Consider the following 69,448-nt stretch of genomic DNA (forward strand, 5'->3'; position numbering starts at 1 on the left):
TGTCATGTTTTATTTCAATCGAAGAAGGGTTAAATTCAAAGTTCGGAAATAGAAGAGATTGTCCAGTAAGTTCGGGAGCGTAACCGCATCCATGGTGACGCTGACAGTTTAGTGGCTCCGGGTCCAGCTGTCGCTCTGCACGTGAGACACGGAGACGCCGTCTTCACGCTTATTCACGGGTCGCGACTGCAACGTGCCAGGGAGCGAGGCCCCCGGGGCTGTTTCCCGACCACAAGTCGGAGCCGAGCCAGCCTCCCGGCCGGCCCCACACGGCCCCCCGGCCTCCAGGGGCTGCAGGGCCGTGGCTGCTCCGTGCAGGGTCCAGCGGCCCCGGCCGGACAGGGGCCAGTCTGTGGCTCTCCGTGTGAGCTTCAGTTCTGACCCAGCCCGCCCCAGTGCCCCGGGGACTGGCCCAGTGCCACGTTCTCATGCCCTTGGGGCCTTCGGGAAAGAACGAGGAGGAAGCGGGGCTGGGCTCAGCCCCCTGCCTGCCGAGGGCACACAGCCCAGCACCTGGCCGTCCGGCAGTGACTCCTTAAAGAGACTGTCGGAGATGCTCAGGGGCCCCGGAGGGCAAGGCCAGGGGGAAGGGCAGAGGTGGGCAGATGGCAGGTGAGCTCCGCTCTGGCCTTGGACCCTGCCTGCCGCCTGGAGCCAGCGCGAGGGTGGGGGTTCACGGGGGTGGGGGGGCCCCCAGAGTTGATGTCACTGCCTGAGGCCAACCTCGAGGCGGTAGGGCCAGCCCAGGAAGGTGGTCGGAGACGACCGTCCCCCAGGCCCCATCATCGCGCTGATGTGGTTGTCGATGTGACGGGAGCGAGACTTTGGGAAAGCAGAACGAAGGGACCAGGTCTCGGAGACACGCAGCCCGGCACACGCCACCTGCTGGCCGCACACCTCACAGACCGAAGGTCAGCTCCCACGGGGACCCTGTGCTGCCGCACAGCGGGTCTCGGAGCAGCGGCCGGAGGAAGCGAGTGCCGGGGAGGCGCCACAGGCCATAGCCGCCGTGCCCGCGCCGCAAGCCTCCACATGGACACCGTGGCCCGGAGAGCAGGCAGGAAGCCCCGTCCCCTGGACACGCCGCCCAGCGCAGGCATCCGAGGTCGAAGCGGTCACATACGTTGTACGTGACTGACCGGCCGCAGCCAGCCCCGCCCTCGTCACAGGTGAAGGCAGTCCGTGGAAATATCTCCTTTCTACAGAGTGAATTTACATTTAAGGTACAAAGTGCAAATACTATGGGTTTTGTTTCTGTTTTTTAATTGCGTTTGGTGAGGGAGCCTCCCACACGTCTCAGCACCGCGGCCCCCGTCGCTCATCCTCGGTTCCTGGGCTGGAAAGGAGACGAGAAAGACGGCGTGAGACCTTCGCAGCCCCCAGCCGTGACGAGGACCCGCCTTCCGGGAGGGAAGCAGTCCTGTCTGCCGACAACCAGGGGAGGCGGTCTTCTAACGGTGTGGCTGTGCGCGGGCCGCCAGGATCCTATGTAATTAGACCCTAATATGCAAATCGACCAAATGGCTAAACGACCAATCGCTATGATGCACACTGACCACCAGGGGGCAGACGCTCAATGCAGGGGCTGCCCCACAGATGGTCAGTGCACTCCCATGGGGGGGCGCTGCTCAGCCAGAACCAGGCTCACAGCTGGTGAGCACAGCAGTATTGACGGGAGCCTCTCCCGCCTCCGCAGAAGCATAAGGAGCAGGGGCAGGTGGGCGGTGAGGAGCAGTGAGCAGGTGGGCGGTGAGGAGCCAGGGGCCTGGACTGTGAGAGGGATGTCTGACTGCCGGCTTAGATCTGATCCCTAGGGGTTTGGGCCTAAGCTGGCAGGCAGACATCTCCCAAGGGGTCCTGGTCAAAACAGAGGCACACTCACCTGTCGATTGGAAGTGCTCTCTGCAGTGCCTTTGGGGACTGTTGGGGGGAAACACAAAGAAGATTTAACAGCTGCACACGCTTCCCAGGTGAATGGCTCAGGGTCCCCTTCAGGGAAGGACCAGTCTCATGTTCGGATGACCCCAACCACTGGCGCACGTGTTTCCATGGCAATGCTGAGCCCATCGGCAAGGAATGTGGGTCCCAGGGTCCTGCTGTGAACACCTCCTCTCACCCTCCCCAACCCCCTGGCCGGGCATGGCCCCGAACTCCCAACGCCGGCCCCGAAGACTGGCCTCGTCCCTGTTTCCCAGGCGTCCTCTCCCCGGCGTGGGTTTTGCCTATTTCCTGTCGTTTTGCCCATTTCAGAGCAGGGAGCACCCCGCCAATCAGACGCGGCAGCGGTTTTACCCCCCCGGCCTTGATTGATTGATTGCTGCCTCCTGGCTTTGAGATTTAAAACGGCCAAGTGCAGCGAGAGGCATTGCCTTTCCACATCCCCTCCTCCCGCGGGCGGGAGGGAACAATCACAGTAACGTGGAAGCACAAAGGCCGGAGAAAATTGCAAAAACACTGAATGCATAACCCGTCGGCAAACGGGCTATTGTTTTCCGTTGCAGGTTTGAGTGATTCGGGACCTGGTAATTGTAACCACTTGGCTTTCTCTGGAATGAAGACTTCGCTGGCCACGTGGGACCGCTGGTTCCAATTTAAAGGCCGTTCGTGAGCCTGGCGATCCGGCCTCAGCCGGCTCGGCGGCTCCACATGGCCGCCTTTTCCTCCGTTTCTCTTAGGACAAGTATCGGTGTCCCTGGTAGGTGGAGGCAGCCCTAGGTTAGGGGCAAGTAACCACAGTGAGAGTTAATCCTCTCAGGGGCTGAGAAGGAGAAGAGCACCTTGCCTTGCAGATGGAAAAGGCAAATTTCATGAAAGACGCCGGGAGCAGCCAGGCCGGCGTGCCTCAGGGGCTGGGCCACAGTTCGATTCCCGGTCAGGGCGCAGGCCCCGGGGGCAGGCTGGATCCCCAGTGGGGGGCGTGCAGGAGGCAGCTGATCAAATGACTCTCTCTCATCACGGGTGTTTCTACCCCTCTCCTTCTCTCCCTTCCTCTCTAAAATCAATAAAAATATATTGAGAAAGAGTCTTCGGTAAAGTTGAATGGCTCATTATTAAAAAAAAAAGAAAAGAAAAGAAAGACATCTGTTGCAATATCTCATTCAAGGCACAGCAGTGAAAACCACCATTTAAATGTACAGCCCTAGCCCGTTTGGCTCAGTGGATAGAGCTTCGGCTGGTGGGCTAAAGGTTTCTAGATTCTATCCCGGCCGGGGGCGTGCAGGAGGCAGCTGGTCAACGATTCTCCCGCATCTCCCTCTCCCTTTCTCTCTGAAATCAATAAAAGTATTATTTTTAAAAAATTAGAATAAAACGTACAAAGAGCAGGGAAATAAAGTTGTCTATGAGGTCTTTCAACACAACAGAATGTCCATGATCACTTCAGTTGGTCTGAAGCAAGGCCCCTCCACTGAGAGAGAAGGCTGTTCCCAGCCCCCCTGCTCCCCCCAGGCCCCCCGGCCCCCCAGCACCCCAGCTTGTCCCCCCCCTCCCCGACCCGGCCCCGGAACAGCCCCGGCGGGAGAGCTGATGTCATCGGGATCGGATGACCCTGATTGCTTCCAGGTGACCTGGCGGCGACGCCCTGAGGCAGCTTGCCTGAAGTGATGCAGCTCGCATGGCAATTGGGTGAAAAGACCATTTGGTCCAAACTGGATAATTCCTGATCGCTGCGTCTCTCCCCAATGGTCACTTTGGGGAATCACGAGGCCATGATGTAATCTTTTGTGACTTTCCCCGAATTCCTCAGAAATGGGCTCTTTTTTGGCTGTATCATTTCCTAATCGTCCGTAGTTCATCCCCCCCCCCCCCACTTTTGCATTTTTTATCACAGTGAAAGTTTAGATCAAACTTTCCAATAATTTATTTATATCTGTTTCGGTAATTGAAATGCAAAATCTTGTGTCGCTGCTTAAAATCGGTGTGATTCGAGGGCTGTAACTGGAGAGCCCCTGCCGGCCTGGCTCAGGGGTTGGAGTGTCTGCCCACAAACAAAGAGTCCGGACCTGGGTTTGATCCCGTTGTGTGGGAGGCAACCAATCCAGAGGTCTCTCTCACATCAATGTTTCTCCCTCCCCCCCAACTCGGTTCCTTCTTTCCTCTCTCTCTCTGAAAATCAATGGAAAAAAGAATATCCTTGGGTGAGAATTAAATAAACAAACAAAAAGTACATGCGACCAGACAGTGGTGTGGGGAGCCCGTTTGTAGTGGAAGTCAGCACGGCGTGTGAGGGATTCAGGTAAGGTGACCAGATGTCCCAATTTTTAACAATTTGTCCCGTGTCCCATGGCATCAAAAAAGTCCCGATTTTTTTTTAAGAATCTTTCCAAAAATCAGGACTTTTTTAAAACGCTGCGGGACGCGGGACAAATTGTTAAAAATTGGGACGTCTGGTCACCTTAACCTCAGGACAGCCGCGGACGCCCAGGCCCGGGGGTGGGGGACAGGAGGGGAAGGGGGGGAGGGCGGGGGGGGGCTTACTGTGCCGCTTCCTGGCGCCGGGCCTGCGCTCCTCCTTGGTCACGCCCAGGCAGCCCATCAGCTCGGGCAGGGCCAGGGCCTTGTCATTGTTGAGGTCGCAGTACTCCACGAACTTCTTCACGCACTTCTTGGGCTTGGACTTCTTCCGCAGGAGCCGCTTCAAGGGCTTCAGCTCCTTCTTGCCCACGTCGCCGCTGGCATTCTTGTCCAGCAGCTTGAAGTACCAGTGCACCACCCTCTCCTCCAGCGTGTGGCTGGGGTCGGGCTCGGACAGCCTGGGGGACACCCGGGGGGCAGTCGGGGAGCCGCCGGGCCGCCAGCCGCCCTCGTCCCCCTCCCTCCCTGTGCCGTCCCGGCCCGGCCTGAGCCGCACCTCCAACCCCTGAAGCCCTTTCCCGCCCGGGGAGGGCCCCCTGGCACCCGCGCTCCGGCCCCGGGTGAGTGGCCGGCTCTCCCGCGAGGGCTGGGTGTGGACGAGGGGCCAGTTTCCTCGGTTACCGGCTCCCGCCCGGCTCCCGCCCCGCGTCACCCACCGTACCTGCCGGGGGAGGAGGGGTCGGAGACGGCGTGCACCATGTCGGTGGACAGGGCGTCCAGCACACTCGTGAGGAATTCATTCTTCTTGGCACCAGGACAGCCTGCAACAAGGATGCTGTTCCTTTGCTCTCAGACCCACAGACTCACAGACCCACAGACCTCAGATCTCAGACTCACAGACCCACAGACTCAGACGCACAGACTCACAGACTCACAGACCCACAGACTCAGACGCACAGACTCACAGACCCACAGACTCACAGACTCACAGACCCACAGACCCACAGACCTCAGATCTCAGACTCACAGACTCACAGACCCACAGATTCACAGACCCACAGACTCACAGACTCACAGACCCACAGACCCACAGACCTCAGATCTCAGACTCACAGACTCACAGACTCAGATGCACAGACTCACAGACTCACAGACTCACAGACCCACAGACTCACAGACCCACAGACCCACAGACTCAGACGCACAGACTCACAGACCCACAGACCCACAGACCCACAGACTCACAGACTCACAGACCCACAGACCCACAGACTCACAGACTCACAGACCCACAGACCCACAGACCTCAGATCTCAGACTCACAGACTCACAGACTCAGATGCACAGACTCACAGACTCACAGACTCACAGACCCACAGACTCACAGACCCACAGACCCACAGACTCAGACGCACAGACTCACAGACCCACAGACCCACAGACCCACAGACTCACAGACTCACAGACCCACAGACCCACAGACTCACAGACTCACAGATTCACAGACCCACAGACCCACAGACTCACAGACTCACAGACCCACAGACCCACAGACGCACAGACTCACAGACTCACAGACCCACAGACTCACAGACCCACAGACCCACAGACTCAGACCCACAGACCCACAGACTCACAGACTCACAGACCCACAGACCCACAGACCTCAGATCTCAGACTCACAGACTCACAGACTCAGATGCACAGACTCACAGACTCACAGACCCACAGACCCACAGACTCACAGACCCACAGACCCACAGACTCAGACGCACAGACTCACAGACCCACAGACCCACAGACCCACAGACTCACAGACTCACAGACCCACAGACCCACAGACTCACAGACTCACAGATTCACAGACCCACAGACCCACAGACTCACAGACTCACAGACCCACAGACCCACAGACTCACAGACTCACAGACCCACAGACTCACAGACTCACAGACTCACAGACCCACAGACTCTCAGACTCAGAATCACAGACTCACAGAGTCACTGACCCACAGACTCACAGCCTCACAGATCTCAGACTCACAGACTCACAGACTCACAGACCCACAGATTCACAGATCCACAGACTCACAGACTCAGACACACAGACTCACAGACCCACAGACTCACAGACTCACAGACTCACAGACTCACAGACGCACAGACGCACAGACGCACAGACTCACAGACTCACAGACTCACAGACTCACAGATTCAGACCCACAGACCCACAGACTCACAGACCCACAGACTCACGGACTCACAGACTCACAGACTCACAGATGCACAGACTCACAGACTCTCAGACTCACAGATGCACAGACACACAGACTTACAGACTCAGACTCACAGAGTCACTGACCCACAGACTCACAGCCTCACAGCCTCACAGACCTACAGACTCACAGACGCACAGAGTCACAGGCCTACAGGCCCACAGAGCTCAGAGCTCAGAGCTCAGCTCACAGGCCTTTCCCGTGGCCGGAAGTGGCACCGCTTACTCCCTGAGGGCGTGTTGGGCTCATGGGATCCCTCAGGAGAGGCACCAACTGGCCCTCGTCAACACCGCGGACCCAGGTTTCCTGTTACCCTTAATCTAGTCCCCGGAGCCACAGATTCGAGACCGCTTCCCACCGGCTTCCACGTCACTAAATGCCCGGAAAACAGAGGGACCTGGAGCCGGGGCCGCGGAGAGAGCTCAGGCCCGGAGGGGAAGGGGGCGGCGGCGGCAGAGCAGCCCACAGCCCGGCAGAGTGACGTTTGCAGGAATAATTCTCATCAGCTCCCCCGGCGGGAAGGAGGAGTCTGGAGGCGGCAGGTGTGTCCCACAACCGGGGCCCCGGGACCTCCTGTGACGGCCCAGCTCCCTCTCACGGGGACGTGGCCATTGTCAGGACAATTCCTCTCCTGAGCACACCCTACCCCACAGCTCCAAGTCCATTCCCTGTGGGCAGGAAGCTATGTGGCCGCTGACCCCAGGTACCTTCCCCAGGCGAGCGCAGGTGTGTCCGGGGCAGGTGTGTCTCAGGGCAGGTGTGTCCAGGGCAGGTGTGTCTCAGGGCAGGTGTGTCCGGGGCAGGTGTGTCTCAGGGCAGGTGTGTCCGGGGCAGGTGTGTCTGGGGCAGATGTGTCTCAGGGCAGGTGTGTCTCAGGGCAGGTGTGTCCGGGGCAGGTGTGTCTCAGGGCAGGTGTGTCCGGGGCAGGTGTGTCTCAGGGCAGGTGTGTCCAGGGCAGGTGTGTCTCAGGGCAGGTGTGTCCGGGGCAGGTGTGTCCAGGGCAGGTGTGTCTCAGGGCAGGTGTGTCCGGGACAGGTGTGTCTCAGGGCAGGTGTGTCTCAGGGCAGGTGTGTCCGGGGCAGGTGTGTCTCAGGGCAGGTGTGTCCGGGGCAGGTGTGTCTGGGGCAGATGTGTCTCAGGGCAGGTGTGTCTCAGGGCAGGTGTGTCCGGGGCAGGTGAGTCTCAGGGCAGGTGTGTCCGGGCAGGTGTGTCTCAGGGCAGGTGTGTCCGCGGCAGGTGTGTCTCAGGGCAGGTGTGTCCGGGGCAGGTGTGTCCGGGGCAGATGTGTCTCAGGGCAGGTGTGTCCGGGGCAGGTGTGTCTTAGGGCAGGTGTGTCTCAGGGCAGGTGTGTCCGGGGCAGGTGTGTCTCAGGGCAGGTGTGTCCGGGGCAGGTGTGTCCGGGGCAGATGTGTCTCAGGGCAGGTGTGTCTTAGGGCAGGTGTGTCCGGGGCAGGTGTGTCTCAGGGCAGGTGTGTCTCAGGGCAGGTGTGTCCGGGGCAGGTGTGTCCGGGGCAGATGTGTCTCAGGGCAGGTGTGTCTCAGGGCAGGTGTGTCCGGGGCAGGTGTGTCCGGGGCAGGTGTGTCCGGGGCAGGTGTGTCTCAGGGCAGGTGTGTCCGGGGCAGGTGTGTCCGGGGCAGGTGTGTCTCAGGGCAGGTGTGTCCGGGGCAGGTGTGTCTCAGGGACCTGCCTGAGACCCTGCACTGTGCCCATCGGAAGACGCATCACCAGGACGTCTGGTTTAGGAACAAGCCCTGGCTTTCACCGATGTCTGTGAGCAGGCAAGTGTGCACACGGCGTCCGGCCTGTGAGCCAGCCCTGCCTCAGGCGTCGGGGGGAAGCAGCAGGGGGAGCAGGCGCGGCCCCGTGAGCCAGCCTGTGCCTGGGGAGGTGAGACTCAGGGTGAGAGTCAGGGCCGCCCGCTCCGGCTCCTGGAAGCCGCCTCTTCCCAAGGATGGAGGACGGCGTGAATGAGGACTTGCTGCTCCTTATAGGGAAACCCTAACCCCGTGGTCGGCAAACCTTGGCTTGAGAGCCACGTGCGGCTCTTTGGCCCCTTCAGTGTGGCTCTTCCACAAAATACCACGGCCTGGGCGAGACTGTTTTGAAGAAGTGGCGTTAGAAGAAGTTTGAGTTTTAAAAATTTATCTCTCAAAAGAAATTTCAGTCGTTGTCCTGTTGATAGTTGGCTCTGTTGATGGATGAGCTTGCCGACCACTGGCCTCACGAGTGAGGAAGCCCGGTGCCTCCAGCCACGCAGCCAGCAGCGGCACGCGTGTTCTGCCCTGGTCCGTGTGACAAGAGGGAAGGTCCGGCGCCTCTGGTATGACATCCCGTCAGCACCGTGCCATCATCCGCACACTGAGGAAAAACTAGCGCGGCCCCTGTAACTGGTCGTCATTTGTTCTTGTTTATTGTGAATGAGTAATTTCCACTATTTGCCCCCAAGGTTTCTCCAGTTTCTCCTCATTTTCTTAAAAATCAGGAAAAAATTAGCTGAACTAAATTTCCTAATAGAAACCTCACTAAGACCTCTGCCAAGTGCAGGCAGCTCCTGAGTTCAGTTCTCGCTGTTCCCGTGCCTCCTGCACCCTCTCAGCATCCCGTCAACGTTGCTCTGAAGAAGCAGCCAGTCCTACTACCGTGTTTCCCCAAAAATAAGACATCCCCCGAAAATAAGACCCTGCGCAACTTTGGGAGAAAAAATTAATATAAGACACTGTCTTATTTTCAGGGAAACAGGGTAGAAGGCTCGTCTCAGCCTGCTCCTCTGGGCCGGCCGGCCGGCCCGCGATCGGACCGCCCCTCGGGGTGCCCGGGCCCCCAGTCTCAGCTGAAATGTCTGGGTTTGCGTTTTTACCCGTAGCACCCTTTTCTCTGCAATGCTGGATGTAGTGTTCTATTTATCCGCCCTTTTTCCTATAAAAGGCAATTTTCTCCTAAGGGACTGTCATTCCACAAACTTAACTGCACATTTCACCACCCATGGTCATAAGACGTGAAACAGTGTTGCCCTCTCTCCAAGCATTGCTCTCTCGATCGGCCCCTCTGCCGGGACCCGGCGCAGACTTTGACATAGCTACGTTCTTGCCATAGTAACGTCTCACGTCATCGGAGAGCGCTAAACAGCAAACACGCATTTCATACCCACGCTCACACACGGCCCACCTGACCTCATCTGTCACCTGTCCTTACCTGTCACCTGTTCTCACCTGTCACCTGTCCTCACCTGTCACCTGACCTCACCTGTCACCTGTTCTCACCTGTCACCTGACCTCACCTGTCACCTGAACTCACCTGCACACCTGTCCTACCTGCACACCTGACCACATCTGTCACCTATTCTCACCTGTCACCTGACCTCACCTGCCACCTGACCTCACCTGTCACCTGTTCTCACTTGTCACCTGTCCTCACCTGTCACCTGACCTCACCTGTCACCTGACCTCACCTGCCACCTGACCTCACCTGTCACCTGACCTCATCTGTCACCTGTCCTCACCTGTCACCTGTTCTCACCTGTCACCTGTCCTCACCTGTCACCTGACCTCACCTGTCACCTGTTCTCACCTGTCACCTGACCTCACCTGTCACCTGAACTCACCTGCACACCTGTCCTACCTGCACACCTGACCACATCTGTCACCTATTCTCACCTGTCACCTGACCTCACCTGCCACCTGACCTCACCTGTCACTTGTTCTCACTTGTCACCTGTCCTCACCTGTCACCTGACCTCACCTGTCACCTGACCTCATCTGCACACCTGTCCTACCTGCACACCTGACCACACCTGTCACCTGTCCTCACCTGTTACCTGACCTCACCTGTCACCTGTCCTCACCTGCATACCTGTCCTCACCTGTCACCTGACCTCACCTGTCACCTGACCTCACCTGCACACCTGTCCTACCTGCACACCTGACCACACCTGTCACCTGTCCTCACCTGTTACCTGACCTCACCTATCACCTGACCTCACCTGTCACCTGTCCTCACCTATCACCTGACCTCACCTATCACCTGTCCTACCTGCACACCTGACCTCACCTGTCACCTGTCCTACCTGCACACCTGACCACACCTGTCACCTGACCTCACCTGTCACCTGACCTCACCTGCACACCTGTCCTACCTGCACACCTGTCCTACCTGCACACCTGTCCTCACCTGTACACATGTGGTCCTGGACGTTACCAGGGAGGCAGGCACCAGGGAGGCAGGACCCAGGAAGCCCTCCAGGTGTGGCTGGAAGCCCTGGGCACACGGCAGAGCACCTACTGTCTCAATCTCCGGGACGAGAGGGCCACCTGCCTAACCTAAGGCTCCCTCTGGCTCAGCTACCACTCAGCAGCCCCGTGTCTACGAACACGGCATTTTATCTGACGAGGAAGTCACCGAGCGACACGTTTAGCGGGCGAAACATTGGCTCCTCCTGTGTGTGAGGGAGCTCGAAGGCCGAGCCCAGTGCCGACAGGTGAACGCGGGCTCTGCAGGGCCGGGCGGCCCTCGGCACCGGCGCTGGGTCCGCCGGGATCCCCTGTGGAGAGCAGCGGAGCCTCCGTGGGGTGGGCCTCGCTTCACGGCGCTGGACGGCGCTGAAGCCGGACGGAAACCCAGGGTGCTCGGGGGGCCTGGAGCAGGCAGACCGCGTGCGCGCGCGCATGTGTGTGCGTGTATATGTCTGTGCGCGTGTCCGTGCGCGTGTGCATGTCCGCCGTCACTGCCGTGAGAAGGACCAGCGGCTGTGCGGCTGGCAGGCCGCTGCTCTGCCCGAGAACAGCCGATCCCGTGTTATTCCAGGGCGGCCTGGCTTTCCCTAATAAGGACGCTCGTCTCCGAAGAATCCCAAGGAGGCAGCGGCCACCATGGGGCACTCACTCCGAACCCTGAGGCAGCGGAAGCTGCAGGCTGAGCCCTGAGCCTGCACCGGCCTCTGGTTTGTGACTGAGGCCTGGGAGGCAGGGGCAGCGTCTGGGTGACAGCGCCCCAGTCTCCCCCGGGGGCGGCGGCGGAGGGGGGTGCAGGGCAGGCCGGTGGGTTCAGCTGGGACAGGCCTCCCACAGCACCCTCCCTGGGTGCTCTCTCTGAAGGCCCGTCTGACACTCAGACTGCAGCCCTGACAGCCCGGCCGGCCTCTGGTCGGGCCAGGCATCGCCCTCTGCTCCGGGTTCCATGGTGAGCGCTCCCGCCGCTCGCCGCGGACACGGCGTTCGGGGACCCCCTCACGGCAGCTGGAGGCAGGGGCAGTGCCGTCCCCTCTGACCAAAAGCAGGGAGATGCTGGGCCCCGTCGGACAGAGGCAGACCGAGACGTGGGCGAGACCCAAAAGCGTTCTGGTGGGCCTCCCGGGCGCAGGGCACAGGCCGGAGCCGCTGTTTCCCGTGAGAAAACTGTCCTCCCCCAAATGCCGACCGACCGGGCCGGGGGTTCCCCTTCACTCACGCTTCTGGCCGTCCAGAGATCTCCCCAGCCCCCGCGCAGCACAGAGGCCTCAGACCTGCTCGCCTGCGCAAGGACGGTTCCCAGACCGGCCCGGCCGCAGCAGCCGCGCCCGCCCTCGGCCCACACGGCGCAGGCCCTGAAGGCGGACAGACGCTCTCGGACAGACACTGCTCACGGGGCCCGGCGCCACACACAGCACCACGTGGAACGCCGGGGTCTTTTTTAAGATGACGAGGAAAAGGGTTTAAAAATAAACTGGCGATACATACGTATCTGCCAACGGTGAATCTAAAAACCAAAATAAACCAACAAAGAATCTAAAGAACAAAATAAACTGATGAATGAACCTGAACCAGAGGCGTGAACACACGGAACAGACTGACAGACCTCAGAGGGCGGGTGGGGGAGATAACCAAAGACCTTGTGTGTGCGTGCGTGTGTGCGTCTGTGTGTGTGCGTGTGCGTGTGCGTGTGCCTGTGTATGCGTGTGTGTGCCTGTGTGCATGACCTGTGCTGCTGGTGGAGGGCGGTGGGGACAGGCGGCACCTGTAACACCCCCAGTGCAGGCTCCTCCAAAGGCCTTCAGACAACACGGACGGCCGCGCTCTCTTCTGCAGAAGCGATCCCGAGGCTCAGGGGGAGGGGCAAGCCGGCACCTTCTGAGGAGGACAGACGTGGCTGCCCCTCGGACAGAGTCTCCACCACCGACACCAGCTCCGCCCTCCCTACCGCCAGCAGGCCCCTGGGGGGGGGGGGCGATGGGGCCGGCTGCCTGAGGGAACCCCCGCGCCCTGTTCTGTCTCTCCCCCAGAAGCTCTGAGTGTGGATTCTCCCCGCCCCTGTGCCCACTCACCCTGCAGCGGGCGGCCCCGGAAGAGGTCCCGGGCTTTGGTGGGGTGCGCCCTGGCCGTGTGGTCACATTTCGGCTGCTCGTACCTACGAGGGGGGAGGGCGGTCAGTGGGGTCAGGGCCCTGACGGGGTTTCTTCCCTTCCTCCCTGTCCCCGAGCAGGACCCCGCAGCCCGTTAGGGTGAGGGGGCCGAGGGGCGGGGGGCAGGGAGGGAGTGGGGAGGGTGCAGCGAGAAGGGCAGAGCAGTAAGTGCTGGCTGACACCCCAGCTTACAGGCCTGTGTCTGGGCCCGGCCCGGCCCTGACCCGTCCTTCCGAGCAGGAGCCGTGGGCACGGGTTTCCTGGCCGGAAAGCCCTGGGCGTGTGACACGCTGGCTCCCCCTCTCCCGCAGGCTCACCTGGTGGAGGTGCCGGGGATGGGCCGGCCCGTGTCCACCAGCACGCACCAGCAGTAGCCGGTGCTGGGGTGGCACTGCACCGGCTTGTAGAGGCCGCCGTGCGCGCACTCGGGGATCACCACGTCCTCGCTGCGCGGCTGCCGCGCCTCCTCCAGCGCCGACTGCTGCTCCTGGTCGCACGAGGACGCTGGGGGCGGGGGGCGGGGTGAGGGCAGGATGGACACGCAGCCCGCACACCCCGTACACACGCCGCACACGGCCCCCCACTCGCTTCCACACGCCCAGCACACACCCTGTACACACTCTGTACACACACTGCACACACTCCACGGGCAGCCCATACATGCCCCAAACACGCCCCACACACGCTGCGCACGACTCCACACAACCCACACACAGCCCCTCACGCCCCGTACAAGCCCCATATACACGCTGCACAATGTCCCCACCCACACCCCACACGCCCCATATACACTGCGCCACACACCCCGCCTACAGGCCTGCACATGGCCACCCCACACACCCCGAACACAGCCCCACACACGCCACATACACATGCCAAACACAGCCCTGTATATGCCCCATACACATGCCACATATGGCCCTGCTCATGCTCCCCCACACCCCACACATGCCCCACACAGAGACATGCACACGGCCTACACACACCCCGCACACGGCCCCGCACACGGATGCGGACAGCTGGGGCACATGTGGAAACTTGACTACACAGAAACCCTCCTGGAGCAGGTCCCTCACACAGACTCCCCCTCCACATGGTCACATAATGCAACATGCTTAATATACAGAAGGTAACATGTTACACATGCTGTGTAAAAGACTCTGCACTGTGCACAAGTGCACACACTCACTCCCCCACCCCTCCCCCTCCTCTTCTCTTCCCCTCCTCCCCCTCCTCCCCCTCCTCTCCCTCCTCCCCCTCTCCCTCCTTCCCTTTCTCCTCCCCTCCTCCTCCCCCTCCTCCCCCCTCCCCCTCCTCCCCCTCCTCCTCCCCTCCTCCCCCTCCTCCTCCCCCTCCTCCCCCTCCTCCTCCCCCTCCTCTCCCTCCTCCTCCCCCTCCTCCCCTTCCTCCCCCTCTTTCCCCCTCCTTCCCCTCCCCCTCCCCCTCTCCCTTTTCCTCCTCCTCCCTCTCCTCCCCCTTCTTTTCCTCCTCCCCCCTCCTCCCCCCCCTCCCCCTCCTCCTCCTCTTCCTCCCCCTCGCCCTCCCCCTCCTCCTCCTCCCCGGGGAGAAGGTGGTTGGCCTGCATCCTGTGGGCTTTGGTGGCTGCTGGGAGGCGGGGAGGCATCCACTGGGGGGACCCGTCCTGCTGAGGGGACCCGCCCCACGTCCAATGCCCCGTGTCCTCTGCTGTGATAAGTAAGTCGCGAAGAAATGGCTCAAACAGGAGCTGCAGGCTGAGCCCTGCGGCCGGCCCTGCGGTCAGCAGCCCCAGGAGGCCGGCACAGCCATGGCCTCTCAGCCACCTCCTGCTGCCTGCGGCTCAGCCCTCCTGTGGGCGGGCGCTCAAACACGGCGGACTCTAAATATTTACCTTGTGCCGCCCCCAAGGCCGGGACACGGGCGTCTGGCACCCCGCGCCTCGCCTAATAAGGCAGCGCTGGCCCGCCTGCAGCTGTCCTGCGCCCAGACGCCCTGAGGAGCAGGCGATGGCGGGAGCAGGAGCCGCGCCCCCGCCCCGCCCCGCCCCCCCGGACGCTGGAGCCTGAGGCCGGCTGTGTGACCCACGGAGGTCAGGGCGGGTTGGGCTGGGCGAGGAGGGTCCACCTGCCTGCTGTCAGGTGGCCTCACACAGATCCCCCTGAAACAGGGCCCAGGAGCGAGAGCCCCCCTTCCCCAGCGGAGGCAGGAGCCACCCCATAACTTCACTCCTTCCTGGTGTCCGGCCCCCAGGTCCCGCCCGCTTCCCGTCCCGCGAACGGAGGCAGCCCCGGGCTGGCGGCCGCAGAGCGCGGCCCCGGAAGCAGCGGGGCCGTTCCTGACAGAGCGGCTCAGGCTCAGGCCCAGCCGTGGCCGCCGTGGCCTTCGTGGCGTTCCTGGAAACCGTGGAAAACGCAGGCTCAGGGGAACCTGCAGGGGAACGTGCACAGCAGCCCCCGCCACCATCGCCCGGCGTGGAGGCAGCGAGGCCCCTCAGGGACAGACCGCGGGCGGCGGCCCTCATCACGGGATGGACTCGGCGATGAGAGAAATGGGCCAACGTGCCAGGACAAGACCGGGAGGAGCCGAGCTGGTGTGGCTCAGTGGGTAGAGCGTCCGCCTGCAGACAGAAGGCCCCAGGTTGGATTCCTGGTCGGGCACTTGCCCGGGTTGTGGGCTGGATCCCCAGTGGGGGGAGTGCAGGAGGCAGCCGGTCTGGTTTTCTCTCATCCCATCTCTCTCCCTTCCTCTCTGAAATCAATAAAAAAATAAATAAACAATAGCGGGAAGCAGGTGCAGCCCAGTTAGAGAACCACAGTTTGGACACTGACGTCTAAGAATTCCATCTGGGAAAACGCCCTTCCAGCTAGGAAGACGGGAAAGTCAGCACATTTTTAGGTTAAAATTTTCGCAGAATTCGCTTTTTCAGTCCACATTTAAAAGGAGCTATTTGTGTTCTTTTTTCCCTATTTTAATCTCTTTAAATGACCAAAACTTCATAACCTGAGAGTCTTGCTAGTATTTGATGTTTTTGCAAGGCTGCGTTTAAAACATGAGGTTAAAAACAGGGGAGATAAGGTTTTAAAACTTAGAAACCCACAAAGCACACAGCATCGGCTGACCTTCCCCGGGGAATGCTGTTTGCCAGGACTGAGCGCAGAAGCAGGAGATGACGATCTCTTGGCGCTGAGCTTAACGTGCAATAAACCGGAGCCGCCCTCGCGGGCAGGCAGAGCCCGTAAAGCCGGAACATCGCGGGCAGGAGGCGGTGGGAGGCCGGGTCGGGCTCTGGGCGGGAACGGGGAGGGGAGAATCCTTTATCTCAGGGAAGGGGGTCGGGCAGAACATCACAGGCAGAGCACTCGGAAGATCGGCCGCGCGGCCCCACACAGGACGTGGGAGAGCCACGGCCGAGACAGAAAGCAGATGTGCTAGTGCAGTGGTCGGCAAACTCCTTAGTCCACAGAGCCAACTATCAACAGCACAACAATTGAAATTCCTTTTGAGAGCCCCCCAGATCAGAGCTGATGTGACAAAGGCAGCAGGGGAGCACCAGCATGTTGTCCTCAACACGGAAAAGCCAGTGCCTCAGTTTACCCAGAGCCGGCAGAGGGTGCTTGGCGAGAACCCCACGCTGCCCACAGCCCCTGGACGGTGGCCCCGCAGCCCGATCCCCACCTCCCTCCGTCGCTGCATTGACGCCTGGGGTACACCAGCGTCCGCGTGTCGGGGTGCAGACTCGACTGAGAAATGGGGCCACACTAACGGGGCCCCTGACTCAGAAGCTGGACAGGCCGGCGCCGTCCGTGCAGAGCTCGCCCCGCTGCCCCCGCCCCCCCGCCCAGGCCTGTGCGGGAGCCCCCGCCCGGGGACCTGCCCCCTCAGTCACTGAGCAGCCACAGCTCCCACGAGGTCCCTGCAGGGCCCCCACCTTCACGTGCTCCGGGCACGTGGCCGGGCCATGGGGTAGACAGTGCCCACGCAGGGATCAAACCACTCTGTGTCCCAGGCGTAGACAAGACGTGTGAACGTCACACATACACGGGTCACACACATACGGGTCACACGTACACAGGCCACACACACACGGGTCACACACACAGGTCACACGTACATGGGTCACACGTACACAGGTCACACATACACGGGTCACACGTACACAGGTCACACATACACGGGTCACACGTACACGGGCCACACATACACGGGTCACACATACACGGGTCACACATACATGGGTCACACATACACAGGCCACACATACACGGGTCACACGCACACGGGTCACATGTACACGGGTCACATACACTGGTCACACGCACACGGGTCACATGCACACGGGTCACATGTACACGATGTCTAACATGCTGTGGGGGAGAGCCGGGAGCCCCGGGACGAGGTTCTAACTCGAAGGCCGTGTGTGAAGGTCAGCGATATTCCCTCGAAACCGACCTCAGGAATCCGGGCTCGGACACACTGACCTGGGACACGGCGTTCTCTCCGTGAGAATCGGGGAGGCCCACCGGGAAGGCGAGGGAGCCGTGCAGGCGTGAACAGTGGGGGGGACACGCAGGTACGGGTGGTTCTCACGGACAGTGGGTCACAGAGCAGACACTGGGCAGCCCACACCCATCTCCAATGTCCAATGTCAGGTTCAAAGGTAAAGTCTGGCCTGGCCAGCGTGGCTCACTGGCTGAGCGTCGACCTATGAACCAGGAGGTCAGGGTTCGATTCCCGCTCAGGGCACAGGCCCGGGTTGCGGGCTCCATCCCCAGTGGGGGCGTGCAGGAGGCAGCAGATCCATGATTCTCTCTCATCATTGATGTTTCTGTCTCTCCCTCTCCTCTCCTCTCTGAAATCAATAATAAAATACATATATTCTTCAAAAAGTAAAGTCTGTCACGGATTCATAGCAAAGCCGTCAAGCAATTCTGAGGATTCTGAATTCGTCAGGCGTTTCGACATCCCTGGCACTTGGTCGAAAACACACACTCATTTCCAAACATTCCCATTTACACCTGAAGCTGCCGTTCGCTTGGCACCAACGGAGAAACCTCGTAGAGACTGGAACACGTCATAAAAACACCAGCATCCGAACCACACAGCCCAGTGCTCGCGTCGTAACCGGGACACACACACGTCCACACTGCCCTCGAGGAAACAGCGGGCGGGCCCTCTTACCTGAGTGCTTGGTCTTGTTCTGCCGGCTTTTAACCTGTTCCGTCCACAGCGTCGGGTAGCGCGAGGCGATATCTGATAAAGCAAAGCGGGCGACCGTCATTGTTAGTTCATCTGGGAAACAGAGATTTCAGCAGCAGCCTGAGAGCCAAAGAGATCGATAGAATACGTGAACACACACTGTACATGTTAAAGATTTACGAAATAATTCTGTGCACGAGGCAGCAGGAAATAACTGTGCACATTGAGAATTTTCAGAACATTTTTCCTCTCTCCGTCCAAAAGTGTAAACAAACATCCTGAGAATCCAGACAGGCCTCCCATGCAGACACGGGCTTTATCAAACCGTCCGTGAGGTCCAGACGGACATTCACACGGCGTGCGGTCCGAGCTCAGTGGGGCGGTCCGGCTGCGAGCGGGTGTGTGAGATGTGATTTCATGCAAAGCGTTTTTGGGAGAGTGTGTCCTGGCGCTTGGTTGACGAGCGTAAAGGCTGGTCAGTCACATGATGGCCCGAGACCTCCCGGGAGCAGACCAGCCAGGTCCAGCCCCCTGAGCCAGGCCCCGCCTCCTGGCCTCCCTGTGTTCTCGCCCGTGGCTCGGGGCCCTGGGGGTGTAGGGGGCTGTCCGCAGGGCACAAGGGAGCTGCAGGCTATGCCAGTGTTGGCTGTTATCATTACTTATGGATGTTACTGTCTGCAGAGCACCATGTAACTCCACCTTCACTCACTCATCTCCGTGCACCGTATTCTGTCCTCACACCCGACTCCGGCCTGAAGGTGTAGGACACACGGCGAACACCGCAGACGGTGCAGGAGCGGCCGAGCGTGGGGAACCCAGCCCCCGCGACTGCGGGGCAGAGCGTGTCCCGGAGCCACGTGTGAACAGGACATGGGAGTGTGACGTGAACAGGGAGGGACAGTGCCACACGCCACTGTGCTCTTCGGAAAAGTCTGTCTTATGTCACCCGCGTTTCAGAATGCCAGTGCAGAGTGTGATTAAAAGGACACGGCGTGGCCGCCCCACATCCACCAGAGACAGCAGGTGCTCACAGCGTGGGGTGGCGCCCACAGCCGCCCTCCCGCCCCCCGTGACCCCAGCCCCGCCCCCTCACCTTCTTCGTCGCCTTGGGGCTGCGTGTCCAGCGCGGGGGCTGAGGCATCATCTGAATTCAGAACGGAAAACATTTGCAAGGAGACTACAAGCCGGAGACAAGCGGGTAAGTGTGCGTGCAAACAGCCGGCAGGGAACACGCACCCACCCAGGACACGCGGGCACCGAGGGCGGGCGGCGGAGACACTGGTGGGAGAGCTCCTCCACCGGGGGCCAGGCCCCACCACAGGCCTGAGAGGCCAGAGGGGGTTCTACATACACCCTGAGCCCCCATGGGCCCCGTGTGCGTGTGTGTGCGTGTGTGTGTGTGTGTGTGTGTGTGAGAGAGAGAGAGGGGCGGGGGGGTGTGTGAGCCAGGAGCCCAGCGCCAGGAAAAGGCAGCCTGGAAGGTCAGGAGGTCAGGTGGCCACAGGTCCAAGAGAGGGGCATGGCAGAGCTGTGAGTGGGGCCTGGCAGGGGCTGTGGGCGGGGCCCGGCAGGGCTGTGGGCGGGGGCTGGCAGGGGCTGTGGGCGGGGCCTGGCAGGGCGGTGGGCGGGGCCTGGCAGGGGCTGTGGGCGGGGCCTGGCAGGGGTTGTGGGCGGGGGCTGGCAGGGGCTGTGGGCGGGGCCTGGCAGGGCTGTGGGCGGGGCCTGGCAGGGGCTGGGCAGGTGGACCCCTGGCCTTGCAGGTTTTCCCGAGGGTCAGGGCAGGCATGAAGGCCTCCTAGTTGAACTGCTGTCCATGGGTCTCTGCACCCCTGAGCTTTCCCTCCCCAGAGGAGTTATGGCTCCACCAGGGCCTCGGCCATCGCTCTGCATGAGGATCACATGTGTCCCAGCTCCGATACCGGGCGTGACTCCTCCTCTCCCCGGCATGGCCAGGCCAAAGCCCCCAGGTGGGCAAATTACATGCCAGCCTACACGTCTGCAGGTGAATATGTAACAGCCTGCCTTGGCCCTCACAGTCGTTATGAGCTCAATTTGCACGTTAACGTGAGACGTTGGCATAAGGCACGGGTTGGGTCAGGTACAGTATATTGTTGTGGGAATTCCTGTTAAATGTAAACAGTTACCTGTCTTCCCTGTGCCTTCCCGCTGAGGTAACTTTTCATTTGTGGAACCTGTGGGGGGAAATAAGGAAGGAGATTATTTGGGCTCCCAAACCATCATCAGTCATTGTTACAAACGCGTGTTCTCCCATGTTGATGGGGTCACGGTGCTTGTGGCTTCCGGTCCCCGAAACCACGAGGCCTATGCCAGGCAGCATGAGAGGCACCCCTACTCGCCACTGCCCGCCCACTGTGTGCCCGAGACCCTCTCATGGCCCCCCTCCCCCCCCCCGCACCTCCTTCTGTGTAATGTCAGCCCAGCCTTCCTCACCAGGAGCACCAGGCTGGGCAGAAAAAGGAGCTAATGTTTCAAATACTTTAAATAAGAAGTTACTCAACTGCAGACACATTAAGACCTCAGTTTCTGCTGGATCCAAATTTACAGAAAAACGACCAAACCGAGGAGCCGCCTCCTGGGGGCGCCACGGGAATAGGAACCACCAAGCGGCCGACCATGACAGATGCCTGTTTACAAACACCAGGACCAGGCTGTGCCCACAGGCTGGGACTGCAATGGGCACCCACATTCCTCTTCATCCCCATGGCGCGCACCCTCCCCGACTCAGGCCCAACCTGGTCAGGACAGGGCGTGTATCCTGCGACTCGGTTCGGAGTATTCCGACCGGGGTCCGGTTAGTGCTGTGGCCGGCAGACTCATAGCCACAAGCCGCAGTTTGCCGACCACTGGGCTATTGTGACCACGGTCAAGTGCCAGGTCAGCCGCAGCATCCGTGAACTAGAACCTGAAATGCCTTGTTTACTTTATTTTTTAATATGTTTGATTTGATGGCAGAGAGGAAGGGAGGGGGGAGGGAGAGAAACATCACCAATGAGAGAGAATCACGCATCAGCTGCCTCCTGCACGCCCCACACTGGGTATTGAGCCTGTCACCCGGGCCTGTGCCCTGCCTGGGAATTGAACCTGGGACCTCCTGGTTCATAGACCGATGCCCAACCACGGAGCCACGCTGGCTGGGCCACTGCTTATTTTTCCAGTTGTGAGTATGGCATTAAATGCAGACCAACTCCTGTTGGGACCAGGGACCCCTGATGACGAGGTTTATGCTGTGTCCTGGACACACAGTTGTGCCTCATGGCAAACATCAGGCACTTCGTGGAGAGGGACCTCAAAGGCCCTGACCAAACGGTTTGGCTCAGTGGATGGAGTATGTGCCTGTGGACTGAAGGGTCCCAGGTTCGATTCCAGTCAAGGGCATGTACCTTGGTTGCAGGCACATCCGTGGTTGGGAGTGTGCAGGAGACAGCTGGTCAAAGTTTCTAACTCTATCCCTCTCCCTTCCTCTCTGTAAAAACCAATAAAATATTTTTTAAAGGACTTTGAAAAATAACCGATCAGAGACATAACCTGGGGCTCCCGCCCAGAGGGGTCCCCATCCTGACCCAAACGCGAAGCAGCGGGTTTCCTTAAAGGAACACGGCACGCAACTCTAAAACACACACACACACACACACACGCACACGCACGCACACGCACACGCACACGCGCACACGCACACCCCGTACACGGCGGCTTCCCGGGTTTTGTGGAAGTGTTTGGAGAGCAGATTCCGGTGTCGGTGCAGAGGGACCGGTGTGCCGGTGTGGACCCACCACACGTGGGCGGTGAGCTGCGGTTGGACCTGCGGACGCTCGGGTTTAAAGGCCTGACTCCCTCCCGATGGAGTGCCATCCATCCACGCGCCATCGTGAGAGGCAGCTGCCCGGCCGGCGACGAGGGCGGCACTCCGGGGAGAAACCACAGACCCGGCGAGGAGGGCGCCCGGGTCTGAGGAGGAGCCGTGAGCTCTCGGTCTGCGGCTCTGAGCACGGTTCTGATCCAGCTCCCTCAGCAAGCCCCAAGAGAGGGAAAAGGGAGGGGGCGGCTCTCGGCAGGGTACGGAGCCCACCCCTTCACGGGCTGAAGGCTCTTTACAGACACGTCAGGACGGGAGAGCTGGCTGTGTCCGTCCGTCTGTCCCTCCGCCCGAGGGAGAGGGCGCGGCTCCCTGTGGGCAGGGGCCACGCTTCCTGGAAACGCACGGCCCAGGGGGGTGCACACGGCTCTCCCTGGGAAACAAGAGCCAGAGGGAAAGGGGAGCAATGGCAACAGCAATGGGAGGGGGCGCAGGGGCCAAGGGCTCCGTCCCCCTGCCTGCTGGTCAAAGCCCCCGGAGCCCTCTGCGGGCTCAGGCCTCTGGAGCACTGGGCCCGGCCAGCCCCGGCCGCAGTCACCATCACGTCTGCCTCCTGCCCTCCCTCTGTGCAGGGCCGTCCTTCTGGGCTGTTCTCAGAGCCGCTTCCTCGTACGCTCCGGTCAGGAGGGTGCGCGGTGACGAGGGCCTGAGTGCGGGAGGCATGTGTCACGGAGGGAGGCGTGTCATGGAGGGAGGCATCTCGCCCGCCCTCGGCTCAGCTCCCATCGGCACATGGCTCAGGCAGCACATGCCCGGGGCTGCGGGAGGCGTGGAGCAGAGAGCACACGCACCAGGCACATGACACATATGCCCCTGACTGCTCAGGACATGTGGTGGCGGCGGGTCACATGTGCACGTGTGGCTCACCCCGTCGGACCGTCTTCTCGGATGGAAGAAACCAGCACCGAGGGCTCCTGAGGGCCAAGCACTCCCGGCACCCCCCCCCCCCCCCCCGCAGTGCCTGCCTCCACTGTCCTCGAGGCTCCCAGTTCCCACTCTGACGTGGACATTCCACAGACTCCACGGCAGGAGCGGAGGGGACGTGCGTCTGTGCCACCCCCGTCCTCGGACACCGCGCACCTCACCCGCTCACAGTCACAGGCCTCCCGCGCCGGACGCCACGGCTACACGTAAAAAGCGTGCCGTGAGGGCGAGCTGCGGGGGGCCGGGCCGGGAGGAACACGCACGGGCACAGGCCGTCCCGGGGAGCACGTCACTCAGACCGTCTGGGGGAGCAGGCCGGCGGACGGCCCCCGCATGGGAACCACCTGCCTCTGACAGGCTCCTCGGTGCCTTTGTGGTTTTATTAAATATGAGAGAAGAGGCGAGAAGGGCCGTGGTGGGCGAGGGATGGAAAGAACACGCTTGTATACTTTGAAGTAATGAAAAATTCAGTTACGAATTAGCCACACATTGACGGTGCGCGGAGCACAGCGCCGGGGGCGGTGAACGGCGAGCTCCGGCACCTGGAAGCGCTTTCGCCGGAGAAGAAAAGCCGTAATAACGGCAGGGAGCACCGTCCCTCGGGGAAACAGTAACACCAGCATCCTCTCGCCACGCCGCTCAGTAACCAGATGGAAAGGAGGAGAGAGCCAGGGAGGGACCGGCCGTGTGGACTCAGGGCCCAGCGCCCCGCACGGCGGCCGAGCCACGCCCACGTGGCCGGGTCTGGCTCCCACCTCGAGGTCAGCGCTGTCGGAGCTCCTCACTCACACTCCCCACACGGTTCCTCGGGCGCTGGCGTAGCCACCATGCTCTGCGGCTCCTCGCTGGCGAGGTGGCTGTGTGTTCGCTTGCAGTGAAGTCAGCGCATGATTTTCCTATCTCTTTCTCCCTCTCCCTTCCCCTCTGAACTCAATAAAATCATATTTTTTAAAAATCACGTCCTTAGTTCAATCCATACAGTCCGCCCCTTATCTGTGAAGGATGAGTAGCCAGAGGTGGGGATCACAGGAAGTGCTGAGACAGGAAGTATGAGACGGGGGTCGTGGCGAGACGGCGAGGGCGAGCTGCAGGCCACAGGGGAGAGGTGGGACCACCACCGGGGTTTATGCCTAAAACCAGCTGAGAGCAGCTCCCCCCAGCCTCCGACTTCAGCCTCGTTACGTGCTCACCGAGGCCGAGGCACCATCCGGGACACAGGGGGTTGGCTGGCCACCCCACCCCTGATCCAACTCCTGGTCAAACTCCCAGTCCACCTTCCAGTCAAGGGGACAATTTGCATATTAGCCTTTTATTCTATAGGATAGTAGTCATTTGCATCCGAAATGACATTTGCACCAGCCACACATACACGCCAACCATGCATACACACACACTCATTCACACACATACACACACTCACACCAGACACACACACACACCAGCCACACACATGAATACATACACACATACACACCAGCCACACATACTCACACATACATACACACTCGCACACACATACACACCAACCATGCATACACACACACTCATTCACACACATACACACACTCACACCAGCCACACACATTAATACATACACACATACACACCAGCCACACATACCCACACATACATACGCACTCGCACACACATGCACACACATACATACCAACCATGCATACACACACTCATTCACACACACGCACACCAGCTGCACGGCTGTGATCAGGAGCAGAGGCCCAGACAAGCACGGATGCTGGGCTGCACGGGCCCCGGACTAAAATGAAAACAGCTGCTCTCCACAGAGGGGACGTTTTCAGAAACTGCTGGGAGATTCGTACGAACACCGAGTTCTAGAACTTCTGGGGGAAGCGGGAACGCGAGGCATTTCGGGAAAACGCAGGATCACAGACAGATCAGCTCTGAGTCAGTCAGGACCGGCGGGCGGCAGAGAGGGCCCACACCGGGAGCTCCGTGGAGCGGAGGCCGTGCTGGGCCATGGGGGCCCCCACAGCTCCCTGCCCGGGGCTCCCCTCCCCGGCCCAGACAGAACCGCCAGAGCTCACGGACCCGGCCTGGGGCGGCCGGATCTGACCCGGCGTCCGGACAGACCGTCCCGAGGCCCCCGCTGCAGTTTCCTGCGAGCCTCCCCCCGCGGTCCCCGAGCCGCTGCGGACACGGCGGGCCGGCCCCTCGGATGGCGTGAGCCCAGCCTGTGCAGTGTCGCTCAGGCGCGGACACAGGGGCTGGCTTAGCGTGTTGTTTTTTCTTCCTCACTCACTTCCTGAGTTCGTAAAAGAATTATTAAGTGCAGGGTGCGCTCCCTGAAAATATTTTTTCAGCCAATTTTAGGTCTTGGGTGACAAAACAGGTTTTAAAAAAGTTGGTTTTCCCTCCCAGGGCTTGCAAGCGGCCGCCAGCCAGTGGGTGTCAGATGGAGAGTTCCTGCTGACGAGGGGTCATTGTCCGTCCCGCAGACAGCAGCTCAGGCCCAGCCCGCCGCCCGAGGGGGTCGGCATCGGACAGCCTTTCTCACCACAACGCCCGCCCTTCTCACAGAAAACCCGTCCGGAAGAAACTCCGCTGCCAGCGTTCCCACCGCTCACGGGAGAGCAGGAGGACGCACGCTCTCGCCGCCCATGAGGACGTGTCTGCCTGTTCTGGGAAACCGAACCCTGGGAATGGACGCACAGATCAGAAACTTCCTTTTTTTAATATCAATCCTCGCCCCGAGGATATGTTTCCATTGGTTTTTAGAGGGAGTGGGAGAGGGAGAGACAGAGAGACATGATGTGAGAGAAACACATCGATGGGTTGCCTCCAGCATGAGCCCTGACCAGGGCCCGGGCCAGGGAGGGGCCTGCAACCGAGGTATGTGCCCTTCACCGGAATCGAACCCGGGACCCTTTGGTCCACAGCTGATGCTCTACCCACTGAGCCACACCGGCCAGGGCCACCGTGAATCCTCACAGGTGATCTGATCGGTCTCCTCAAACATGAGTTGTCACGGAAGGCCGCAGACCGCTGTCAGGTAAAGGCGGTCTGAGTCACATATCGTCGTTTTTGGTAAAGTAAACGGACACGGACCACCGTACGGGCCGCCCTCCTGCAGTGTGGGGACGCGCAGCCGCCAGGCCTGCGGTGAGGAACGAAAATAACCCGGAGCCGCCGGGAAGCAGTGGACACGACCGCTTCCCTTTGCGAAAACATACACAGACCGGAGGCACTTCTTCCGTGTTTGTTTGTTTTTTTGGCCAAAGGAAATATTTGGTCCTTCCGCGGCGGACTGCAGCCCTCCAGCGACTCCTAACACTCGGCACCCAGACCCGGGCCTGGCGCGGCTCCAGCCCGGCCCTCCCCGGGAACGGATCTGAGAACTGGGTTCCACCCGGGATCCCCCTTCCGGGACTCCCCGCGGGCCCGGCGCTGGGCTCCTGGTGGTCAGCAAACACAGAGAGGGCCAGAGCCCAGCCGGGGTCAGAGGGCTCCGTCGGCGACCAGACCTACCTGGGCAGCGCGGCGTCTTGTGGGCCACGGCGGTGCCGCTGATGGGCCTCCCGTTGGGTGTCACGCACCAGCAGTATCCCGTGTAGCTGTGACACTGGACCTGGGGGGACAGGGCGTGCGGTCAGGGTGGGCCTCACCACGCAGGCCGGCTCCCCCAAGCCCAGGAGAGGGATGCCCGACCAATCCCGCGCGCGCGCACACACACACATGCACACACATGTGCGCACACATACGTGCATGCACACACACCACCAGAGGTGCTCACCAGGCCCATGTGCCACCGAGGTCGTGTGGCCCGGGGCTGGCCGAGGGCGATGAGTTCCATTGGAACCGGGTCTCAGCACAAACGGGGGTGGGTGCCCCAGCCTCACCACCAGGCTGCCCAGCCGGTTCACCCAGAAGGGCCACGTAGAGCAAGGCCACGGGCTCCACCAGGAAGGAGTGGGGCCACTCACCACCCACTCCTGCCGACGAGCCCAATCGGGGACAGAGCACCCCCCCCCCGTCCCTGCTGTAGAGCGTGTAGCTGGCTGTAGGAGTACCGGCTGTAGCGTGTACCTGCTGTAGTGTGTACCTGCTGTAGTGTGTACCTGGCTGTAGCATGCACCTGGCTGTAGCATGTACCTGGCTGTAGCATGTACCTGGCTGTAACATGTACCTGGCTGTAGCGTGTACCTGCTGTAGTGTGTACCTTCTGTAGCGTGTACCTGCTGTAGCATGTACCTGCTATAGAACGTGTACCTGCTGTAGCGTGTATCTGCTGTAGAACGTGTACCTGCTGTAGCATGTACCTGCTGTAGTGTGTACCTGCTATAGAACGTGTACCTGCTGTAGCGTGTACCTGGCTGTAGGTGCCGTCCTCGCTGCACTCCGGGATGAACACCTGCTGGAACTCCTTCCTCGCCTGCTCCTGTGTGTACTTCCGCTCAGCCACACACCGGGACACGTCTGCAGGTGGAGCAGAGCAGTGCGGTTACATGCCAGGACAAGGCAATGCCAGACACAGGCGCCATGGGCGGGCGAGGGCCACCCAGGTCCCAGCGCGAGGCTGGCTGCTCCGAGGCGGGGCCTCTCGACACCTGAGGAGCCGGGGCAGAGCTGGGTGGGCTCGTGTGTCGATCTGGGACACGGGACCGGCTTCATGGCAAACGAGGGGACCAGGCGGGTCCAGTGGGCGTCCCCATGGGTCTCAGAGTGTCCTCGGGAGCCCACAGGGTCCCGTCCACAGGCCCAGTGGGAGGGAGGAGCACGGGGCCGGGGCAGGACGTTCTGGCCACAGCGGGTCCAGGCGGCCCCTGAATCACCATCCAGGGAGCACTGGGCCTCCGGTGCCGGGTCCCTAGACCTCACAGCCATGCCTGGCTCTGCCTCTCCTGCCCATCGGTGAGCCCAGCCGGCCGGGTGGCTCAGTGGCTGAGCATCAACCTAGGAACCAGGAGGTCAGGGCACACGCCCGGGTGATGGGCTGGATCCCCACGGTGGGTGTGCAGGAGGCAGCCGATCAGTGGTTCTCGCTCCTCACTGATGCTTCTCTCTCTCTCCCTCTCCTTCCTCTCTGAAATCAATAAAAATCTATAATTTTTTTAAAACAGCTAAGACACGATCGGAGGCAGAGCCCGCAGGCCTGCTGCTCCTCAGAAGGCACCCCTGCGACTCCGCAAACAGCGGAAAGGAAAAGTCCGGAAGCGCCGACAGGACCCCGCTGCCAAGAGCGGCCGGGACGGTCCGCCCGCGTGTCCCCTCGGGGCTGGTGGCCCGTGTCGCCCACGGAGGCCCACGGATGGCTGGGCACACCCTCGCCGGGGGTGCAGGCAGGCACCCGCACGGAGACGGGGATGTCGCCATGGCTACGCCGTGCCCGGGGGACCGGAAACAACGGCCACACCCTGCAAAGTATCGGCTGTCTGACCACAACGCCGGTCAGACACTGAGGCACAATAACGTGGACAGAGAGAGACGCCTCCGCACCTCGAACCCTGCTCTGCCACGAGGCAGAGGGCGAACCGTGGGGTTGGTGGGCCGAGGAAGCGAGGCTGTGGCCCAGGAGGCCCGCCTCGGCCCACGGCTGTGTGTCTGACCTCCGGTCCTGCCGGCGGGAAGGAGGACATCCCGATGCCGGCCGGACCCCGGAGGGGGAGTGAGGGTCCAGGGAGCCTCCGGCAGCAAGGCCTCACCATCCTCGCCGCGCCCGCGGACACCCTCACGGCGCTGTTTCCCTCCTCTGGGCCCCGCCCCTGGAGCCCGTTTGAGTTTTAAAGCTTGACAAGAACGGCTTTCCCCAGCTGTCTTAAGTGTTTCCAGATTTAAATAACCGGTTGTCAGATCTGAGGGCCCATGGGCTCCGAGCGCCGCTTCTCCCAGCCCCGCTGCCCAGCGGCTCCGGGCAAACTGCTGGCTGCCAGGAGGGGCCAGCCCGGCCTGGGGGCTTCTGGGAGGTCCGGTGTCCTTGATGGAGTGCAGACCTGCCGGGGCGGGCAGCCCGGCCACCACGACCCCCGCCCCCCGCCCCCGACGGCTGGTCCCTCCGGGCCTCCTTCCTGGTCCACGCTGGCCGGCCGGCCGCTGGCGTGTGGTTTTACTGCGCCCTGTGTTTTGGCTGCGGGAAATCACTGCTTGCAGGGCCGGCCTCCGTCCCGGGGCAGCTGCGGTCTGACCGTCCACAGGGAAACGTGATAGGGCCGCGGGCCGGGCCCGCGGTGGATGGAGTTGCAGACTGTGCCCAGCGTTTGAACTCTCGTGGAACAAGCAGAAAGCACCCGCTTTCCAGGCTGCTCTCGGCGGCCGTTCCTGGCGTGGGGTGTGGACACCACCTCCCTGCGCGGGCGGGAGGTTTCGAACCAGCAGCCCCGGGCCCGGCGGCCGTGGGCGATCCGCAGGGGGGACGCAGGCCCACGCGCCAGTCGCCCCGGGTGCAGGCCTGTGGTCACCCCGCCCCTGTCAGCCCCCCCCCATGTGCTGACTCAGCACCGGCCACGGCTGCCTGCGGCGAGGAGCCTGGACACCCTCCCGGAGATTCTGCTGAAACGTGCAAAACACCAGGCGGTTCCCCAGAGCTGCTCCTGCCGCCGGTGCTGCCGGGTCCTGTTACTCTGCGTGGTCAGGACACGTGACGTGAGGCCGTGGGCTCAGCTGGCTTTCCCGGGCACCGTCTTCTTTGGGGCCACGGGGGAGCCCACGGCAAAGCCACGGCCGAGCCTGCCTCCTGAGCTTCCCTTTACTTATTTAATCTGTTTTTATTGATGTCAGAGAGGAAGGAGAGGGAGAGAGAAACATCCATGATGAGAGAGAACCGGTGATCAGCTGCCTCCTGCACGCCCCACACTAAGGGCTGTGCCCTGACGGGGGATCGAACCCTGACCTCCTGGTTCAGAGGTGGATGTTCAGCCACTGAGCCCCGCCCGCCAGGCCCGTCCTTCACTTTAAACCGGCGCCTGGCCGGCCTGCTCCCGAGAGAGACCATGTCCAGCGCCCGCCCTAAGGAATCTAGCTCAGCATTGCTGTCCCCTCCGCGCCCGGTGCTCCCTGCAGACAGGATGGAGGCTCCTCACGCCGTGTCTGTGCTGTGGTCGGTGAGGATGCAGCAGGCCCTCACGGCTCCTGTTGGGCCAAGGCTGGACCTGGGCACCTTGTGGTTGGCTTGTTTTTCTTTTTGGACACGTCATTGTTAGTCCCATCATGATTCCTCTGGGATCCACGACACGAACTCAAAGCCGACCTCGTGGCCGTCTGAGCGTGGGGCGCGGGGGCCTCAGAGGTCCACCATGCCGTGGAGCCAGACAGAGCTCCAAGGAACCCCGGCCACCCTCTGCCCCCCTTCCCGGTGCCTGCTGGGCCCACGCTTCCCTTTCCCGGCTGCTTATGGGCCGCCTCACGGCACCTCATCTTTCTCTGGTCCTAAAACCCACCCCCTGCCCTGGCCGGTGTGGGCCAGCGGTTAGTGAACACGGACCCGTCAGAAGGGCTGTCTCCAGAGTCACCGCAGTCACTCTTCTTCCCCCTGATCTGAAAACATTCACAGGCTTACAGCTGAGCCCCCTCACTGACAACGCAGCGGCCGTGGAACCGAAGACACGGCGTGGCAGTCACGTGGCACCGCCTCACGTGGCACCACCTCACGTGGCACCTCCAGTGTGCGGACGCTTACCTTTGCAGTTGCCCCGGTACGCGATCTCCAGCTGCGGGTCCTTGCACTTGGCGCGCTGGAACTCGCAGCGGGACAGGAAGGTCCTCCCGTCGGACGCACAGACCGGCTTCTGGGGGGAGCCCCCGCAGTCCAGGCTGCAGTCCTTGTCCTTGTCCTGATCAACGCGTAAAAACTGCAGAGGGAGAGAGAAACAGATCGCCTGACGAAACGCGTTCAGCCCGGCCGGCGGGGCCAGGGGCTGAGCGTCGGCCTGTGAACCCGGGTCAGGGTGCGATTCCCGGCCGGGGCGCAGGCCCGGGGGGTGGGCTCCATCCCCGGTGTGGGGCGTGCAGGAGGCAGCCGGTCCATAACTGTCTCATCCTCCGTCCCTCTCCCTTCCTCTCCAACATCTATACATACGTATACATTATTTTTTAAAGACATGTGCCCAGCAGAGCAGCAGGGAGCAGGGAGCGACGGGGCCACCACGTCTGGGAGCCGCGGCCGGGCTCCCAGGGAGACCTGACTTCTTGGCCGTCGCCCACTTCCCAAACTCTCGGAAACCCGCTGTCCTCGCCGCCTGCGTTTGGTGCTGAGTTGCCGGAGGTGGATGGCGTGTGACGCTGTCCGTGCGCATGGAGGAGCGTGCACCCTCTGCAATCCGCTGCCTGTTACTCCCCACTCACCGGCTCTGCCTCATCCGGGAGGGGCGGAGTCAGTGAGGGAATGAGGTGGGGGCATGAAATAGCCCCACAGGGCCCCCAAGGCCGAGCCCCGTGTGCATCTCGCCCGGACTAGGTCCTATCTTATCCAACAAAAGACTAATATGCAAATCAACCGAATGGCAGAATGACCGGTTGCTATGACGTTCACTGACCACCAGGGGGTAGACGCTCGATGCAGGAGCTGCCCCTGGTGGTCCGTGTGCCAGCAGCCATGGCAGGAGCCTCTGTGGCAGCACTAAGATGTCTGGCATAGGCTGCTCCCTGCACCCTGAGGCCCCCGGGCTGAGAGGGCGCAGGCTGGGCTGGGGGACTCCCCCACCCCGCAGTGCACAATGTTGTGCACCGGCCCTCTAGCTTCCAAATCAACGCCCGGGGGAAGCGATTTCTGTGGAGGCCTCATGGCTCTTGGGCTGACCCATGACCCCCACAGTCTCTGCCCAGGGCCCCCCATGCTCCCCATCCCTGAGGACACCCTGGGTTCCCTGTCCCCCTCAATTTAACAGTGCCCCCCAGAGGCCTGAGCCTGCCACCGGCTCCCACATGGCACTTCTTGCCCAACAGATGGCGCTTCCCGCCCACCCGACTCCCCAAGCTCTGCACATGCTCCCGCTGCAGGCCTAGTCTTCCCCCATCCCTCCCCCGTCCCCTCCCCCACCCCCGCCCCCGCCCCCACCCTGCCCCCTGGCCCCTGCCCCCGCCCCCTCGACCCCCCAGCCTCTGCAAGTGCTCCCACTGCAGGCCTAGTCCTCCCCCATCCCCTTCCCCCTCCCCGATCCCCGCCCCCTATCCCCCGCCCCCTGGCCCCCGCCAGGAGGGACAGCTCATGTGCAGGGGCCTCAGGAGCTCCTGGGGTGAGGATTCCCGTATCGCACCTGAGAAACTCCCACCCCCCTCACAGCCGGTGCTAGACGTGACCTGACCACACAGCTGCCCTGTCCACGGGCGGGGGGGGGGAGAGAGAGGGAGGGAGAGAGAGTCTTCTACTTGGCTGAGGTCTCCAGGAAGTGGAAGTGCAGTGACTTGGGGGCCTCTGCAAACACAGACACGGAAGACCACATCCAGGCCGGAATGTGAGGGCGCACTCCATGCTCACGTCTCTCTCTCCTCCCGCTGTTCACTTCCGTCCCACGAAATGGGGTGCGGAGGGGAGGGCCTAAGACCTCGAGGGAAGGGTCCGTCCGGCCAAAGGTCTGGTCTTCGTGAGGACTTGGTGGCAGGTTTGCAAGCTTATTGGGCGAAAGGCACTTGGCCAAACTCAGGACAACATCGGCTGGACCTTTAGCAACAGGATTTTAAAACAACAGCCTGGCTGCAGGGCCGCCCTCTGTGCCCACACACGTCCGTCCATCCGTCCGTCCGTCCGCACAGGGCAGGGAGCCCGGGGCCCCCATGGGAGCACGGTGGGGAGGCAGCCGGGGAAGTGGATGGGAGAGGGGCTGGGGTCAGGCCTCCCTGCCCTCTGTTCCGGGTCCCCAGCTCCCCTCGGGCTTCGACTCCTGCTGGCTCCTCCAGCTCCGTCTGCAGGGCAGCGGCCGCCCTGTCCCCGGTGACAGCACAGAGGCTGCTCACGCCCTGACGAGTGTGAGGAGAGCAGAGGGAACGGCAAGGCCCGGGCGCCTCCACACAGTCCCCCCCCCCACAAGGTCACATCTCACTCACACGGCCATCACCCTGAGCCGTGGGCGTCACCCTGAGCCACAGGGGTCACCCCGAGCCCCGGGCGTCACCCCGAGCCGCGGGCGTCACCCCGAGCCACGGGCGTCACCCTGAGCCTCAGGGGTCACCCTGAGCCAAGGGGGTCACCCCGAGCCCCGGGCGTCACCCTGAGCCTCAGGGGTCACCCTGAGCAGAGGGGGTCACCCTGAGCCGTGGGCGTCACCCTGAGCCACAGGGGTCACCCCGAGCCCCGGGCGTCACCCCGAGCCCCGGGCGTCACCCGGAGCCGAGGGCGTCACCCTGAGCCACAGGGGTCACCCCGAGCCGAGGGGGTCACCCTGACCCCCGGGCGTCACCCCGAGCCACAGGGGTCACCCCGAGCCGAGGGCGTCACCCTGAGCCCCGGGCGTCACCCCGAGCAGAGGGGGTCACCCTGAGCCCTGGGCGTCACCCGGGACACGGCCATCACCCCGAGCCGCAGGCGCAGTCTCCGCGATGCCCTCCCTGCCCGGGCGCCTGGCCTCGGTCACCGACGCCTCCCGGTGTCTGCGCCCTCCCCAGTCAGGCAGAGCCGGCTGCCCGTCCGCGGTCTCCCCACGGGTGTCCCGGCCGAGGCCATGGCGAGGCGGCTGTGGTTGTTCCTGACGGTGCGGAGTCCGGGCCCTGGGGTCAGAGCACACACCACGGCGTGCACAGAGCTCACGCCCGCCGGGAGCCGATCGCCGTTTTGGGAACAGAGAGCTGTGGACGGGAGTCCGGGGGCTGGCCAACCGTGATTGCTCTGAAGGGTCAGAGCTAATCACCAGACATTGGCAGTGGAAGCAGCCCCCACCTGTTAGTCCTACACTCACCGATTGGCTTTTCTTGGCGTTTCCTGCCCAGGGGACATGGGTGTCTCCTGTAATTCTGGTCTTAATAAAAGGGACGGAAAGGCCAGAGGGAGGAGTCGTCCTCCACTAGAGTTGGACTACCTCCTGGCCCCCATTCCCCAAATTAAATCTTTTCTAAAGTCTCTTTTCCTTTGTGTGCGGCCTTCTCCAGAACCCGAACACTGAACCCGAACCCTGAATCACGTGGGACATGAAAGGGGCTTCCACATCTGACACCTGGCCGAGGACAGCCTGCCACACGCGCTGGCCCGGCACCTGCGGGGGGAGGTCCCGGCCCAGCGCGGGGAGCGTGCGGCCCAGCCCACAGCTCCGCCCTGAGCCCTGGGCCGTGGGGAGGAGGCGGGAGCACCACCCAGCATCTGTCCCACTTTCTCACCACACGCCGAGGGCGTGTTCGGAACACGGAAACGGGCGGGATGCTCAGGAGAGGCATTCCTGCCGAGCCAGGCCCGGCTAATATTCCCACAGGCCCTGCTCCTTCCCGCCCCGCCCTCCACGACGGAAATAATTCACCGGAAACGGCGCTGGACGGCAGCCGGCTCATCAGGCGGGAGGGACGCTCCAGGCTGCGGCGGTTCTCAGAGGAGGAGATGGAAATCGGGGACCCAGCCTGAGACAACCAGGCCTGGCCCGGGCCCTCCGCCTGGCAGGCAGGAGCCGGGGTCCTGGGGCCTCCTGCCGACCCCCGCAGGCTCCCCCCGCCCGGGTCTCACTCGGCCAGCGTCTGCACCACGGACACCCACAGCCACACACACAGAATCTTGCATCTTTAATGCTAAAACGTGATGTGGTGTCCACTGACGTGGTTCAGCCACAACAACAAACGTGAGGTGTCACGGAGGGTCAGAGGTGGAACTCCTCGGCTGAAATCTGGCATTAAATGCCCTTTGGCCCAGACCAGTGTGGCTCAGTGACTGGGATCGACACTGCAGCCAGGCGGCCACAGTCTGACGCCTGGTCAGGGCACAGGCCCAGGATGCGGGCTCCATCCCCAGTGGGGGGTGTGCAGGAGGCAGCCGACCATATTCTCTCTCACCATTGGTGTTTCTCTCTCCCTCCCTCTCCCTTCCTCTCTGACATCAATCAATATATAGACTAGAGGCCTGAAGCATGAAAATGGTCCAAGAGTAGGCCCTCCCTCCCCTGGCTGCTGGCTCCCGGGAGCCAGGCTTCCCCAGAAGGACATACGGTCTAATTAGCATATTACAATTCCATCATTATAGACACACACACACACACACACACACACACACGCACACACTGGAGGCCTGGTGCACCCATCAGCAGTCCAGGAGCCCTCAGGGGATGTCCACCTGACGGTTTAGGGCCGAGTGGGGAGTCGGACGTCCTTAGCACGGCTATGGAGGACAGTCACTGCACTCACCAGCCATGAGCCCGACTTCTAGCTGAGCGGTGCTCCCCTGTGGGAGCACAATGGCCACCAGGGGACAGCTCCTGCATTGAGCATCTACCCCCTGGTGGTCAGTGTGTGTCATAGCCACCGGTTGTTCCATGTTCGGTCAATTTGCATATTACCCTTTTATCATACAGGATCATCATATGGAATATTTTTAAATGCCCTTTAAACATGGAGCGAGCAGAGGAGGATGGCAGGCAGCTGGACGCCACATGGGCTGCCCACCCGCTGCCCACCGCCCACTGCCCGGCTCGGCTTCCCATGGACTGGGAGGCCCTGCAAACCCCACAACTCCCAGGGGTACACACCCTAACACGTTAACGGTCATGCCAGGGTGCATACAAGTCTGAGAAATCTGGAGTATCAGCCTATCAGAGTGAACTTCATCTTATTTACAGCAAATCAACAGATGCATGTAAACCATTCAAACTCTCAGCTAGAGGAGCTGGGTGAGTCAGGATGCAGGAACGCTGACCCTGGGGACGGGGTGATTCAGAGAGGAGCTGAGGGAGCACGTCAGCCAGCGGCCCGCCCTGACCCGGCCCGGACACCGGCCTTCCCCAGGACACGCAGCCTCCCCGCCGGGGCCCGCACGGCCTCCTGTGCTCCCTCCTCGGGGTGAGCAGACGGTGCTGCGTCCCAGGGGTGACTGATGGGAAGATCATGTCTGTTTCCAGAACATTCCCTCCAGAGGCAGCCGGAGGTTCCGGTCCAGGCTGTCCTGGGCTGCCCTTCCTGTCCCCGCCGATCCCAGCCCACGAACCCAGAGGCCTCTGACCCGACGCCGGGTCCCTGAGGACGAGTCCCGTGGAGTTCCTCATTTGCAAACCTGCACTGACTTTTATATACCATATATATATATATATATATATATATATATATATATATTATTGATTTTTTTACAGCGAGGAAGAGAGAGAAATAGAGAGTTAGAAACATCGATGAGAGAGAAACATCCATCAGCTGCCTCCTGCACACCCCCACTGGGGATGTGCCCGCAACCAAAGCACATGCCCTTGACTGGAATCGAACCTGGGACCCTTCAGTCCACAGGCCGACGCTCCATCCACTGAGCCACATCGGTTAGGGCCCTACACTGACTATAAATGGAGCTGAGCCCGGCCGGCATGGCGCAGGGGATGAGTGTTGACCTATGAACCAGGAGGTCAGGGTTCGAGTTGGTCAGGGCACGGGCCCGGGTTGTGGGCTCCATCCCCAGTCTGGGGTGCAGCAGGCAGCCAATCAATGATTCTCTCTTATCACAAATGTTTCTCTCTCTCTCTCTGTCCCCCTTCCTCTAAAAAAAATCAATTAAAACATTAAAAAAATAAACAATAAACAGAGCCAAGCTGCTGCCCAGAGGAACAGCCCTGCAGCCTGACCCTCAGTCTCTGGTGCCCAATCAGGAGATGCCCTTTGCACGGTGTTCCTGCCCCCGATGTCCCTGCCCCCGACGTCCCTGCCCCCGACGTCCCTGCCCCCGATGTCCCTGCCCCCGACGTTCCTGCCCCCGACGTCCCTGCCCCCGACGTCCCTGTCCCCGACGTCCCTGCCCCCGACGTCCCTGCCCCCGATGTTCCTGCCAGGCGGGCGCAGGATCTGCGGGGAGCTGCCCCCCCCCCCCCCCCCCCCCCGCCGCCCGTGCTGGGACGGCAGCCGGAGGCGTGTCCTCGCCCTCTGTGGCCGGCCTGGAGGATCCTCGCCACGTGCATGTGGTTAAAAGCTGGCACGCCGCGTGTTTACACGTGACGCTCCAGGTCACCGTAATTACAAGGCGGCCCAGAGGCAACACACGGATTAAGTAATTAGGGCTCAGTGAGCGCCACCTGTCACCACCGTCACCGCCCGCCCGCCCTCGGCTCGGGGACCGCCCCCGACTGGCTGTGCAGGGGCCGCGGGCGCTGGAGCTTCCCCGCCCGGCTTCCCCGGAGACGAGCAGTGGCTCCCGCCTCGGCTGCAGGAGGGACGTGTGTGGGGCCAGCTGTCACACGGCCCAGGTCTCGGCCTCAGAACCCAGCCCGTCCCACCCCTCAGCGGCCGCATCGCATCCCTGCTGGCCTGGCCCCCGCAGACATACCCGCAGACACACCTGAAGACGCGGACGCACAGCAGACGCACCCGCAGGCCGTGGTCTCCCCGGGAGGGTCCTGCCCCGCAGCTCAGCCCGCAGCGAGAGGGCGAGGATCACAGCACCACCTGCCTCCCGCGCTGCAGCCAGGAACCTCCTCCAGCTGCCCGTCGCGTCCTGCCCCGGGGGGTGGGGTTCTGTGGGACCCACCACTACCCCTCGCCCTATGCCTGGCCGGGACACCAGCACTGAGAGCCACCCTGAGACGGGGAAACCGGCACCTTTTCACCTCCATGCGATGCCGGGTGGCAGCGCTCACAGGGGTGAGTTCAGGAGGACGCAGACACCCCCTGGCAGAGACCCGGAGGGGGGCCCGCCCCGGCCCAGCCGCCGGCCAGCCCTGTAGCCCCGCCCTGACTCTCAGAGAAACCACTAGGAGACAGGAGGACCTGGATCTGTTACGGGGTTTGCGTTCAATGCTCTGGTTTTAAAGAAACTCACAGAATGGGCCCAACACCAGTGATTGTCTGTACCCCACACACGGCTGCACCAGGGCCTGTCTGCTCCCCCACACACGGCTGCACCAGGGCCTGTCTGCTCCCCACACACGGCTGCACCAGGGCCTGTCTGCTCCCCACACACGGCTGCACCAGGGATCTGCTCCCACACACGGCTGCACCAGGGATCTGCTCCCCCACACACGGCTGCACCAGGGATCTGCTCCCCACACACATGGCTGCACCAGGGATCTGCTCCCCACACACATGGCTGCACCAGGGATCTGCTCCCCCACACACGGCTGCACCAGGGATCTGCTCCCCCACACACGGCTGCACCAGGGCCTGTCTGCTCCCCCACACACGGCTGCACCAGGGCCTGTCTGCACCCCCCACACATGGCTGCATCAGGGCCTGTCTGCTCCCCCCCCCCCCCCCACGGCTGCACCAGGGATCTGCTCCCCCACACACGGCTGCACCAGGGATCTGCTCCCCGCACACACGGCTGCACTGGGGCCTGTCTGCTGCCCACACGCGGCTGCACCAGGGATCTGCTCCCCGCACACACGGCTGCACTGGGGCCTGTCTGCTGCCCACACACGGCTGCACCAGGGATCTGCTCCCCACACACGGCTGCACCAGGGATCTGCTCCCCGCACACACGGCTGCACTGGGGCCTGTCTGCTGCCCACACGCGGCTGCACCAGGGATCTGCTCCCCACACACGGCTGCACCAGGGCCTGTCTGCTCCCCACACACGGCTTCACCAGGGCCTGTCTGCTCCCCACACACGGCTGCACCAGGACCTGTCTGCACCCCACACACGGCTGCACCAGGGATCTGCTCCCCACACACGGCTGCACCGGGGCCTGTCCCCTCTCTGACACCTGGGAGGCTCCCCTGATGCCCGCCGCCCTTCGCCCCACACCCGCCAGGCCCCTTGGAGGCTCCTGCCCCGATGGCTCTGCACCCGGAGACTCCATGTCGCTCCCGGTCGCCCGGGCCTGGGAGCGGCGCAGACACCGAGGGGAGGGGTGACTGTCCCCTGCTCCTGGGACCCGCCGTCCCCCGGGCCTCCGACCGGAGGGAGAGGAGGGGGGAGGGCTGAGCCGGCGGCCCCTCGTCCCGGAGTCGCTGGGACACAGGGCGCTCTGCAGACACACGAGGAAGCCACGCCCCGCAGACCAGACCCGCGACCGCGTCTGTCACTCCTCCAGGTCACAGCCTCTCCCCGCTGATCCCAGCCCTGATTTCACGGGCTTCCACATCGAGGTGCTGGAGGCGGAGGTCCCTGGTTTTCCTCCCCGATTCAGCATCTCGGCTTCAGAGCCGAATCATCAGAACTGGGAGCTCCTCGTGGTGCCCGGACCCACGCCGAGAGGCAGAGCCGTGGCGCTTCTTGTCTCCAGGTGGCGGGAGCCTGGCTGTGGCCCTGCCTCTGCCCTCCCGGAGCTCCTGTCCCCAAGGAGGGGCTGCGCTCGGGCTCCCTCTGGTGGCCGCTGTGGGCGGGGAAGGGGCCCGCAGTCCCCACCCCGGAGAGGGCTCCCCTCACACACACACACACACACACACACACACACACACACGGCCAGGCCTCCACACCTGTGCTCTGGGCGACCGGGTGGGGCCCCACCCAGATTCTATCTCTGAATGGGAGGAAGGGGATCCGTCCTGCCCCCCCACACACACACCGGCTCAAACCCATCCTTAGGAGGAAGGCCGAGGGCAGGGGCAGGCCGGCCCCGAGCGGCACGGCCCAGGCGTGTGCGTGCAGGTTGGGGCCGTGCTCGCCTTCCTTACCCCGCAGTGCCTCCAGCCGGCCGCACCCGCCCACGACCCGCCCGCCGGCAGGTGCAGGGGCGAGATACCATCACGGAAGCACAGGCGCAGGCGCCGCGGGCAGGAGCGGAGGGACAGCTCCTTCCAGCCGGTGTCCCGGCCGGAGAGGGTGCGTGGCCGCCGCGGGGAGGGGAGCGGCCGGTGCTGAGGGCGGGAGGGGGCCGCACCCCGAGTGCCCATCGCTGGGAAGGTCTTAAACTGCGATTCACAGTCACAGGCCTCCTTGGTCACAGGCCTTGGGAGTTGAATGCAGCGTTTATTTTATTTATTTTTAATTTTTAAATGTATTTCTATTGATGTCAGAGAGGAGGAGAGAGAGAGAAACATCGATGAGAGAGAATCATGGACTGGCTGCCTCCTGCACGCCCCCCACTGGGGATCAGGCCCGCGATCCAGCCCGTGCCCTGACCAGGAATCGAACCCTGACCTCCTGGCTCACAGGCGACGCTCGCCCCTGAGCCACACCGGCCGGACCCAGTGCAGCGTCTTTTATGGTTTTCAGGCCGCCGCTGGGGGGTCGGGGAAGGAGGGCCCGGCGGGGGGGACGGATCTCGCCGGTGTGTCCTCTCCCGGAGGAGGCTGGGCTGCCTGTCTTTCTCCGAGGCTGTGGCCGCCCAGATGCCGGAGACGGAGGAGGCACCACACCTCCGGGGGCTCCCGCCCGGCGAAGGGGGCGGAAACCGCTCGCCAAGCCCCACCCCGGCCCAGACCGGGGCAGCGGCGGGGCGCCTGGCTCACCGGCTCTCACCCACCAAGCTCCTGGGGCCGCGGGGCAGCCACACGCTGGGCCCGGCCGGGCGGTGCCGGGCCCACGCTTCCCGGTGCGGCCAGACAGGCCCTCCACCCCGCGGCACTCGGCGGGGAGGGTCCGAGGGAGGAGGCCCCCGAGGCGGAGCGAGGGCCCCCGAGGCGGAGCGAGGGCCCCCCCAGGCGGAGCGAGGGCCCCCCCCAGGCGGAGCGAGGGCCCCCCCAGGCGGAGCGAGGGCCCCCCAGGAGGAGCGAGGGCCCCCCAGGAGAAGCGAGGGCCCCCCAGGCGGAGCGAGGGCCCCCCCAGGCGGAGCGAGGGCCCCCCAGGCGGAGCGAGGGCCCCCCAGGAGGAGCGAGGGCCCCCCAGGAGAAGCGAGGGCCCCCCAGGCGGAGCGAGGGCCCCCCCAGGCGGAGCGAGGGCCCCCCAGGAGGAGCGAGGGCCCCCCAGGCGGAGCGAGGGCCCCCCCCAGGCGGAGCGAGGGCCAACCCCCCCAGGCGGAGCGAGGGCCCCCCCTAGGCGGAGCGAGGGCCACCCCCCCCAGGCGGAGCGAGGGCCCCCCCCAGGCGGAGCGAGGGCCCCCCAGGCGGAGCGAGGGCCCCCCCCAGGCGGAGCGAGGGCCCCCCCAGGCGGAGCGAGGGCCCCCCAGGCGGAGCGAGGGCCCCCCAGGCGGAGCGAGGGCCCGGCCTGGGGAGGAAGGCGGGCAGGACCGGGCCTGTCTGCGGACCGTGTTGCCCTCTGTAGGTGCCACTCGATGCCCAGGAGCAGTTAGTCCTGGTTTGTCGTCATCAGGCAGGAACACCTCCACCTGAGCGCCGCCTCACCCGGCCCTCGCCCCTCGCCCGGCTCTCAGCCTCGCCCGGCGGGATGGGTGGAGCGGCCCGGCCCATCGCCGCTGTCCATCTGCAGGCCTGGTCGCTCCGTCTTTGAGGACGAGGGACTGTCTGGCCGCTGCCTTGGCGGTGACGCACCGTCTTCAGTGTTTCCCCCGGAACCCTGAGGGAGCCCTGAGGGAGCAGCCGGGACTGTGTACGTACGGAGGATGCTGGTGTCGGGGGCGGGGTCGGGGAAGCTGGGCCTGAGAGGAGGCGGTGGGCTGGACAGGGACAGGGCCACGCCTGCTTTCCTAGAAAGAGTGCCAGGCAGGGAGCGGGGGAACCCCGAGGCCAGCCTGGCTGCGCCCGGTCGCCTGGTCCACAGCCGGGCCCTGCCTGCCGCAGCACGGAAAGTCCCTGTGACCTCACGTGTGCCGGTGTGCTCTCTTCCTGGGCACAGACGGCGGGCTGTGGACTCACGCCCGGGCACGCGGGCGGCACGGGGTCGGCTCCAAGACCTCTGCCCGCCCTCGAGCTGTTTTCAAACCGCACGCTCACGAGGCCTCTGCTTCTTATTCTGAGACCTCCCTCGCGTTTAAAGGGGGCCTCTCACCGGGGGGTGCACCTTGTGACGCACCCGTTCTGATCTGCGAGCTTTTCCTCGATGATGGAAACCATGGGGAGAGCCCTGGAGAGACTCACTGGCCTGAGAGGTCAGTGATCAGAGGCCGGCGAGACGCGGCGAAGAGAGGGAGCCTGTGTCGTGTCTGAGGAGGAGCTGGAGAAGCCGGTGCAGCTGCCGGCCTGGCTCAGGGCGTGGGCGTCGACCTGTGACCCAGGCCCGTGGTCGGCAAACTCCTCAGTCCGCAGAGCCAGCTATCGACAGGACAACGACGGACATTTCCTGTGAGAGCCAAATTCTTTAAACTTAAACTTCTTCTAACGCCACTTCTTCAACACAGACTCGCCCAGGCCGTGGTGTTTTGTGGAAGAGCCACACTCAAGGGGCCAGAGAGCCGCATGTGGCTCGAGAGCCGCAGTTTGCAGGCCACGGAACCAGGAGGTCACGGTTCCATTTCCGGTTGGGGCACACTCCTGGGTTGCAGGCTGATCCCTCGTGGGGTCGTGCAGGAGGCAGCCGATCCATGATTCTCTCATCATTGATATTTCTCCCTCTCCCTCCCTCTCTGACATCAACAAAAATGTATTTAAAAAATGAACGACTCAGACAAGGTCAGCCTCTATACTCCTGCTTTCCCCCAGCAAACTGAGGAGCTTGCTCTGGAAGAAGCCACTGAACTCAGCAACTTGGGGTCCGCAGAGAGGAGCAGGCCCAGCGACAATGCCTCCCTGACGGGCGCCCTCATGTATCCGCACCCCTTCACGCCCGGAAGCGTCCTTCCCGTTGGCGGAGTCTCTGCCGGCGACCTCCAACAGCAGGAGCCGGCTTACCCGTCCCCCAGAATGAAAACCTGCCCTGGGCACGGCTGGCTAAGGGCCGGGCCGGTAACCTGATGCCGGATCGCGTGGCGGCGTGGCCCGCCCACCACAGCGCTGGCCACGGAGCGCACGGCGGAGGGGGGAGGCGCTCAGGGACGGCATACAAGGAACAGACACTGGAAAGCCTCTTCTGGACGCAGCCGGTGCTGACGCAGAAACGATGGGTCTGTTAGCCGTCAGCGCCGGGGACAGGGAAGGCGGACGGAATGGGGTCCGGAGATTTAGGGGAGAGGGAGAGAGGCGCCTGCCTGTCCGCCCATCTGTCCGTCCGTCTGCCCGAAGACCACGTAACGAAGGGAGATCCCCCGGAATGGAGGAAGCGCCCGCCCTCTGCCGACGCCCGTCCCCGCGCGCACAGGGGGGCTGCGTGAGGTCACACCACAGACCCCTGGGGTTATTGTGGTTTGGGGTCACTCTGAGATGCCTGGCGTGCAGAACTCCAATGACATTTGGCCGGATCTCTAGCGTCCACGTTTCCACGTACAATTTCTTTTTCTTCATCCGGACCACGTGAATGCGAGCTGCCGCTTTGCTTGCTTTTATTTGTTGGTGTTTTATCCCAACCCTGGCTCTTGCATCTCCGCCCGGGGCCACAGAACCACAGGAGAATGCCTGCTGTGCTCACTCCAGGGTAGCGCCTTCCCCAGGGAAAGTCCTTCTGTTCCTGAACCCTCTCCTGGGGCCGCAGGCAGATGTGCCGCAGGCGCCGTTCGGACTCCAAAGGCGACAGCCGTCGGTCAGGCAGTCCTGTCCCGTCACCGACACCCTCGCTCTGGGCGCGTTAGGGGGGGACCCGGCCTGTGCGCTCCATGGCATGGGGTCCCTCCTCCTGCCACACGCGCCCGGCCAGCCCGTCCGGAGCCCTCCCCGTCCCAGTGCCTCGCAGGGGAAGGCGGTGCCCAGTCCTGGTCTGAAGGTGACAGAGAGGAGCCGGGACGCCGCCCACGCGGAGGGACAGCGCCCCCCGGTGGGCGTGCGAGCGCCGGGCCACCTGCTCTCGGGCTCCTGCGGCCTCTGGGGCCCGGCTTCCTCTTCTCTTGGACACGGACACAGAGTGCGCGCTCGGCTTTCCGGGGGGCGGGGGGGGCTCTGATGATCAGACAGAGTCCCCGTCAGTGTCCCTCCCAGGAGCCCTCGGGTGCTGCCTTCACGGCCCTGAGCAAAGGCCCCTCGAGGGGCGCCCTCCACCCGCCTCCCACGTGCGGGCACAGCGGCGGGTCAGCTCCACTCGTGGCCGTGGCCCCTCCCACAGCGCTGGGCACTGCGCCCTCACTGCTTCCACGGACACTCACTCAGGGGGCACCCAGGGACAGGACACACACACACACACACACACTCACACACTCACACACACACACTCACACACTCACACACTCACACACACACACTCACACACTCACACACTCACACACTCACACACTCACACACTCACACTCAGGGGGCGCCCAGTGACAGGACACACACACTCACACACTCACACACTCACACACACACACTCACACACTCACACTCAGGGGGCGCCCAGGGACAGGACACACACACACTCACACACTCACACACTCACACTCAGGGGGCGCCCAGTGACAGGACACACACACGCACACACTCACACACTCACACACACACACTCACACACTCACACACTCACACACACACTCACACACTCACACACACACTCACACACTCACACATTCTCACTCACACACTCACACACACACTTGGGGGGGGGGCAAGGACAGGACACACACACACTCACACAGACACACACTCACACTCAGGGTGGGCCCAGCGACAGGACACACACACACACACACACACACACACTCGGGGGGGGCCCAGGGACAGGACACACACACACTCACACACACAGCCCCAGGAAACACACAGGAGGGCGGAGGCGGACATAAAGTAATTCTCAAACAAAGCAGGTCCTCGTGTCTCGCACACAAAGCCCAGGGCGCTCTGGCCACGCGGCCCGGTGAATGGGCAGCAGGGAGAGGCGCGTCCTGAGAGGCCAGGCCAGGCCCGGAAACTTCCGAACGCCACGCGTGCAGGCGCCTGTTTCCAGGTGAGAAGCGGGCGAATGGGGGGAGGCAGAGCACTTGTTCTCCCACTGCCCTCCGGGCCCACGGCGGACACCCCGCGCGGGGCCCACACAGGGCCGGGGCGAAGGGGCCGGGGCGGGAGCATGGCGGGAGGGGGGTGCCGTGGCTGGTGGGGGGCAGACCAGCAGGCGGTGGAGAGGGGATGAGGCCTCAGAGGGACGTTAACGGGCGGGGACTCTGCCCGGTGCCTATCAGGCCCTGTCCAGTCCTCACACGTCTGAGCAGAAAGAGCCGCCGGCCCGGCCCATAGGGAGAGCAGAGAGCACCAGAGCCTCCGGGAGCCTGCCCGCGGGCGCTGATTTATGCAGGACCAGACGGGAGGCTGCGAGCCTCGCTCCGAACAAAGACCCGCTCCCCCGCCCGTCCGCTTCCTGGTGTCCGCGGTGGAGGGGGTGGAGGGGGCGGGCGGGGGGTGGGAGCGTCTGCCAAACAGTTCAGGGCTGTAAGCCCTCTCCGGGGGCGGGACGGCACAGCCCCCGCCGGCACCTGGTGGTAGAGCCACACGGCCTCCGCAGCGCCGTGAGGGAGGCCCAGGACCCCGCGGGGCCGGCGTGGCCACGGAGCCCACGTGTGGCTGGCGTGGCTGCGGCGGGGCTGAGAGCGTGCAGGCAGGCGGGCGGAGCAGCAGAGGCTGCGAGGAAACGGTTAAGTGGAAGAGGGAGGAGGGAGGGAGAGAAGAGGAGAAACTCTGCGGAGATTTAAATTGTTCCAACAGCTAACCGCACGATCCTGCTGCTCCTCGGGGACCACCCGGCCGGGCCCCCCAGGACGCGGGCCCCCGACTGGCTGCCTCGCGCACCGGCTGCTCCGCGGCCAAAACCGTGGGTCTCCCAGAGCATCGGGCTCAGCCTCTCCAACCCTCTCAGGCACTGTTTTCATGTGTGTGTACCATGCATACAGGCATGCACACACGTGTGTGCACATGAACACAGGCAGTGCAGGCTGGCGGGTGGTCCCCTGGGGAGATGCAGCTGAGCAGGAGCAGGCTGAGCGTGTGAAACCCTCCAGCCCCGGAACAGCTCTAATCGACAAGCCGCTGAGACACAGGCGGGGCGGGCGGCCCCAGAGGAATCTGAGGTATGAACCAGGAACCGCTAGCGCCTTCCCCGCCCGGAGCAGCCCCTGAGAGCAGGCGCCGATGCCCGGACCAGGGGCCCGTCCGCCACCCAGGCCCTCCGAGGTGTGCGCCGCGTGCTTCCCAGCACTTGTTCAGGAACACACGTCGGGGTGTCGGGGTGTTCTCCTGCAGATTGCATCGATTACGGTGCAGCCCCGGCGGGGGGGGGGGGCGGGGGGAGCGGGGCTGCAGGCGCGGCGGGGCGGCCGTGGCTTGGCGCGACCAGGGGACATAGCTTGGCGCTTGGCACCGCGGGCCGCCCAGCCACGGCCTGGAGCTGCCGCTCAGAGAGGAAAACACCGCGGTCAGCCGCAGGGCCCGGGCTGGGTGCGCGCCCGGGCTCCACAGCCCGGGGGGGGGGGGCTCGGGGCCAGTGCCCTCGGCGCAGACGGCTCCTCCTCCCTCTCTGTCCCCTCACGCCAGGGACCAGTGACCCTTCCTGTCCGTCACCGCCCTCCCTCTCCAAGGGCGGGTCTCCGGGAAGGCCCCCTGCGAACCCGGGGCGACAGGGGGCCCGGCTCGCCGCCCTCCGATCCGTCCGCGCCCGGAGCCGGTGCCCGCGCCCGCGCTGAGCTGCGGAAGGGCGCGCTCCGGAGCCGGGACACCCGTTCCCAGTGGGTCCACCGCGGAGCGCACTCCGATCCCCGGCCCCACCCCTCCCAGCGCCCGCGCACCGCACACCGGCACCCGCCCCAGCCCCACCTGCCGGGCCGGGCCGCCTGCCCGCCCGCCCGCCCCCCGCGGGACCAGACTCACCGTGAGCGCGGAGAACCTCTGTGCGGGCGCCCGCGGCAGCAGCCCCGCGAGCAGCAGCGGCAGCCAGCACAGCCGGAGCCGGGCCGGCGGCATGGTGCGCGGGCCCAGCGGGACACTCTGCGGAGCCTGGCGCTGGGCTGGGGCCCTCCCTCCGCTCCGGCCCGGCTCGCAGCTGCCCTCCCTGCACCGCACGGCAGGGCACCGAGAGGTCCTGCTGCTTCCCTGGCTCCTGTCAAAGAGCTGCGAGCCTGCTGCTGCCTCCTCCCCTCCCTCCCTCGCTGCTCCCCTCCTCCTCCCCTCCCTCCCTCTCTCCCCTCCCTCCCTCCAGCCAGAGCCCCACCTCCTGAGCCCGCAGCCGCTCAGCTCAGATGCCGCTGGGGCGCGGGGCCACCCCCAGGAGCTGTGTGCACCTCCTCCCCGGCTGGGGGCACACGCACGGTGCACACATGTGCGTGCACAGTACACACGTACACATATGCACACACATGCACACAACACGCGTGCCTGTCTGTCTGGGAGAGCTCCCGGCCCCACCACAAGGTGCGCTGCCCCCTCCCCCGTCCCAGGACCTGGTCCCTGCAAGCCCACCCCTGGGGCCTGGGTCTCCCCCTGCATTACCAGAAGCCCAGGTCAGACCCAGGCGCCCCGCCCCCTCATCTGGGCTCTCGCTGCACCTGGTCCAGCCCAGAGTCCCATCTGGGCCAGCGAGCGGGGGCAGCTGTCAGCCCGGCGCGTCCGGAGTGAGAGCCGGCGGGCTGGGCGCCGGGGTCCTCGGCAGGGTCCCCCCGAGGGGGCCGCGCGTTCTGAGGGGCACGCAGTGGGGGCGACCCGGCGGTGGGCAGTGCCCGGGAGCCGCCTGCCCTGCCCCCGGGGGTGTGTCCGGCCCGGGCGGAGGTGCAGGCTCCCGGGAGCGGTGGAATCCGAGGCTCCTTCCCTCGCACACCAGACGCTGGCCGGGATCCATCGCAGACACATTGCTGACATAGTTTAGCCTTGGCTTACGGCTTCGCAGGGAAAAGCCCGTTCTGGCTCCGAGAACACCAAGAGGCAGGAGGGCGAGAACAATGCGCCGATTGACTGGGGGCCGAGGGGGCCAAACCTAGGACATCCAAACCTGGCCTTTAATCGGGTGCTCAGCCCCAGACTGCAGCCCGGGCAGGGAGGGGCCGGCCCCCGAGCCAGGCCCACCCCCAGACAAAGGCTGTGTGTGCCCGGCCGGGGCCCCACTGGGGAGGGAGGCGCCCAATTCCACCAGCAGCCTGACGGCCACATGGCCACGGGGCCACGGAGGCCGGGCCGGTGTGCGTCCTGGGAGGGGGCCGCGCATTCCTGGCCCGGAGAGTCTATTAATTTTAAAGTTTAAACACTAAACACATCACTCCTCCGGGCGCAGAGGGAAGGGCGGTAAACGCCCAGGAGGGCGCGGGTCCGAGCAGCAAGGGAGGGAGCAGCTGCGAGGGATTAAGGGAGCGAGGAGTGCCCTCCGGCCGCTCCGTAAAAACGGAGGTAAAAGTGAAACAGCGAATCCGGCAAACGCTCAGGTCGTCCGAGCCAGAACGCCGACCCCCGAGCCGGCTCAGCTCCTGCCGAAGCCGCACACAGAGCACCGAGCCTCTGCCTGCCGCCCCGAGGCCCGGCCCCGCCCGGGTCTGTGCGCCGGGCTCCGAGCTCACACGATTGGAAACAGGCTCTCCTCCGTCACCCTCATGGGCTACACGGGGGCAAGGAGCAGGTTAATTACCCCTGCTTCACGGCAAGGCCGCTCTGGGGCGGCCCATAGGCCCTTGGGGCCTCCACTCAGAATCTCCCCCGGTGTTCATACACCAGCTGCAGGGGCCGGTCCCAGCCCGGCCAGGAGGCCCTGGGGCCTGCCTCCCTGGTCTCGGGGCGGGAGCTACAGAAGCTGAACTTGGAGTCCCGACATCACCAAGTCCCGTACTCATGAGGAAATCCATACGTTTATTAAAAACACTAAGAAGTCAGTATGTCTGTCTAACATTCCTTTTCTTAATGTTTTTAATGATTTCAGAGAAAGGAAGAGAGAGAGAGAAGCATCGATGATGTGAGAGAATCATGGATCAGCTGCCTCCTGCACGCCCCATCCTGGGGATGGAGCCCCCAGCCAGGCTCTGTCCTGACCAGGAATCGAACCCTGACCTCCTGGTCGGTGGTGCTCGGCCACAGAGCCACACCGGCCAGGCTGTGTGAAGGAGAGTTAACACTGGCGTGGATGCCGGGTCAGGACAGAGCCTGTGTAAGCATCTTTACTTGGTTCGAAATCAAGGCAGGGAAAAACCAGGTCCTAGTTCCCAACCAGTTCCTCTAGGACAGACAACGCAGAGCCTGCTGGGATCCGAGTCGTCCTTGCTCTCCTCGGAGGCCGCCCTCTGAGGCCTCCGAGCTGACTCTGCAGAAGGGGGCGTCCTGGTGTGGACGGAATTAATTCTTGTTCCTGGTAACTTGTGATTGGCCAGAGCCTTGTGTCTGCTCACTCCCCCTCTGCCCCCGCTATGCAAAGCCAGAGACGCGGAGACCCCAGCCCGTCCCTGCCGCCTCGGTGTTCAGAGCCCAGTCACCGCCCGAGGGTCAGCGAGTGACCGCAGCCGCACTGGGCGCTGCGCGGCCAGGACCGACCCTCCCCCAGCACATTCCAGGTCTGTCTCCTGGCCTCTCGGACCCCGGCAGAGGGCCTGCCACGCCCCTCAGTCGGTTTGGGGTAACGGTCCTCTCGCCTGGCGGTCACTCCTCTCCACTCGCGGAATTTCTCTGGGCTTTCCCTCGAGCGAGAGGACTGCCCGCTCCGGGTGGCTCTGGAGCCTCCGGCCCTTCCCTTTCACTCACCCTCTTCCTCTACGTCGACGGTGGAGGAGGCGAGGCCCCACATGAGACCCCATTTCCAGAGGCCGCACGCCACAGGAGGGCAGCAGGCCGACGGAGCTGACGGGGGAGGGGGTCTGGCCGGTGGACAGAGCTGACGGGGGAGGGGGTCTGGCCGGCGGACGGAGCTGACGGGGGAGGGGGTCTGGCCGGCGGACGGAGCTGACGGGGGAGGGGGTCTGGCCGGCGGACAGAGCTGATGGGAGGCTGGGGGGGTCTGGCCGGTGGGCAGAGCTGACGGAGGAGGGAGGCCTGACCAGTGGACAGAGCTGACGGGGGAGGGGGTCTGGCCGGCGGACAGAGCTGATGGGAGGCTGGGGGGGTGGCTGGCAGGTGGACAGAGCTGACGGGGGAGGGGGTCTGGCCGGCGGACGGAGCTGACGGGGGAGGGGGTCTGGCCGGCGGACGGAGCTGACGGGGGAGGGGGTCTGGCAGGTAGACAGAGCTAATGGGGGCGGGGACCTGGCCAGTGGGCACAGCTGACGGGGGAGCGGGGGGGTGGCTGGCCGGTGGACAGAGCTGACAGGGCAGGGGGTCTGGCCGGTGGACAGAGCTAACGGGGGCGGGGACCTGGCCGGTGGGCACAGCTGACGGAGGAGGGAGGCCTGACCAGTGGACAGAGCTGACGGGGGAGGGAGGCCTGACCAGTGGACAGAGCTGACAGGGGAGGGGGGGGAGGGTCTGGCAGGTGGACAGAGCTGACGGAGGAGGGGGTCTGGCCGGTGGACAGAGCTAACGGGGGCGGGGACCTGGCCGGTGGGCACAGCTGACGGGGGGGGGTGTCTGGCAGGTGGACAGAGCTGACGGGGGAGGGGGTCTGGCCGGCGGACGGAGCTGACGGGGGAGGGGGGTCTGGCCGGTGGACACAGCTGACGGGGGAGCGGGGGATGGCTGGCCGGCGGACAGAGCTGACGGGGGAGGGGGTCTGGCCAGTGGGCACAGCTGACGGGGGAGCGGGGGGTGGCTGGCCGGCGGACAGAGCTGACGGGGGCGGCGACCTAGCCGGTGGGCACAGCTGACGGAGGAGGGAGGCCTGACCAGTGGACAGAGCTGACGGGGGAGGGAGGCCTGACCAGTGGACAGAGCTGACAGGGGAGGGGGGTCTGGCCGGCGGACAGAGCTGACGGGGGGGGGGGAGGGTCTGGCAGGTGGACAGAGCTAACGGGGGCGGGGACCTGGCCAGTAGGCACAGCTGACGGGGGAGGGGGGGGTGGCTGGCCGGTGGACAGAGCTGATGGGGGCGGCGACCTAGCCGGCGGACAGAGCTGACGGGGCAGGGGGTCTGGCCGGTGGGGGGCTCTGGTGTCTCCGGGCTGTGGTGCTCGGAATGGACGGGACTGGGTGGGCAGGTGGGCTTGATCTCCAGCCTCACTCGGGTGGTCCCTTTCTGTTTGCGTCCATTTCAGTAACAATCAGTGGAAGCTATGAATCTGCCCCGAACAGAGTGTCTTCCTCCTCCAGACGCCAAAGCCAGGGTCCGGACCAGCCTCTGCCAGCTCCTTCCGGACGTGCTGAGCGTTCCATCCGGCTCACGGTGTGATGGCCACGGCGCGGCCCAGGCTCCCGACCGCCGGCCACCGGGGCGGAGCAGCACCCTGACCGGCTCCCCGGCGGCTCCTCCTCGCGGCAGCTGTGCGTGGGCGCAGACCCCGCCTGGCTCCCCTGCGTCCGGTGTGCGATCGCTGACAAACAGTGGAGAACAGCCTGTGTCTGGCCCGGGCGAAGCTTTCCCGCCGGCTCTCCACGCTCACGTTCAATGTTCCCGGGAGAGTTCTGTTCGCAGAGCCACGGGCAGAGCCACGGGCAGAGCCACGGGCTGGGCCACGGGCTGGGCCACGGGCAGGGCCGCTTCCACAGCGAGAACACCGCCCAGAGCTGCCGAGGGGACCAGATGCCGGCCATTCCGAGGGCGCATTCGGGCGGGAGCCACGCTCGGCCCACCCGCCTCCTCCTCAGCACACGCGGCGGCCGGAGGCACAGAGCACGGGGGCCTCGGCACAGAACGGCGGCAGCCGGCGGCGTGGCTTCCCACTGGTGAAACCACGTCTGGCCACGAGCCGCAGACACCAGAGCAGCCACGGAGCCTCCCTCAGTGCGCAGCCGTCACCCGGACCCGCCCAGCCGTGCCCATGGAGCACCCGGAGCCCACAGGGTGCGACCTCAGAGGACCTGGACACCACGGTCCAGGAGGCCTGTCTCTCTCTCACACAAGACCCGCCTTTAGGAGGGAAAAGGTTAAAATGGCAGAACTGCGGCGATCCAGGATCCCTCTGTGGCACGGGGACCACAGGCACACCAATAAAGAGACCTTTCTCTCCCTCAGCACCCATGCCCCACCCACACACACGCCAGGACAGCACCCAGTGACCCCCCCCCTACTTGTCCCGAGCTGCAGGCTGCCCAGCCATCACCGTGCCCGTCCCTGTCCCCGTCCCGCAGCCCGGCAGCCCCCGGTCGTGGGGACAGTGACGCAGACACCATCGGCCTAGGCCTGGCAGCCCCGGCTTTCCCGTCTGCGGGGACCGCACTGCAGTGGAGGGATTTTGGCCACATCATCCACCCGCCGTGCTCAGCTCCTTCCTGGGCCTCTGGCCCAGCCGGTTCTGGGAGCCACACGGTCCATTGTGGCCATCGGTCCCACGTCCACGGGGCTCGCTGCTGGAGCAGCCTCGGCAGGAAGTCCCGCCCTTTCTCCCAGAGCCGTCCGCCCGTCCTCGAGGCCGCTGGGCGGCTCCTCACACCTCGAAGGACAGGTGTTGGTGGACTACGGGCTCCCGTCACCAACGCTGGGCGCTGAGGCCGCCCTGGAGGGCCAGGAGAGAGGACGGCGCCAAGCCCAGGCGTGACATGACCCCCGTGCTCCGGGCCCGGCCGGCATGGCCCAGGGGCCGGCATCCCGGAGCCGTGCCTGCCCGCTCGCTGGCTGGGGCGCTGGCTGGGTGCACCGAGCGGCAGGGGGAGCAGCCGCGGGCGCCGGGATTCGGCCGAGATGACCCGCAGACCGCGGCGCCGGCAGTGGTGCTGAGGGCGGGGTCCCGGGCCGTCCCTCCCGGGGCCCCCTGTGCCCCGCGCCTGGGCTGTCCGGGGTCCGGGCGGGGACGGCCGCCCGCCAGGTGGGGACGCGCTGTTTGTTTTCGGTTGTCCAGGCGCGCGTCACCTCGGGGCCTGGCCGGCCGCCCCGGGTCTGGCTCTGGGGACCGCTGACTAACACGTCTGCTATTCCGGCTCCCAGGCCGGACAGAGCGCCCGCCCTCGGAGCTCTCCCGCCTCCTGTCTGTGCACCGTGAGGCGGACGGCAAGCCCTGAGTGTCTCAGGGTCCCGGCGCTGGCACGCCGGTCACCACCGGTTCCTCTCGGAGTGTCAGGGTCACCAGCTGTGGGCACGGAGCAGAGCCCGCGGGCAGGGCTCGGGGTTAGATGTGACTGCGGAGGAGGCGGGGCGTGAACCAACTCCGTGGACCCGCGGGGGACAGCCAGGCGGGCGGCAGGGAAAGGCTCTGCGGTGGGAACTGAACGCGGGTCCAGGAGAAGCCGTGGACGACCTGAGTTTTACACGAGGGAAATGGTTAATACAGCCACGAGTGAGGTCAGACCCCAGCGGTGCCACGTACTTCAGGAGAAGATGCAATGGAGTCCCTGTGCTGGGTCCGAGAGAGAGAGAGAGAGAGAGAGAGAGAGAGAGAGAGAGCGTGCAGGAATGGGGGAGAGATTTAACTGGCTCTCAGGTGTGTGCACTAGCCCCGCCACCACCCCAGAGCGACACCCCACCAAATCACAGACAAGGCTGCCAAGACCTCATAGTGCAAAATGGGGCCCACGGCCCAGCCCAGAAAAGGTGGCTGTGGGTGCTGGGTAATAACGTCACATAGCAATGCCCAGCTTCCGCTCCCTAGCAACTAGCCTCCTTGGAGTTTCTGCAGCCCAGGAACTCGACCTGCTTTAGAGCCAGGTGCAAACATTTTACACTTTAACCAAATGTCTGTGAAGCGTTTTCCCTGCCTCCTCTCATTGATCCTCACAGAAGTCCTGGAGGAGGCAGACAGGAGACTCAGTGAAATCCTATGTTCTTTTCATTAGCCAGAAAACGGAGATTTAGAAAGCTTAGAAGCTTGACCTGACTGAAAAGGAGTAAGAAATGGTGGACTTTGAAAATGACTTCAGGTTTTCTCACTGCGCAGAATATAGGCAAACACTGCTGCAGTTACATATCTTACCCTTTGTTCTGCCTGCGTGATCTACAATAATAACCTGCTTCATGTTGATATTCGTGTGGCTGACAATTACCCAAAAGAGAAGTTGGGTGCTTCACTGGGCTGGAAAAAGTTTAGCTGCATCAGAAAGCAGGTCTAATTAAGCAAATTTATTCTATATCTATAAAAGGCTAAGTTGACTCGCACATGCATGACACATATAAAGCTCTCGCTGTGCCAATCACATGTGTGTTTGGATCTGTCATTGTCGATTATGAATTTGATTGAGACTTCTATTACAGAGAAAGGGCAAATAGTGATATTAAAATTTTTGTTCTAGTTAATTTCCTTTCGATGTGCATGAATCTGTGCACCAGGACACTAGTGATTGAATAATTCGTCATCATCCCAACTTCCCTGCAGGCTGCGTCTCTGGCCGCTGTGTGATGCCCGGGCGAGTTCGGCCCCCACCCCCACGGAGTGGCTGTCCGACAGCGGACCCACCGCCATCGGAGCCTTTTCCACATGAACGCTCCATGGCGGACGGTTTCCCCTCACCACATCTGTGGGTGTGAGTCCACACAGACTTCCATTCATCTCCGCACATCGGACAGAGTTCTGTTCAGTGGGAGCTTTTTAGAAAATGAATAGTGAATAGGGCGTTGTCCTGGGGGAAGTCATCGAGGAGTAAAGTTAACCAGAGCCCCCAAACACTCGCAATCACATCTCTGACAAAGGGAAAGCCTGGGCACCAGAATACACAAAGGAATCTTAACACTCAAGTCCAATTAGCCCGGCCAGCGGGCTCAGTGGCAGAGCATCAACCCATGGACCAGCAGGTGAGGGTTCGATTCCCCATCAGGGCACAGGCCGGGGTTGTGGGCTCGATCACCAGTGTGGGGCGTGCAGGAGGCAGATGATCAATGATTCTCTCTCATCATTGATGTTTCCATCCCTCTCTCCCTCTCCCTTCCTCCCTTCCTCTCTCTCTAAAAACTCCACTTAAAAAAAAAACAGCGAAAAAACAGACAAAAGACACGAGCAGACTCTCGCCAGAGGACAGCCATCAAGCATGCACAGAGAGACGGGAGGGGTCGGCCCGGGAAGTGCCGACTGGAGCCCAGGAGCCGTCAGCGCCCGCAGCAGCGAACAGGGAGCGAGGACCAAGAGGCCAGCAGGCGCTGAGGCCATGAGAGAGCGGCGGCCACTGCCTGCAGGAACGGCGTCGACCGGAAACCAGCCGGGGAGACGCAACCGTCCTCTGCCCCAGCCCTCCCGGCGCGGAAGCCCCAGGCGGTGCTGTGGGGCTGGGGTCCGGCCGGAAGCCCCAGGCGGTGCTGTGGGGCTGGGGTCCAGTCGGAAGCCCCAGGCGGCTCTGTGGGGCCGGGGTCCGGTTCTGAAGCCCCAGGCGGCTCTGTGGGGCTGGGGTCCGGTTCTGAAGCCCCAGGCGGTGCTGTGGGGCCGGGGTCCAGTCGGAAGCCCCAGGCGGTGCTGTGGGGCTGGGGTCCGGTCGGAAGCCCCAGGCGGCTCTGTGGGGCCGGGGTCCGGTTCTGAAGCCCCAGGCGGCTCTGTGGGGCCGGGGTCCAGTCGGAAGCCCCAGGCGGTGCTGTGGGGCTGAGGTCCGGTTCTGAAGCCCCAGGCGGCGCTGTGGGGCCGGGGTCCGGCCGGAAGCCCCAGGCGGTGCTGTGGGGCCGGGGACCGGTCGGAAGCCCCAGGCGGTGCTGTGGGGCCGGGGTCCAGTCGGAAGCCCCAGGTGGCTCTGTGGGGCTGGGGTCTGGCCGGAAGCCCAGGCGGTGCTGTGGGGCCGGGGACCGATCGGAAGCCCCAGGCGGCTCTGTGGGGCCGGGGACCGATCGGAAGCCCCAGGCGGCTCTGTGGGGCCGGGGACCGGTCGGAAGTCCCAGGCGGCTCTGTGGGGCTGGGGTCCGGCCGGAAGCCCCAGGCGGTGCTGTGGGGCCGGGGACCGGTCGGAAGCCCCAGGCGGTGCTGTGGGGCCGGGGACCGGTCGGAAGCCCCAGGCGGTGCTGTGGGGCCGGGGACCGGCCGGAAGCCCCAGGTGTTCGGAACAGTCCTTAGCTCCTCCGCTAGCCTGACCCTCCTGAGCAGTGGTTCTCAACCTTCCTAAAGCCTCAACCCTTTAATACAGCTCCTCATGTCATGGTGACCCCCAACCATAAAATTATTGTGGCTGCTACTTCATAACTGTAACTTTGCTCCTGTTATGAATCGTAACATAAATACCTGTTTTCCGATGGCCATAAGCGACCCTGCCAGCGGTTCTCAACCTGTGGGCCCCAAAGGTTGAGAACAGCTGCTGTGGAGCCTAAGACGTCCGTGCTGCTGGGCCGCCGTGTCCTGTGTGCCAACAGGTCTGTCTGCACCAGCTCCTCCTGCCCTGAGTCCACCCCACCAGCCTGTGCCAGCCGGTCAGACAGGGAACTGGGGAGCCAGCGTGATCCACAGAGGCAGGGAGTGCCCGCCGGCCCCAGCCCCGAGGGACCCCAGCCCCTCCCTGCCCCCAGCCCCGAGGGACCCCAGCCCCGAGGGACCCCCAGCCCCTGCCTGCCCCCATTCCCGAGGGACCCCCAACCCTGAGGGACCCCATCCCTGCCTGCCCCCAGCCCCGAGGGACCCCGAGCCCCTGCCTGCCCCCAGCCCCGAGGGACCCCCAGCCCCGAGGGACCCCCAGCCCCGAGGGACCCCAGCCCTGCCCCCAGCCCCTCCCTGCCCCCAGCCCCGAGGGACCCCCAGCCCCTCCCTGCCCCCAGCCCCTGCCTGCCCCCAGCCCCGAGGGACCCCCAGCCCCGAGGGACCCCAGCCCTGCCTGCCCCAACTGAGGGTCACGGAAGGGGGCAGCGTCCCTCGGAGGAGCGGGAGGGGACTTCCTGTTCCCCAAGCCCCGGTCTCCCCTCCCGGCTCCCCTCACCCCCGCTCGGGCTCTGCCAGCTCGCCCTCCCACGCTGGGGGCACCCATAAACGTTAGCCTTGTCCCGGGGTCCGGCGAGGCTCCGGGGCGCAGCGCCCTCAGCCCGGCCGCTCCGGAGCCGGGGGTGGGCCCTCGGCCGGATGTGAGCAGCGGCCGGCTGCAGGGCCAGCGCTCAGGGGGGACAGAGCCCTCCCCCAGCCCCAGCGCCGGGCGTGCGGGCGGACGCGGCCTCTGCTGGCCCTCCTGGCCGGTCCGGGAAGCTGGCCCTCGGCAAAAGGCAGGGCTGGGAGGGCGGGAGGCGGCGGGAGCTGAACTCGGGGGGCAGAGTGTCTCACCAGCCCCGGGGGCCCCCAAACAGGCTGGGTCCTCCTCGCTCCTACCCACGAGGAGCTCAGGGATGTGTGCTCACCTCGGCGGCTCCGTGGCTGCTGAGCGATGGGCACAGGCAGCAGAGCTGCCGGGGGAAAGCCCGTCTCCACGTCCAGCCCGGCCCCTGGGACACGGGGACAGGCCGGGCATCCGTGTCCCGCTGAGGGACGCCCTCCAGTTTGTCAGACGCCGGGCCCGTGACTCAGAAGGACGCCACACACGGGCACACGTGTGTCCTAGGGACATGCTGGCCCCCGCACACCAGGCTTCTGACCACGCCGCGCAGCCCCGGGTGGACACGTGTTTGTCCTGGGGAAGCGCAGGAGAGGGGAGGTATGTGCACCGTGGCGGTGAGGGGGGAGGCGTGTGCACCGTGGTGGGGAGGGGGGCTGGCGGTGAGGGGGGAGGCGTGTGCACCGTGGCGGTGAGTGGGGGAGGTGTGTGCATCGGCTGGCGGTGAGGGGGGAGGCGGGTGCACCGTGGCGGGGAGGGGGGAGGCGTGTGCACCGTGGTGGGGAGGGGGGAGGCGTGTGCACCGTGGTGGGGAGGGGGGCTGGCGGGGAGGGGGGAGGCGTGTGCACCGTGGTGGGGAGGGGGGCTGGTGGGGAGGGGGGAGTCGTGTGCACCGTGGTGGGGAGGGGGGCTGGTGGGAGGGGGGAGGCGTGTGCACTGTGGCGGGGAGGGGGGAGGCGTGTGCACCGTGGTGGGGAGGGGGGAGGCGTGTGCACCGTGGTGGGGAGGGGGGAGGCGTGTGCACCGTGGTGGGGAGGGGGGCTGGTGGGGAGGGGGGAGGCGTGTGCACCGTGGTGGGGAGGGGGGCTGGTGGGGAGGGGGAGTCGTGTGCACCGTGGTGGGGAGGGGGGCTGGTGGGGAGGGGGAGGCGTGTGCACTGTGGCGGGGAGGGGGGAGGCGTGTGCACCGTGGTGGGGAGGGCGGCTGGCGGGGAGGGGGGCTGGCGGGAGGGGGCTGGCGGTGAGGGGGGGAGGCGTGTGCACCGTGGTGGGGGAGGGGGGCTGGCGGGGAGGGGGGCTGGCGGGGAGGGGGGGCTGGCGGGGAGGGGGGCTGGCGGGGAGGGGGGCTGGTGGTGAGGGGGGAGGCGTGTGCACCGTGGCGGGGAGGGCGGCTGGCGGGGAGGGGGGCTGGCGGGGAGGGGGGCTGGCGGTGAGGGGGGAGGCGTGTGCACCGTGGTGGGGAGGGGGGCTGGCGGGGAGGGGGGCTGGCGGGGAGGGGGGCTGGCGGGGAGGGGGGGCTGGTGGTGAGGGGGGAGGCGTGTGCACCGTGGCGGGGGGAGGGGGGCTGGCGGTGAGGGGGGGAGGCGTGTGCACCGTGGCGGGGAGGGGGGCTGGCGGTGAGGGGGGAGGCGTGTGCACCGTGGCGGGGAGGGGGGGCTGGTGGGGAGGGCGGCTGGCGGGGAGGGGGGCTGGCGGGGAGGGGGCTGGCGGGGAGGGGGGCTGGCGGGGAGGGGGGCTGGCGGTGCGCACGCCTCCACATCTGATAAATATCTAGTGAGCGTCCGAGCCAAGAGCCATTTGTCCGTTTGTGTGGGAAGAAGAGCTGGAATGTGACTCCCACCGGGGCTGCGGTGCGTGGACGTCTGGTGTCTGCCAGCACGGCGGCCAGGCCCGCAGAGGGAGCGGGAGGCAGGCACCCTCTGGCCTGACAGGGAGGAGAGGAGGGGAGGAAGGGAAGGGAGGGGGAGGGGAGGGGAGGGAGGGGAGGGGAGGGGGGAGGAGGGGAGGAGGGGAGGGGGGAGGAGGGGAGGGGAGGGGAGGGGAGGGGGGAGGGCAGCCTCTTCCGCGTCCGTCCCAGAGGACCAGCCGAGAGAGCCGGTGGCAGAGCCGTGTCCGGGCCTGGAGGACAGAGCTGGGGGGCCGAGGGCGGGGGCTGGCGTCAGCCGGGCGTGGGGTGCAGGGTTCTGGGCTGGCCCCCGCGGAGCCTGGAGGGCGGGTTGGCAGGCTCCGGGGGAGATGTGGGTTGTGGGCTCACAGACGGTCTGCCCGGCGGCCTCGGAGCCGGGCACCTCGGCTGCTCAGACCCGTGCAGCCGGCGCTGACCGAGCCCCCGAAGCTCCGGCTGCGGCGTTCGCGCTGAGGCCCCAGAGGCGATGCCGTGCGGTGTTTCGGGGAACAAAGGGGCGCTTCACCGGGCGCCGGGAGCGTCTCACAGGCAGCCTCTGTGTCCGCCTCGGTGCTGAGTGGCAGAGCCGGTGGTTTAGGTTCGGACACTTCTGCCGAGGGCCAGCTGTGCACACACACCCACCCTCACCCCCGCTACGTTTGTCTGTGGACAAGCTCCGCTCCCAGCACGGACCACACCTAGCTCCACGCCCAGCCCCATGCCCAGCCCCATGTCGAGCCCCACACCCAGATCCACGCCCAGATCCATGCCCAGCCCCAAGCCAGATCCATGGCCAGCCCCATGGCCAGCCCCACACCCAGCCCCACGCCCAGCCCCACACCCTGCCCCACGCCCGGCCCCACGCCCGGCCCCAGGCCCTGCCCAGCCCCACACCCTGCCCCACACCCTGCCCCACGCCCAGCCCCACGCCCAGCCCCACGCCCAGCCCCACGCCCAGCCCCACACCCAGCCCCACGCCCAGAGCCATGCCCAGCCCCATATCCAGATTCACACCCAGCCCCACGCCCAGCCCCATGCCCAGCCCCACGCCCAGATCCATGCCCAGTGCACCCACTGGGAGAAGGGCCGTTCAAGGGGCTTGTTTATGGCAGTGAGATGCCTGGATCTCACCCATGGGGTGGGCCCGGCGGGTCTGGGTCTCAGGATTTCGGGTGCTGGTGGACGGGGACTTTGCTCTGGATTTCGGGGTGTGCCCCCAACTCTGACAGAAGGAAGCTTTTCACATTTTACTAATTTTCTTTCATCTCTGTCACTTCTATTATCGAGGAAGGGCAAATAGCATATTAAATTATTTCCTCTAATTAATCCCCTTTCCATGTGCATGAATCCATGCGTTGTCCTGAGTGTGAGCTGTCCTGAGTGTGTGCTGCCCTGAGTGTGAGCTGCCCTGAGTGTGTGCTGTCCTGGGTGTGAGCTGTCCCGAGTGTGTTCTGTCCTGGGTGTGAGCTGTCCCGAGTGTGCGCTTTCCTGAGTGTGAGCTGTCCTGAGTGTGCGCTTTCCTGAGTATGAGCTGCACTGGGTGTGAGCTGTCCCGAGTGTGTGCTGTCCTGGGTGTGTGCTGTCCTGAGTGTGAGCTGTCCTGAGTGTGCGCTTTCCTGAGTGTGAGCTGCACTGGGTGTGAGCTGTCCCGAGTGTGTGCTGTCCTGGGTGTGTGCTGTCCTGGGTGTGTGCTGTCCTGGGTGTGTGCTGTCCTGAGTGTGAGCTGTCCCGAGTGTATGCTGTCCTGGGTGTGAGCTGTCCTGAGTGTGAGCTGTCCCGAGTGTGAGCTGTCCTGGGTGTGTGCTGTCCTGGGTGTGTGCTGTCCCGAGTGTGAGCTGTCCTGGGTGTGCGCTGTCCCGAGTGTGAGCTGTCCTGAGTGTGAGCTGTCCTGGGTGTGTGCTGTCCTGAGTGTGAGCTGTCCCGAGTGTATGCTGTCCTGGGTGTGAGCTGTCCTGAGTGTGAGCTGTCCCGAGTGTGAGCTGTCCTGAGTGTGAGCTGCACTGGGTGTGAGCTGTCCTGGTGTGCGCTGTCCTGGTGTGAGCTGTCCTGGGTGTGCGCTGTCCTGAGTGTGAGCTGTCCTGAGTGTGAGCTGTCCTGGGTGTGAGCTGTCCTGGGTGTGTGCTGTCCCGAGTGTGAGCTGTCCTGGGTGTGCGCTGTCCCGAGTGTGAGCTGTCCTGGGTGTGCGCTGTCCTGAGTGTGAGCTGTCCTGAGTGTGAGCTGTCCTGGGTGTGAGCTGTCCTGGGTGTGTGCTGTCCTGAGTGTGCATTTTCCTGGGTGTGTGCTGTCCAGGGTGTGCGCTGTCCTGGGTGTGTGCTGTCCTGGGTGTGTGCTGTCCTGGGTGTGAGCTGTCCTGAGTGTGCACTTTCCTGAGTGTGAGCTGCACTGGGTGTAAGCTGTCCTGGGTGTGTGCTGTCCTGAGTGTGCATTTTCCTGGGTGTGTGCTGTCCTGGGTGTGCGCTGTCCTGGGTGTGAGCTGTCCTGGGTGTGCGCTGTCCTGGGTGTGAGCTGTCCTGAGTGTGCGCTTTCCTGAGTGTGAGCTGTCCTGGGTGTGAGCTGTCCTGAGTGTGCGCTTTCCTGAGTGTGAGCTGTCCTGGGTGTGAGCTGTCCTGAGTGTACGCTTTCCTGAGTGTGTGCTGTCCTGGGTGTGAGCTGTCCTGAGTGTGCGCTTTCCTGAGTGTGAGCTGTCCTGGGTGTGAGCTGTCCTGAGTGTGCGCTTTCCTGAGTGTGAGCTGCACTGGGTGTGTGCTGTCCTGGGTGTGAGCTGTCCTGGGTGTGAGCTGTCCTGGGTGTGCGCTGTCCTGGGTGTGCGCTGTCCTGGGTGTGAGCTGTCCTGAGTGTGTGAATCGCACTCATTTCCTTACACACCTGACCGCACGGGGGAGGTGGAGGGCTGCCCTGCTCTCCAGCTGACCTCTGACCCTGAAGTTCACGCCTCACTGAGCAGAGACAGGAGTCAGGAGTCAGGCCGGGTCACACACTCGTGTCCGCTGGTGGAAAAGCACATGGAGCCTGTGCTGTGGGTGATGAGTCTGTGTCTGTGCGACCGGAACACACGTGTGTGACGTGCAGGACACCGTGTTACTGATGGGCGGGAAGGGCATGTGATCGCTACGCACACCCGCAGCCGGGTTACCGCCCGCAGACCAAGGCCTGCGCCCTGCCCTGCGCCGGGCAGAGGGCAGGACACGGGAGTCCTCACGTCTCGTCCACACAAGCCCCATCTCCTGGCCTGGTGCGGCCTCGTCCCCCAAGTGCCCTCCCCTCGGGCTCCGAGGACCACTCCGCAGCTCCACGGCGCCCCTCGCTGGCTGGGCTGCATCCGTGCTCGGCCAGGAAGCACGGCCCGGCCTCAGGGCGGGAGGTCACGCCAAGTTCCCGCGTGGACATGGCGCCTGTGCGTGTGCTTCACGTGTGTCACTCGCCGGGCACACGCCTGTGTTCTCGGTAACATGTTCCCGCGCTGTGTGTCCTCCACACGAGTCCGGGCCGTGGTGGGTCTGTTTCCGTGACGGAGCCCAGAGCAACCACCGGGAGGACGCCCGGACGTGCCGGCAGCCACGGGGCCGTTACTGACGCCACGTTAGCTCCTCGGAGTCCCTTCTGCTCGGGGCTCCCTGCGGTCGGCAAACTCATTCGTCAACAGAACCAAATGCCAACAGGACAACGATTGAAATTTCTTTGGAGAGCCACATTTTTTAAACTTAAACTTCTTCTAATGCCACTTCTTCAACATAGACTCGCCCAGGCCGTGGTGTTTTGTGGAAGAGCCACACTCCAGAGGGCAAAGAGCCACATGTGGCTCGAGAGCCGCAGTTTGCTGGCCAAAGCTCTAGGCAGAAGCCAGCCGGGGTCCCGGAAGCTCCGTGCTGACCACAGAGCCACCACAGGACGGCGTTGGGTGCAGCAGGGCGTGTTTTTGTTTTGTTTTTATTTTTTCATTGATTTCTGAGAGAAAGGGAGAAGGAGAGAGAGATAGAAACATCCATGGAGAGAGAGGAGCATCTATCGGCTGCCTCCTGCACGCCCCCCATTGGGGATGGAGCCCACATCCCGGGCATGTGCCCTGACCGGGAACTGAACTCTGACCTCCGGGTTCAGAGGTCGATGCACAGCCCTGAGCCAGCCGCCTGTAGGACCTTGTCTTTGATGAGTCGGTGATGGTTCCCAAGGACTCAGACACAAACACGTCTTCCTTCCTCTGAACGAGATGCAACCCGTGGGGCCTGAGGGTGTGTCTGCGGAAGCCGGGAAGGAGCCCCTGGGGCCCAGCCCAGCCCCGCCCCGCTGCAGGCGGGAGGCCAGGCAGGCGGGTGCGGCCCAGGACACGGTGCCCTGAGGTGGGAGGTGAACTGTGGCTCCTGCCACTCAGGATGCTTCCCATTTGTGAAAACGACGCTGAGGAGCACTGCAGAGGCCAGTCCTCGTACGGAGACGTGTCCCCGAGAGCCTGTCCTCTGTGCCGCCAGGAACGTGGTTCCAGGAGGAGGGGCTTCGGGAGGGGCCGGCGTGGTGCTGCCTCGCGGCCAAGATGAGGCACGGGGACCCGCAGGGAGCACGCGTGGTGTCTCCTGTCTCACCCGCCCACACGTCCTGTGCTCTTCCCGGGGCCTCCCACTGTGCGCCCGGCCGCAAGCCAGGGCAGCTCCGACCGGCCGCGTCTCACCGATCCCTGCATGGGCTGCTCAGGCTGTCAGCCCTTCCCGTCAGAGGCCTCCTAATGGCCTTTTAATCCTTTCCTCTTAAAACAGAGCCTGCGATTTGTCCGGAACATCAAACACGCCGCGTTTGGCCGTAAACCAAAGCCTGCGGCGATCCAGGGCTGCACGTGTGGCCGGCACGTCCCCACTCCCACTTCCCAGGCGTGCCTGAGGACACGGCACACGGAGTCCTCCTGCACACCTGCCCCGGCCACCCGGAGGGCTCACTGCACACACGCACACAAGCCCCTTCATGCACACACACACAGGCACAGCATGCATACACACATGCACAGAGACACACCGGCACCCTCATGCACATGCACCTATGCACACATGCATAGCACACTCATGCACACACATGCATGGCATACACAGGCACACACACACATACACAGGCACTCTCTCTCTTACACAGGCACACACACACACACACACACACACACACAGGCACCCTCATGCACATGCACGCATAAACAGTATATACTCACACTTGCACACACACATGCACACAGATACACAGACACATGGATCGTGGTAGCGTGCACATCAGGGGAGTGTTTCCACGTGACATTGGGGGCGGTGGGTTCCTTCTCAGTGTGCCAGGTGAAGCAGCGCTGTTATGGACGAAGCTGTCCCACAGGATGGGGTTCCATCTCCCTCCCTCTTACAACGGGTGGACTGGCATGTGATCTGTGTCCCTAACAAACCCCACGACGGTGCGTTTCAGAGTCAGCTGACTGAGCGTCTCCGCCGAGATCAGGTTCCAGGCGAGGCTTTCTCAATGCCAACGCCGCTCCAGGGCAGCACCTGAGGCCACGCCGCCCTCCGCAGCCTGAGGTGAGGCCAGCCCGCTGCCCAGGGCCCGGCCTCAGGCGCTGGGACCGCTGTCCTGTCCTCCCAGGAGGCAGCCTCGGAGCGCGGAGTGGCGTGGCCTGGGCCTGGGACCTCACGTGTGCGTCTCCGGGGCCACTTCATCCTCTGGTTCCTTTCTTCAGAAGAAACTCCCCAGAAACATGAGCAGTGAGCAGAGAGAGGGCTGTGCTGGGGGAACAGGGGAGGTGGCAGGGGCGGCCCAGGAGCGGCCGGGACCTCAGGCTGGAGGAGCCGGGGGGGGGAGGGGGGGACACACACACACACACACACATGCTCCCAGCCCTCTCTGGGGCCCAGGCAGGAGCAGCGCCCCCTGCCAGGAGCTCACCGCCAGGCCCCCCCTCCCGGCACCCCACCGCCGTGCCCCAGCCCCTCACCCCAGCCGCCCGCTGCCCGGGCCCAGGACAGGCAGAGCTGGACCCCAGCCTGGAGGGCAGAGCGACGCCCGCCCGCGGAGCAGGGCTGGAGGGTGGGGACAGGCACAGGGGAGTGAGAGGAGCCGCTCAGGAGCCGCGGCCTCGGGCCAGCTCTGCTCCTGGGCCGGCTCCGGCTGAGAGGAGCATTGGAAATGGCGCACCCGCCTCCCTGCAGCGGGCCGGGGGAGAGCCGTCTGCCCGCGCTCAGACGCGTGTGCGGGAGAAGCAGGGACACGGTCCCCGCCGCAGAGCTGGAAGGCCAGTGCGGCCGAGGGCGGAGGCGCCCGCACAGGTCCCTGCGGGGGCGGGAGGGGTCCACCCTGCACCCCGCTCTCTGGGGTCCACCCTGCGCCCCGCTCTCTGGGGTCCACCCTGCGCCCCGCTCTCTGGAGCGCCGTAACGGGGGGTGCACAGGACCACGGGGGTTCCGGGGTCAGATTCCCTCCAAAGTCCCCGCTGGAACCAGACCCGTTCTCCTCGGCTCACCCCTCCGACAGGATGGGCTGTGGGGGGAACTGGCTCCTGTGCCTCGGGTCCTCCACTCTGTCAGCACCCCTGAGGCTCAGCGGGGCCCGGCGGGCCAGGGCAGGGCTCTCCGCAGACCAGCCCCCCCCCACACCCCGTCCCCCGTGCTGGCACCCAGCCCCCAGCCCGTCCGGGTCTGTGTAAGCTGAGCCGGTTCCGGGCCTCCGGGCGAGCCCGCCCGCTCCCAGGTGTGCAAACACCGCCCGGCGGGAAGAGGGCTGAGCTCCATGGGACTGCCCCGGGCCGGCCCCGGGCTGTCTGTCCCGCCGGCTTCCTGGGAGGGGCCTGGCAGGGCCGGGTGCTGCCTGCACCTGGCCTGGCCCCCGGCCGGCACACCTGCCTGCCCCGGCCGCCCTGTCTGTCAGCACCGCCCGTGGCCCCAGGTGGCCCGGCCGGGAGGCGGCTTACACGGTTTCCCGCGAAGCTCTCGTCTGAGGGCGGGGACGTGGGAGTGCGGGCTTCCCCTGGGGCAGTGCCCAGGCCGCCAACACCCAGCCTCCCCGTGGCTGCGAATGGGCCAGAACCAGAGCCGGAACCGAGGCCGGTCCCCCACCTCAGCCCCAGGGCCCGGGACACTGCCCTCCCGCCTCTCCCCCACACCCGGCTGAGGGTCCCAGGATGGGGGCACATCTACCCCCGCCCTCGGGCCCCCTGGAGGCCGCCTCCGCCGTCTCCATGGGCACGGGGACCGCGGGGCCTCCCTGCCAGCCCACTGGGGAGGGCCCTGCAGTGGGGGAAGGGAGATGCGCCCCATGGCCTCGCTTGGCTCGGCGTGGCCACACCGTCACCACGTGTCTGTCCAGCTGTGCTGCCTGAGCTCGCCCAGAGGCCACAGGGCGTGGGAGGCAGGAGGGCCAGACATGGGGCGTGAGGGGGAGCGAATGCAGGGGAGGGCCGGCCTAGGGGAGGGCTAGATGGGGGGGGGGGCTGGACATGGCGTGGGGGAGGGGTTCTTCTGTAACCCGGGAGGTGTGCGAGGGCCGGGGCTGGGGCCTGTTCGCCCTGATCACGCCCTCTGGTTGTGACGCCTGCTGAGGCAGAGAGGCTTCTGGGTCAGGGTCAGGAGGGCGTCTGTGGACACACTGTGCGGTCAGCAGCTGGGGCATGAGAGGGCGTGAACCCGGAGGCCGTGCTTTCCGCTGCCCACACCCCGTGCCGCCACTGAGGACGGGGGGACGCAGCGGGCACGGCCCCCTGGGGGGCCTTCTGGACCCCAGCTTCTCCGCTGGGCTGCCCCGCCCCCTCCCCACGGGCACCTGCCTCGCCTGGCAGGCCCGCCACACCGCTCCTGATCGCAGAGACGGCCTGACCGTTTCACCTGAGCCGTCTGGGTGCGCGGTCACAGAGGTGCCTGTCTTTGAAGGAACCGGCTGAGCCTGAAGGGGATGGAGGCAAGGAGGACACTGTGACCGCCAGCGCCTGCTGTGTCCCCTCGGAGGACCACCCGGGGCCGCCAGGGGTCAAGGCCACACGGATGCCAGGGAAGGGCCACGGGAGACACAGGGACACCGGGCCAGAGCGGGCATCTGCGGCCGGGTCAGTGCAGAGGGACAGGTGCCACGGCGCCTCCGGGCCCTCCAGGCAGCGGCCATGCCAGGCCTCGGGCCCAGAGCCCCCCACCTGGGCACGTGTGAGCCCCCCACCAGGAAGGTGTGTCCTGAGGGAGCAGGTGCCCCGGTCACACTACCTGTCGGGGCTGTGCTGAGGGACGGGACGCGGAGGCGGGACTTCCTGTAAGCAGACGCCGGGGGAGGAGCCCCTGGAGCAGGCCATGCAGATACTCCGAGGAGGCAGCAGAGCTGCGTCCACACCCGCCCTTTCTCCTCCGATCGGCACTGCCGGCAGGAGGCACAACCTTATCGGCAACGGCCAGCACCTGGGAGCAATAAAGCGCGCTGGAAGCGGACCGGCCGTTGCTGCCCGAAGGTGCAAACACTCACATCAAAGCGCAGAACCGTCTGGCCATAAAGGAGGCGCTGAATGGGGCTTTGTTGCCTGCAGGTGCGGGAGCTGTGGGCGCAGCAGAGGCTGGAGAACGGGGAGCCCCGGGGGTCTGGGGGTGGGGGGAGACCCAGGATCCACCCCAGAGATGAGACCTCTGCACCCCACCTGCGCCTCCCCTCGGCCCCCTGCCAGGGTCTCACTGGGGGTGCCCCGGGCCAGGCCTCCTGCCCTGACCGGCCGGGTCTGCCCCCGCCAGTGCACGTATGTGTGCAGTGTGTGTGCATGTGTGTTTGTGCCCCATGGCCCCATGATGACCTCTGACCCTGGCTTGGGGCCTGCACCCCATTTTCTCCAGCTCCTGTCCCTGCTGCTCTGGGGACCTGGCCCCCCTCCCCGCCAGACCACCTGCCCATGGCCAGACGCGGAGGCCTGACCCTCACCCACTTCTCCCAGCGCCTGAACCACCGAGACCCATGGACAGGGCTGCGTGGCTGGTCAGCGCCCCGGGGCGTGGGCTCAGTCCCCCCAGGGGAGGGGGTCAGGGTCCCAGTCCCACCGTCGCCCGCACCTGGCCCAGGACAAGCCCTGGGCAACAGCGCCATCTGGTGGCGGACCCTCAGGCCTCCCCCAGCGCTGGTCCCCAAGCCAGGTCAGCAGCCGCCTGCGCCTGGGAGGGACAGAGACCATCTCCTCCACCCCACCCCCTGCAGCCCCCCAACGGCCGCGGGACCCTCTGCTCCCAGACCCCGACCCAGCAGCCCGGACTTGCGGGGCCTGGATTCCCCGTCCTCAGCCCCCCGGACGGGTCCAGCATGGGCCGAGGCTGCCCCTGGTGGCCCGAGGCAGAACTGCACCATGAGGCCTGCTCCTCAGCCTCCATTAGCTGGGACTCCAGGCCCCAGAGGGAGCTGTCCAGACCCGGCAGCTCAGAGCCGGCTCCGGGGGCTCCGGCAGCACACAGTGGGGCCACAGGGAATGGTTCCACCGGACGGAGACAGGCAGGGGGGTTTGAGGGGCAGGCCGGGCTCAGGCACAGCGTGCAGCCAGCACACGGTTTTGTGTCTCTCACACCCGCTGGGCTTCGGGGGATCAAAGTTCTTGAAACGGTGCTGAAGGCAGAGTTTCGGGGTCGGGTGGCCTTGCCATGTCCCCTCCCTGAGTCTGGTTCTGACCCAGCACCCACGGGACATATAGGGTGTCCCCCAAAAAAGTAAAACACACAAGGGAGACTGCAACGGTCTGCGTCTCAGTGGTGTCCCCTGCAGCCTCACCTCCGCAGGGGCTGCCGACTCACCTGGGAAGCTCCCTCCTCCGCAGCCTCGGCTTCCTCCATCTGTCTGTCCTGTGGCTTCCTCCGTCCGTCTGTCCCCGTGGCCTCGGCTTCCTCCATCTGTCTGTCCTGTGGCTTCTTCCGTCCGTCTGTCCCCATGGCCTCAGCTTCCTCCGTCGGTCTGTCCCCATGGCCTCGGCTTCCTCCATCGGTCTGTTCCGTGGCCTCGGCTTCCTCCGTCGGTCTGTTCCGTGGCCTCAGCTTCCTCCATCGGTCTGTCCTGTGGCCTCGGCTTCCTCCATCTGTCTGTCCTGTGGCCTCGGCTTCCTCCGTCGGTCTGTCCTGTGGCCTCAGCTTCCTCTCTCAGTCTGTCCTGTGGCCTCAGCTTCCTCCATCGGTCTGTCCTCGTGGCCTCAGCTTCCTCTCTCAGTCTGTCCTGTGGCCTCAGCTTCCTCCATCGGTCTGTCCTCGTGGCCTCAGCTTCCTCTGTCAGTCTGTCCTGTGGCCTCGGCTTCCTCCGTTGGTCTGTCCTCGTGGCCTCAGCTTCCTCCATCGGTCTGTTCCGTGGCCTCAGCTTCCTCCGTCGGTCTGTCCTCGTGGCCTCAGCTTCCTCCATCGGTCTGTCCTCGTGGCCTCGAGTCCCGGGAAGCCAGGCCCCACACAACCTCGTCTGGCCACACCCCATGGAGTGGAGTGAGTCCAGGCCACGTCATCTGGAGCCTCGCTGCTCCGGCTCCAGGGACACAGATGGATCCTGTGAGAGAGAGAGAGAAAGAGAGAGAGAGAGAGGGAGAGAGAGAGAGAGAGAGAGAGAGGGAGGGAGGGAGGCGCGCTCGGCTTATTAGAATGAATCACCCAGCCCTGCCGGGGGCTCAGGGGTGAGCATCCACCTCTGAGCCAGGAGGTCCCAGCTCCATTCCCCGTCAGGGCACAGGCCGGGCTGTGGCTTGGTCCCAGTGTGGGGCGTGCAGGAGGCGCCGATCGGTGATTCTCTCTCTCCCTCTCGCTTCCTCTCTGGCATCAATAAAAACGTATTTTAGAAAGAGCGTGATCCCGGGGGAAGCGCTG

At 64.3% G+C, this 69,448-nt stretch overlaps 1 protein-coding gene across 3 annotated transcripts; it reads right to left on the reverse strand.

The window, feature by feature from the left end:
- Positions 1-225: 225 nt before the first annotated feature.
- On the reverse strand, positions 226-46,940 carry SMOC2 (SPARC related modular calcium binding 2). 3 transcript variants are annotated; one of them, XM_045577096.1, is made up of 13 exons: positions 46,674-46,939; positions 30,565-30,736; positions 27,262-27,368; positions 26,421-26,520; positions 20,263-20,310; positions 19,212-19,295; positions 18,101-18,172; positions 13,261-13,447; positions 12,866-12,948; positions 5,015-5,114; positions 4,477-4,751; positions 1,883-1,920; positions 226-1,336 (listed from the first exon to the last, which is right to left on the reverse strand). In XM_045577096.1, the coding sequence occupies exons 1-13, from the start codon at positions 46,764-46,766 to the stop codon at positions 1,319-1,321; spliced, it is 1,377 nt and encodes a 458-aa protein (XP_045433052.1). In that variant the 5' UTR covers positions 46,767-46,939; the 3' UTR covers positions 226-1,318. The 3 variants fall into 3 exon arrangements, with proteins under 3 accessions (XP_045433052.1, XP_036281433.1, XP_045433053.1); XM_036425540.2 differs by having other exon boundaries at positions 19,212-19,262; positions 46,674-46,937; XM_045577097.1 differs by lacking the exons at positions 12,866-12,948; positions 13,261-13,447 and having other exon boundaries at positions 46,674-46,940.
- Positions 46,941-69,448: the final 22,508 nt, after the last annotated feature.

This window comes from Pipistrellus kuhlii, unplaced genomic scaffold (genome assembly GCF_014108245.1).
Source record: "Pipistrellus kuhlii isolate mPipKuh1 unplaced genomic scaffold, mPipKuh1.p scaffold_m20_p_82, whole genome shotgun sequence".
NCBI lineage: Eukaryota > Metazoa > Chordata > Mammalia > Chiroptera > Vespertilionidae > Pipistrellus > Pipistrellus kuhlii.

Excerpts from the sequence above, each read along its gene's own strand:
- SMOC2 (XM_045577096.1), bottom strand. The coding sequence starts at position 46,766 with ATGCCGCCGGCCCGGCTCCGGCTGTGCTGGCTGCCGCTGCTGCTCGCG. Across the intron at positions 30,737-46,673 it reads AGAGGTTCTCCGCGCTCACG|TTTTTACGCGTTGATCAGGA; the intron begins GTGAGTCTGGTC and ends CTCCCTCTGCAG. Across the intron at positions 13,448-18,100 it reads GAACAAGACCAAGCACTCAG|CGTCCTCGTGCGACCAGGAG; the intron begins GTAAGAGGGCCC and ends CCCCGCCCCCAG.